Here is a 61,071-nt window from a genome sequence, read left to right as displayed (position 1 = left end):
GGATCCATGCATTCCACTGTGTTCAGCACCTCTCCGTTATTATAACCACCGACAGCGTATATCAACCCTGTTGGAGATTGATGGTTTGTTAATAATAATATTCCAATTTTATCCTCAGATTTCTTTATAAATCAATATTTTAAATATAAAAATGCAACAAATAGTGATTGTTGCGACTGTGTCAATAATAATAATGATGGAAGATGCGACGACTACAGGAGTGCTGCACACCAGCGACTAGATCCCGTTCATTTTGTGAACTCAAAAATTTGACATTAAATATTTACTTCTCAAAAGTTTTTAAATTTGAAAAAATATTTTCTCTTATCAAACATGAATATAAACCAAAATAAAGTGCAACAAAGAAATTTGTTTTGATAAAAGTCAAGAAAAAAATTATTACGTTAGCATTGTAACTTCATTATCTTTTGATAAGCAACAAGTGTGATTGTACATAGGCCTACACAAAGTATTAATAAAGAGTTTGTAACACATCCTCATAGGCTACTATTTTAAAACAATATGGCGTCATATTTCATGACAACACAAATATGACAACACAAATATGACAACCTCGCCAAAATGTCAAACTCGGCAATTGTCAATGACAGCATTTGCATGCGTATGTCGTATGTTGCCGTTCCCATGATGAAAACTAGTGAACATCATTACATACATTAAACAAAAATAACTCAATGAACCAATCTAGGACTGAGTTATTTTTGCATAAAAATCGATTCGATGAAAATCGAAGCTATGGAGTCGAACGAAAATTTACAAATTCTTGATTTCTAACTGTGCGACTAAGTCCAATCTAACGTTCAAAACTGGCACTTTTTCAAATTCAAAGCTACATTGTGAGAAGAGTGATCGGTTTAATGATGTTCTTGGTATATCGTCACTGAACTACCAAAAATCGTTATTTAATTTGATATAAAGATACATAAAACTTGTAAGAGAGTGACTACATATATTCAAGCATAAAAGTGTCCGACACGAAAACATTTCAAAAATACTTCACTTACTTTAATTTGACGCAAAAGAGTTTGTCTTAACTGAATTTAAAATTAAATGGCCAAGAATTTCGTTTTCATTGTATAAAAACGTCATTTCGAGCAAACATAAGCTACTGTACCTACCAATAAGTCAAAAGAACAATCATTGAGACAAAGAAATGAACTTAAAACAGAAAATTGAAACAATCGAGGACATAAACAAAACACAACCAACAAACGTGTTATTGTTCCTCGATTTATATCAAGCCAGATTCGGAATCGTGCTTTTTCCAACGATTCCGACTCCAGATACCTCACAAACCTTCCGACTCTACAGCCCTGATAAGCTCAAATAATTCAATACAAAATTTAGAAATAACAATTGCTGCATCCGATATGTAAGACATGAATTTTATAAAAGTTTCAAGATTTGTTTGGGACGCTAAGATCACAAATTATTTTAATTTTATTGAAAAAAGAAATCAACAAAAGAACGAAACCAACATTTGGTGCAAAGTGGATAATGTTTACAAAAAGCATTGAAAAGTTAATTTCCGGATGAACAAACGTGCAAACATTTTGCATCTATTTCTTTTCTTGGGTTTTACTCTAACGATTTTTTTCACTACAAACAGTGTGTTGCACTGGAAGATCATTATTTTGTAAATATAGCGTCTATCTCATGTCGCATTACGTTGTAGTGAGTTGGATACACAGAATGTAAAATGCATGGTATACTTTTTGTGTGTTTTCCATGTTGCTCATTACTCTTCATACCATAGCCGTACGAGACCAAACCATTTTGGGGGGGGCAGAACGTGATTTGCCCAAATGTGCACGCTTTTATAGAAATTGCCCAAATATAATGTCTGCGGTGCATGATAACAGTGAAAAACTAACATAACAAGATCACCAGCAGTGGCGTAGCCAGTAATTTTGAATGGGGGGTTTTGACGGCGTGTTTCGCTTATGGCGACACCCAGCAGTGGGGGTCTGGGGGGCCTCCTCCAGAAAATTTTGAAAAATTACTTTGAATTTGGTGCATTCTGAGAGTATTTTCAACAAAAATGTGGTTATGAATATTCCCGTAAAATGGTGCCGTCCGGTGGCATAGCAAAAGAATAAGATCATGTTTTCTTCGGCATTTTTCGGAAATAAAGCTACAATTCTCTATGTTTTCTTTTTGCTAATTCCTAGCTGAGATATTTGAATGTTTGGTAATGGCAAAACTCGCTCTTTGCAATACCCACCCACCTCCCCCCCCCCCCTGGCTACGCCACTGATCACCAGCTAGCTAAAATTTCTTACCAAAGTAATCAAAATAGAACAACTGAATTCATCTTTGAAGATACCTTGCTTGTGCATTGCTCGATGCTTCTGCACTTTGGCATGGTAAGTAGGAGTAACAAATGTTGTTTTACACACCACAAATAATAAACAACGCCACTTAAATATTCAGTTGTGATATCATAAAAGACTCAGAAAAATAAACATTGCAGGAATCCGGCTTAGGGTGAGTGTGACCATGCGGATTAAGAAAAAAGTACATAACAATAGAGAAATTATAATTAAATGTAACAAAACACAGACATACTACTTCTGTTCAAATAAACTTTGTTCAATCAATTAAAGTAGTTTTGATGATACGAATTTTAGTACAAAAATAAAAAGGTCTGGCAGCACTACTTCTAAAAATATAGTTAGGCTAGGTAATTTGATGACAAAATTAACTAAGTTTAATATATTCTAAGTTTGCATACAGACGGTGACGTAGGATTCAAAGAACCCAATTAGCCTAGCAGTATGTATTTACATTGACTCAATGTCTGAATATTGAATAATATTCAATCATCGGATTTGCAGAAGGCGTCGTTTAATTTTCAAAAAATCGCCGAATAGGGAACTCGCCGAATAGTAGCAGAACCTTTTATAAAAGTAACCAAACAAAGCTAAGCAACACTTTAACATTACTTTTAACAGGTATAACATGTTTTTGTTAAATATTGTGGTGTTGCTTAGCTATGTCCGTTTATGGTTGAAAAAGTACTGTGACCTCCCAACCCGAATTGTTTTATAAAAGTAGGCTATTCACCAGATTTATATAAATTCATATTTTGTAGCTGCCCAAATCAAGATGATAAATGCATTTATGGATATTAAAGACTTTGTAAATTTTGATGCCGAGGCAACTGCATCATGCCAATTTGGGCAGTTTTAGAAATAGACTATTATCAGATAATTTCATATTTTTTGTTGGCCAAATCTAAACGATACAGTTATGTAAATGGGAAAAATTGATGAATTTGTTCATTTTGGGGAAACTGCCTCACGCTAATTTGGGCAGTTGCATAAACAGACTAACCAGTTTCATCAAATAATTTCATGTTTTCAGCTGCCCAAATCAACACGATGTATTTGTGAAAATTTAGCTATAATTACCTATATAGAAAATTTTGCGTTTTTATTTGGGCAGTTTCACAAAAGTATTAGAGACATATTTTGGTGGCTGCCCAAATTGGCATGATGCAGTTGGTTAAATGCATTTCATACTACAGTTTGATCACCATGCAATACAATACATCAATACGGATGTGCCAAATGAAAATTTTGCGGCACGTTTCTTATGCAAATAAGAGGCTGTACTTAGTTTGACAGGTAAAAGATATTAATTTATAGTTTTTCTTAATTCATGCAATTTTGTAGCTTTTTATATAGCAATTTTTGCCCTAATAATTTCAAGATTTTGCCCGAATTTGCGACGTTTTGAAACAACAGGGGGGCGGCTGCCTCCCCTGCCCCCCTGGCTCGTACGGCTATGCTTCATACGCATGCACTATTGCACTAGGTCTGCTTGAAACAAACTTTGTTTGGTCAAAACGAACGAATTCCTTCACAAAAAGTTTAATTCAAAAAAAGTTAAGACAAATACTTTTGATTCGAAGAGATGCAACGATACCAATATTATCGCCGATACCGATATCACTTCTTTTGGTCGATACCAATATTTTGCTGAAACTTTAGTGTTGCAAAAAGAACTGTTTTGGTATTAGCAAGGAGTTAGATCAAATGCTAAGTTTGACCTTCTTTGCATAAAGTTATTAAAAAATTTTTTGAATTGGCATATTTCAGTTATAAAGATTCAATCGATCCAATTTCTCTGCATTGTTGTGCCATAATAGTAGTGTTTAGTGATAAAAGGCCGTCATGATTGAGGGCTGGGGCATTAGGGAACAAACATCATAATTGCGGTTTCTGAAAAAATAATAAAAGGTTTGCGCAAACTCTCTACATAGGCTTATTAGGCTATCATGACTTGGAATAACATATAAAATTTAAACCAAGTCATTTCTGTAGTCATACAAAACTATTCGACAAGTGTTCAACCTAAGGGCGCTTGTTGTTCACTTGTTGCTTTTGCCAGGATTGATAAGATTACCCAGGCAGCAAAATGTATAATTTTGCATCGTTTTTACATTGCTAGACGTTACAAAAATCCATGTAATTGGGTTATTTTTAATAGACTGGTTCTACCAGTTTGTGATCTAATTTTAACCTTTTGTTGTTATAAACTTATCAAGCTTGAAGAATGTCATGACAGCGTAAGTTGGCTACGGGCTATGCAACGAACTCCCACAGTGATCACCACTTGCTCCTGACAAGTCAAAGTACATCGTTGTCTTGTGATGTTGCCAAATTGCGTCCAAGGAAGAGCAGTTTGGAATACCGAAACCGAATCGAACTCTAAACTGTTTGAATAATTGGAACCTTTAATTGGATTCGGTACATATCTTTTTTCGCGTCACATTTACGTTATTTACCACAAATGAACTTGCGCGCAAGCAGTGCAACAAATACGTTGTGCAAGCGTACACACACCGATTGGCAACGCAGTTGCCAGTTTCGCGGTTTTCTCTCAGAACTGTGATAATTCTCATTTAGGATTTGCAAGTATTTGGCCGATATTTCGACGCTATATGACCTGGGATTACTGTGATCAGCAATTTTATTGCGTTTAGTTGATGTAATGTTGCATTGTTTGGCTAATTTTTGAGATCAAAATTTTGAGAGTAGCTGACAGATATCCTTAAACAATGAACAATCATATTTTTCACCTCAGTCAATTAGAGATTATTATTTCCTATAAACTTGAGCGTTTCGGCTCTTCTCAATTAGATTTTAAAAAATGAGCGAAAAGTAAAAAGGTATAAAAAGTAAAAAGCAAATTGAAATTACTTTTGAACTCATGTACTTGCTTAGGCCACATAACCCGCGTACGTAGTCACGGTCTGACAAACAAAATGTCGTGCAAATCGACGATTTCGGTGCTTGACTGAACGTCATTCTGTACTACCAAGATGATTTGCGAAGATTTTTCACAATTTGTCACTCACAGTAAGGTCAGGAAAATTTATAATGCTAAACCGTTTGACTTTACAAGAAAAGTAGGGTAGATGAAAACTATGTTTGCTTCTGAAAACGTTAAAGCAGAACTTTGGGGAGAACCGCAAGTGAAACAAGTAACATTAGCCCACATAGGCTACGTCTTTTGATAATTAACATAATATTGTTAATTTCATTTCTTAAAGTCAATAATGATTATCGTGATGCAACGTAGGCTTTAGTATTTGATTTGTGTGGTCAACGCCACTGCATCCAACAGTGCAACAGCCATTAGGGCAATAATCGTTTGGTTCACTAACACCAAGATAAATAAGCATTTTCTTGCATGACTGTCACGATTTCTTTCTATCTCTTACCAGGAAAAAGACTTGGAAAGGTTCAATGACGTAGTTTAATGGGTTAAACCGAAAAGCAGTCAATAAAATGTCGAATAGTTCTTAGTGAAATGATATATATGAAAACGCTTGAAGGACTCCAACGAATGGTTCACCATTTCCAGCAATTAATCAAAGTAACAGTAACAGTAAACAGCAATAGATTCCAACGCTTGCGACTTTTGATCGAGTTTAACGTGATCCACTCACAGCTTCTCATACGATTCTAATTTCAATCAGAAATTATATTGGCATCAACTTTGCTTTACTCATATTTAATAACTTCAACTCTCGATCAACAATAATCTTTGCATCTACTAGCAACTGCCACCACTACAACAATAATCTCTCACAATCGACTCATAATAATCAACTCATCATAATATACTCCTCACGCAAATTACACCACTATTTATAAAAGGTTTGTTCGGTCTAGTAACTTCGAGAAGGTTACGTAATGTTGCATCACACGAACTCATCGTTCGGTCACGTTGCATTGAGCGGCATAAACAAGCAAGTTTAAAGAAGACTCTAGAACTGCACGTAGCAATCGAATGACCTAGAATACACGTTACATAATACAGATTTCGTAATCAGAGGTTACTTCAGGATAATGAACGATGATAACCTATAGCATAAGATTTTTACAATCAAAACAGCACGCTCAATCGAGATACAAGCGGCCCGTCGTAAGACCTCGCACATTGATTGTGACATACGCCCCCCCTTAGAATAATGTTGCAAACAATATAACAACACAATCAATACAAAACACACTACAAAAGAATTAATTACTCAATAAAACAGTTCTCATTAGTCCATCGTTGCATGATCTACCAACGACAGCTTTTCTCAAAACAATAGTCACGTTTTGTGCGAAAGTTTCCAACGTCCTCAATGTCTTCAGTGCACCGGCGAGCAAGATGACCCATCTTCTTACATCGGAAACACTTCCTCTCCGGACAGTCCTTGGCCAGATGATCTTCTCTGTGACAGTTGTAGCAAGCCTTTTCTAAGAGCAGCTCCTGGCTATGTGTCCAATCTCCCCACATCGGTAACAGTGGTTGTCACGGCAACGTCTGTTTTCCGAATGTCTGCCGTCAGCAACGCACTCCCTGGCGAAGTGTCCGCGTCTACCGCATCTATAGCAAACTCCAAATGGTCGTCGCCTGCCTCCTCTCCTCGGTTCTTCGCGCTCATTGTATCCATGACCGTGAGATCGTCGCTGGTTATCTGCAGAACAATCTCGAGCAAAGTGACCATTCTTGCCACAAGAATAACAAGTAACTTCAGAATTTCTCTCAATAACATTTCCGATTATAAGATCAACTAAAGGGTTTTGTAAACATAATGCTTTCACAGTCCCACTACAATATGGAGTTTCGATATATATCTTCGCCAACGGTCCTTGGATTGAAGTGTTATTTATCGACATCACAATTCCAGTTTTTCCCGTTAACTGACTGTCTTTAACCAAATCTCTCCTCACCATTATACCCGTAGAACCAGAATCACGTAAAACTTTTGCCTTTTTGTTTCCAACTGTTCCATCTACTATTGGTAGGTAATCTTCAGGTAATATTTCTTCGTAAGCATCTTTTTTTGTCTTCTTTCCCGTTCTCTTCTCCAACTGATCATCTTCATCCGATCTCTCATTCCCAAGCGTGGGTTCAGGAATCATTAATGCACAACCGCATCGATAAACGTCCGTGTCTTTATCTTTTCCAGACTGATTGGGTAGGGAAAACGACTTGTCCTTGCATTCCTTCGCTTCGTGTCCTTGCCTATTGCAACGATTGCACCACTTCCTCGATTCCTGATGATTTCTGTTAGTCTTTCTCCGGCAGTTAACAGCCTTATGACCTAAGCCATTACAATTAAAACAATGTACTTCTCTTGGAACAGCACCTCCTTCAAAATTATTTAATTGTCCTTCGTCATTATCGCATGACAACGTCTCTTCAGTCGACAACTTCTCATCATGGGCAACTAAATACTGTTCCGCCACACTGGCTATGTCTTCTAAAGTCTTTGGACTTCTCTCCATTAAATAAACAGACAGATCTTTTGAACATGAATCTGTGAATTGTTCCTTAACTATAAGGTTTGCCAATCCGTCCAATGATTGATCGGCCCCCGAAAGTTCAAACCATTTTAACAAAAGGTTTCTTAAACGTTCAATAAATTGACCTGGGCTTTCGTGTCGTTCAGGCTTTGCTTCACGGAGTCTTTGACGGTATCCATGCTCGGTAAAATTGTATCGCTTTAACAGAGCTAACTTCAATCTGTCGTAATTCATGGCTTCTTCTTGGGAAAGTCTTGAATATACATCAAGAGCTTTTCCCGATAATAACATACTTAGCTGGGTAGCCCACGTCGACTTCTTCAAATTGGCTATTGTAGCATATCTTTCAAATCTTAACAAATAACTATCCAACTCATCTTTTTCTTCAACAAATGATGGCAAATCTAGACGTCTAACTTGCGCCACAATAACATCTCGAGCATTATCATTAGTAGAATTAAATCGCTCACCAATGTCCAGCTTTTGTCTTTCTATATCAAGTTTTAACTTTTCCAATTCATATTGCGCTCTTCTTTCTTCAGCTTCTGCTTCGTACTGCCGTTGTGCACGTTTTTCTTCAGCTTCACGCTGTGCTCGTTTTTCTTCAGCTACACGCTGTGCTCGTTTTTCTTCAGCTTCAAATTGTGCTCGTTTTTCTTCAGTTTCAGCTTCAAGTTCTGCTTTCTTTATTTCACGAGCAGCTCTTCTATCTTCTCTTTCGTCAGCTTCTCGCTGAGCTGTTTGGTCCATTATCTTGTGATACTCTTCCATCACAAACTGAGACTTCTCATTACCAGTCAGCCCCATTCGTTCAGCCATGCTCCCTAAATCTTCAATCATCTCATGTTTGACCGTATCCGCCATCTTGACAGCTTGTTGTTAATTTATTATTCTTTTAATAAATCTTTCGGTATTCTTCGGTTTTTCGGTTAATCTCGGTTTATCCCGGACGAGCCCCCAGAATGTCACGATTCCTTTCTATCACTTACCAGGAAAAAGACTTGGAAAGGTTCAATGATGTAGTTTAATGGGTTAAACCGAAAAGCAGTCAACAAAATGTCGAATAGTTCTTAGTGAAATGATATATATGAAAACGCTTGAAGGACTCCAACGAATGGTTCACCATTTCCAGCAATTAATCAAAGTAACAGTAACAGTAAACAGCAATAGATTCCAACGCTTGCGACTTTTGATCGAGTTTAACGTGATCCACTCACAGCTTCTCATACGATTCTAATTTCAATCAGAAATTATATTGGCATCAACTTTGCTTTACTCATATTTAATAACTTCAACTCTCGATCAACAATAATCTTTGCATCTACTAGCAACTGCCACCACTACAACAATAATCTCTCACAATCGACTCATAATAATCAACTCATCATAATATACTCCTCACGCAAATTACACCACTATTTATAAAAGGTTTGCTCGGTCTAGTAACTTCGAGAAGGTTACGTAATGTTCCATCACACGAACTCATCGTTCTGTCACGTTGCATTGAGCGGCATAAACAAGCAAGTTTAAAGAAGACTCTAGAACTGCACGTAGCAATCGAATGACCTAGAATACACGTTACATAATACAGATTTCGTAATCAGAGGTTACTTCAGGATAATGAACGATGATAACCTATAGCATAAGATTTTTACAATCAAAACAGCACGCTCGATCGAGATACGAGCGGCCCGTCGTAAGACCTCGCACATTGATTGTGACATGATGCATGTATCGTGATGATAATATGTATCCTATAAGATGATAAGATGCATGTATCGTATCGTGATGTAGTGTATCGTGATGCAACGTAGGCTTTAGTATTTGATTTGTGTGGTCAACGCCACTGCATCCAACAGTGCAACAGCCATTAGGGCAATAATCGTTTGGTTCACTAACACCAAGATAAATAGGCATTTTCTTGCATGACGTTCTCGTAGCAAACCGGGTTTTTAATTCTTTCAACGTTTGCAGACAATAAATCAATCTAACCCATTATCTGTTGCTTTGTTTTACGTTTGAATAAGTTTATTGTATCAATGGGAGCAGTGGCGGCTCGTGCCATGGGGCTGCAGGGCTGCAGCCCCCCCTGAAAGAAAGAGAAAAAAGGGAAGATATGTTTTCCTCTGTGTTTGTCCGACCCGATTACTTTTTTCACTTATGGATTGCGGATTGAAAATTAAAATATTTAAAAATTTGTTTGGAAACATGGTTTTGGGACAACATTCTTTGCAGCCCCAGATTTTGGATTTCAAGTGCTCTGATTGGCTAAAAAATATCCTTGAAGCTCCACCTCTTTTGGTATTTTACAGAATACATAACAGCAATTTTTGAATCTGTTGGGGCTGCATGGAAAACAGCCCCCCCCCCCCTAACCGAATAATTCTACAGACTTTTTAAAGTTAAGTTTTGTTTCGCAGAGTAGCGATGAGACATGACTGTAAATGTGATAGCTGTAGGATTAGGGTATTCAACAGGTTATAGGATGTACCGGTACTAGGGCAAGAAAACAACAGTGCTAGGACAAGAAACAATAGTGCTAGGACAAGAAACAATAACTTACACTGGATCTCGAACCTCAATCGTCTTAGGCTACTGTGTGACTGTGATGTGCAGTCTGACCATAAAAAGAGCTCAACACCTGCTCTCCTAGGCCACATCGAAACCTGCTTTTGCCTGAGGATGGGTTTCTTTTATGTCCGGTTTTCTTTATCCATCCTATTATTGTTATTACAAAGTGGCTATTTTTACACACTTGTTGCCATAGTTACAATCAGGTGTTGCCAGAGTTAGGATTAAAGTTAGGTAGGGTTAATTAAGGTAAGGGTTAGAGTTAGGAATAAGGTTAGGGTTTTGATCTTTGCCCAGTTTTGATCTTTGCATGTGACTCCATGCTGCTGAGGGTTGGTATAGTATTTTCTAGGGCAAGGAACGATAATTGTTTCCACTCAGTGATCCGTCAGGAGTGATAGATAGTTAAGTTAGGTGCTTCACTAGTGTCTGCCCTCTAGGTCTAGTACCGGTATGCTGCAGAAGTGCATCTACATGAATGATTTATCTTCTGAATTAAACGGTCTTTCTGTTGGCTGCTGCATTGGCATCTCCTGTCTTCAATCATTTAATGTATGCTGAAGGCTTGTGTTGTTTTGCATCAAGTGTCAAGGGACTCCAGAAACTCATCAATGTTTGTCAAATGTATGTAGTTTCTCATGACATTATATTTAATTGCAACAAAACTGTTGGTGTTTTATATAAAGCCTAGATGTTGAAATTTGGCTATAATCCGATCATATATAATACGGTATTTAAATAAAAATCGTATCTGCTTTGAGACCCTTGAAATATATTGGAGTAATAATTAACGCTTCTACCTGATGATAAAGACATGAAACGGCAATTACGGTCATTGTATTGTTCTGAAAACATGTTAAAAGCAAGGTTTTCCAAACGTTTGATTGCTGTTAAAAATGTGTTGTTTCGTTCCTATTGTATGCCTTTATATGCCTGTCAACTATTATGTAACTATCTTCTATCCAGTAGTAATCGCTTACGTGTTGGATACAATAATTGTTACAGAATGTTGTTTAATGTTGTTTGACGATGCAGCATCACCTCTGCATTCGTTGATAACAATATCACCATTTTTCAAGCTTTCAATTGTAAAAAATTATATCAGTTTGTAACCCGCTGTAACTTGTCTTCCAACCAATGGATATATGAACTAATGCGAACAGACTGTTACACTCAATCTTTGTATTTGGTACATTACGACTCAGCTCTTCGGAGTTGAGTATCTGCTTTGTTTCTACTTTCATCTTGAGTCTGATGCAAATAAATAAAAAAAAAATATCATATATATATGGATACTCTTATTTTGACTCTGAATCTACCTTCATTTAAAAAAATTGACAATGATTTCATTTGTCTTAACAGGTTTATGCTATAATAATTTACACTTTAATTGGAACATTTTGCAATTTATATACAATGGATAATTCTGTAATGTCATTGAAAAAAATTAGGTTTTCCCAGTTGTCTCTGCAAGAAAAACTTAGCATCAAAGCACAAGGAAGACCCACTCCAAACCTTGACATTTCCCAATCATCCACCAGTAGAGGTAACCCTTATGCAAGAAAGTTTAACAGAAATGTGTATGATGATCATGACTGGCTGTGTGGCTGCAACAGTGAAAATGCTTTCTTTTGCTTTCCCTGTTTACTGTTTGGTGGAGATCAAGAACATTCCTGGACCAAAGTAGGTGTGAAAGACCTGAAACATCTCAGTAGAAAGACAGAGAAGCATAGTAGATCAACTTTCCACATGAACAATACTTTGAGTCTTTCAGTGCTTGGCAGAGTTAATATTGCTACACTTATAGATTCTGGATATCAACTCTCCATTACTAAACATAATGAAGAAGTAACGAAGAACAGAACAGTATTGTCAAAGATTATAGATTGTATAAAATTTTGTGGCAGATTTGAATTGCCATTAAGGGGACATGCTGAAAGTCAAGGCTCAAAAAATCCTGGTGTGTTCATGGGGTTAATTGATTTTGCTTCCAATCTTGACTCACGCTTCCAAAATCATTTTAATTCTGCAAAGGTATTCAAAGGTACATCCAAAACTATTCAAAATGAGCTTTTGGAAACGATTCTTGAGCTTTGCAAAAGCAAAATTAAAGAAGAAATATCACAGTCTGAATTTGTAGCAATCATGTGTGATGAAACTACTGACATCTCAGAGAAGACACAGATGGTGATTGTACTACGGTATGAAAGTCATGGGAAGCCTGTTGAAAGATTTTGGGGTTTTTTTAATCCTGCTAACCAGACAGCAGAAGCTCTGTCTTCAATCCTATTTCAGGAACTTAAAGTTTTGCTTGGGAGCAATACATCCAAACTTGTAGCACAAACTTATGATGGTGCTGCTGCTATGAGTGGTGCAAGAAATGGTGTGCAATCAAGAATCAAGCAAGTATATAGCAATGCACACTTTGTCCATTGTTATGCACACCAGCTAAACTTGGTTATACAAAAAGCCACTTCGCAGAATACCAGTGTCAGAGTCTTTTTTAACAGTCTTTCGGGAATCTCAAGTTTTTTCTCCAAATCTCCTCAAAGAATGGCTGCTTTGGACCAAGTTGCTCAAAGGCGTATTCCTCGCCCATCAGCAACACGATGGAATTTTAAAAGCAGGACGGTGAATGCTGTATCGGAGGTAAAAGACGCACTTATAGAATGCTGCTCAACTTTGGAACAAAGCAACTCTTCGGTGACTGGCTTTGCTGCTGCTGGTATAAAACGAATGCTCATAGATCCAAAATTTGTGTTTTGGTTAGATTTCTTTTCGAAAATCATGCCTCATGTTGACATACTGTTTGCTCAGCTGCAGTCTGTGGAGCTTGAGTCATTCAAAGTGCAGTGCTCTCTGGATAATTTTCTGTCAGCAATACAAAGAATAAGGGAAGGCATTGCTGCAGACAATGAGTCACCTTCACCCACACGGAGAATGCCTGAATCCCAAATCATTGATGCTAAAGAAGTATGTGATGTTGTCTTAATGCAGTGTCAAGAAAGGTTCAAGTTCACCAATCATCTTGAAGCAAGCACTTTATTTAATTTGAAAAATGCTTCACAATATGCAAGACAGTTTCCAGAAAAAGCTTTAGAAAAATGTTGTGAAGCATACCCTATGTTAATCAAAGACAAGCTCAAACCGGAGCTGTCTGTTCTCTATTCTAGAAATGACATGCATTCAGTGAGTGGACTTGTGCAGCTGCTTTCGTTGCTAAACCTGGAAGGAATGCAATCAACTTTTTCTGAAGTAATAAAGCTAGCTAAAATTCTACTTACCACTCCAATGTCAACAGCAGAACCAGAACGTTGCTTTTCATCACTGAAAAGGATTAAAACCTTTTCCCGCAGCACCATGTGTACTGAAAGACTTTCTGCATTAGCCATGGTGTCAATAGAAAATCGCTTAATAACTGAAACCAAAGATTTCAACGAGAGGGTAATTGACCATTTTGCCATGGCAAAAAGTCGCCGAATGGAATTCATCTATAAATAAAGGTCCGCTGTCCTTTATATGTGATGCTCAGTAATGTGTAGCAAAGAGTAAATGTGGCACCTATGGCTTGAGCGAGATCAATGGTTATAATTACAATATGTGTGTGTGTATTTGTTTGTTTTTGTAATGTTAGGTTCAGTCGTGTTCTCATTACTTTAAGAATTGGCGCTCCAATTGTTTCTGGAATGAGGAGGCGACTGATTCTTAACTAATTCATCTACTTGTTTTAAAGTGTCAGGTTTGGTGGCCGTGCTTAACTATATTTATCGATGCATATACCGCAATATTAGATCCTTTCATGCACGTCTTAAACCATTAAGGTTTTGCCACCTTTTCCTTTTGTTGGTTTTGTTACTGTATTTCTTTTTTACAATATCATTTCTTTTGCATTCTGTCAAAGAAAAATAATTTGAATTGAACTGAATTATACTTGCCATCCAGTGGGCATTTATACTTGTGATAGAATTGAGATTTTGTCTTTGTCCTTCTGTATTGTGATACATGCAGGGTTGCTAGCTGGCTTCAGCTGGCAAAAGATAATTTTTGTAGGAAAGAATAAAAAATGTTAACTTCCAAGCATTTTTAGTTCTGGAGCAGTGGGTGCATACATGCAGGGTGCTCCAAAAAAGATGTAGCTACGGTTATACTACATGTATACTGCAATATACTGTGTGTGTGCGAAGATTATGTACTTTGTAATGAGATCGTTTTTAACTGCAAAAAGTCGTTTGCTATGTATTTTCTAACTAATCACTTAAAGTTAAATTTAAATCCAATTTCACGGCTCAACGGAAGTCAAATCAAATCTGTAGATAGCGTCAGATACTTGGGTGTATTTCTTGACACGGCAATGTGTGATGACAAGGATATAAACCGACAAGTACGATCATTATACTGTTTTACCAATAAATTAAAATTTTACAAGAGCTCCAGTGAAGTTAAAAATGTTCTCTTCCGTTCATATTGTACCCCAATGTATGCATGTCACCATGGGAAAATTATCACCAACGTGAATTAATCGCTTGCGTGTTGCATTCAATAATGCATTTAGAATTATTCACCATTTGCCCAAACATTATAGCGTAGGCTACGTGAACATCAAGTCTTGTGTAACATTGTATGTCATATAACATTTGATGCATTACAACGGAAAAGGGCCTTTTTTTTGTTGGGTAATGTGAATCATCGTCAAACTCTATTGTTGATTCCCTGATAAGGTATGACTGCTATCGTAACTCAAACTACCTCCTTCATTATAATACCACTATGTAGGCTATGCCGTTACCTAGCCTTGATGGCTGCTATGGCACAGCAGTGATATCAACATTCATCGATTGATAAAGTTTAAATTTCTTTTTATAGTTGGGTGTTTGAACAGATTAAGTATGATATTTCATTTTGAATATTGATTTTTGTTTCGCATGTTTAATTTGTGTGATATGGATCGCATGATCTGAAATGGACGATTGATTAATAAATTTATTGCTTACTTCAGCGTCATTCCTGTGAATGTACTTCTGTTTGTCTTTTGTTTCTGTGTATTTTTTTGTGTGGATCGTATGTGGACAATCGTGTCCGATGCCGGCGATCGACAATAAATATTTGCAGACAACAAACTGAGCGAACTATTGAGAAAACGACGAAGTGCATAGAACATAGTTTGATTTGTATTTAGCACTGATTTTGAATATAAAAATTTGAAATATTAGTATTTTTCAAGCTCTACAGCAGCATTTTTGACTGTTATTCCACTCCCAAATTTCTTTTGAAAATGCTCTCAAAATGCACCAAATTAAATGTAATTGTAAAAAATTTTCTGGGGGAGGCCCCCCAGACCCCCCGCCGTGGGTGTCGCCTTCGGCGACACGCCCGCAAGGTTCGCCTGATATCGCCCTCCAACAATTCTTGGATATGCTGCCTTGCAGCCCCCCCAATTCAGGAGGCCACCAGCCGCCACTGAATGGGAGCAATACAAAATCTTGTCAGTGAATAGGAAGAGGTTTGGAATGCCATAAACACTGCACTGTAATTACTTACGTTTTGACGGGCATAGTTTGTGCCCTAAAACAAAACCTTGACTTCATTTTGTGTTTGCTTCATTTTCTTTGGCGAAAACATTTTTGTGGTTTCTTATAGGCCTAGCGATAATTGCTCTTTGATGCAACAAAATGTCGGTCTGTAAAAAACTTCTAAAACAAATCCATGAATGCTAATTACAAAATGTTGCTTTGATGTATTGTAATGTTAATACGTTATGTCTAATAAGAATGAATTGAAAACGAGTCTAATCACTCAAAATGAAAGCAATGGGACAACGAATCCTCACTGAACCAATCAGCAAAAGGTTTTGTTACGCCTCAACCTTATTTTTTCTGATTTGCAGAGCAGATATAAACCTTAAAAATCATATGGATTTATTCTTGATACGTGATTTGACTACGTATTCCACATATTGATAAATGGATGCTTTGTTCAACTGAACTTCAAAGTCAAAGCAAATTAATTTTTCACGTACCAAACCACCTGTGGTGATCGAATTTGTTGATTCATAATTCGATAAAATGATAAGATAATGTTACGTCATTACGTCGCTTTGAAATGTAATTTCATGAAGTCGTATGGACGAAAAACTTAACTAGTTTTATGCTCTATTGGAAGTAAAAAAGAAACGCACATGATAAACATTGGCGAAATTGAGTCTTACTCACAATTTAGGAATGAAGCAACGCAAAGCTGCTGAAACAAAACGTTTTGTTTGAGTGAAATAATTGCTGCAAGTAACCAATGCCAGAAGGCGCGCGCAAGAAGTCATGGGAACGTGAGGTATCAAACATTTGAACAGGTTATTATTCTACATCAGTGTGACGTTAGTTACTACGGTACTTCAAAAAATCTTCTTGCTAACTGTGAAAAATACGCAGCAACTGTGTTTTTCTACATTTTTACTTCGAAACTGTACATCTATAATTCGAAACGAAACGGATATAATAAAAGAAACGCAATCGGTTGAATTGACAAACTCGTGAGAACAAGGAAAATGCATAGAAGCAGTAGCAAAGCCAGGGGACTGGGACACTGGGACAGTGGTGGGTCGTAATGTCTTGTTTAAGGCATGTATGACGTGAAAACGATTGGTTTTAACGTACAAAAGTGACAGATTTTAAGGGCCAATTGAGCAAATGCATGCAAATTACGCATTCATTCTATTTCTCACAACCCATACATTAATGAACACTTCCACAGTTTGCTTCAATAACAAAGAGGAATGAAACTCACTTTGGAACAATATTGATTGAAATTACCATTAAAGCTAAAACATATTTAAAAAAATGCAAACTGAGTGACGACTTCAAAAAATCGTAAGGTATAAAGGTTTAGTTTTCAAGAAATGATTTTTATAGGTAGTACAATATCCTAAAAACAAAAGCTAATATTTGCTTGACTGTTCAGAGGGAATTAAAAATCGTTCAAGTATTATGGCGTCATGTACAATTACGTTCGAAAATATGATATGAGTTGTTAATTGTTATTACCGTTGTCTCCAATAAAGGCCTTATACCGATATAATAATGTTTGTAATCTAACTTCTCCTCCTTACAGTAGGCTTCAACCCACAACACTTCACACAATGAGTTTTTTCTTTGCAGTCCATAAAAAGTTTTGAGACTCAGAACAATATTAAAATCATTATTTAATTAAAGGTACATTAGTTTGTACGTATCCATTGGGTTTCCAAAACTGTTGCAGTTCATTCTGAACAGTTTCAGCTGGTACTTTTTCAGACTATTTGTTTCTTTATATTTTCTCGAAACCCAAGTAAGCAGTTTTGTCATATCCAGACTTGGGCTCTGTCATTGAAGATTTAGATTAAGTGGACGTGAAGGCAAGGAAGCCAACCTTCGTGTCCAGCACCTTCAAGTATGCCATTGTGTGTGCCAAGGCACAATAGATAGGTGTCGAACCGACGTCACCAGCATCGTGCAAGCGCTCTCACCTTTCAGGCACGTAGTCGATAACCAATAAGATGATTATAATGAACAAACAAAGGAGCACAGGGTAGTTATCAATTATCTTATTTTGTGGTAATTATTCAATGTTGAATGAAATGGCGAAAAATCATTCAAAGCATGTTATTTTTGGAGCGTTCAGCATTCAGAGATTCTTGTGCGTTTCGTTTCAAACTAATAGAAACATCGGACACAATTTTTAATATCAGGATTCTAAAATTATCTCTTAAACCTAGTTTCTGTAAAGTCCATTTAAACTTGTTAAGCAATATAATTTGCTGCTATAAAAAGGAATTATTAGCGAAAAATGATGACGGACGATAATTATTGTTTCTTGTTTTTCGAACTAAGACTGATTTATGTTCTTAAACGCAGTTCCGTCGAGATAAGAGGTTAAACGACAAAAGGTCTTGAGCATTGTGCAGTAATGGTAACAGTCGACTCACTGTGCAATAATTACAATTTGAAAACATTCGATTTGATGAGATTGATCAATCCCACCATGAATCGAATGGGACTGTGATCATGTTGTTGTTTTCAATAGAATAAAAAATGGTTTGTAAAACCAATGAAATTATGAGATATAGGATTTTTGTGTGATCATAATATTTACTTATAAATTTAATAAATGAGTTTTACTGTATAACAGTGTTGGCACCATCTATGAATTACTTCATCACAACACATTGATTTCACTTATTTAATTCTTCAACAAAGTTCAAACCTTCAGTGGAAGCCAAAGCATGACTACAACGACCTTCATTCATATCAACGCTGTTGTACCATTTGTCTTCAACAAAGTTGTAACTTTCACATGAAGTCAAAGCAGTGCCACCAACAGTGAAGATGGAATCTGTTCATGTATAAACAATGGTTCTCTTCAATGGTAATTTTGTTTAGAATAATAGATTAAATAGACAATAGAAAATTTAATAAATAGATTTAATCATTTTCATAATTAGTGCCAAAAAAAATACTAATGTTATAATAAACAATGCGAACAAATTTTGTTATGTATAAACGCTGGAAATAAAGCATAATTAAAATCGTGTTACAAACCAGATCAGAAACAAACCAATTATAATTTACGTTGCTATTCTTATTGATTCAAAGATCTTCAAAAAAAGAACCTTGATGATTTTCTGGAAGTAGGTAGGAACGAAAAACTCCTTGAGTTAAGTGGACACCTTCGTTACCAGAAAGTTATTCCATATTCATTCCACACTAAATGTGAGTGTATAGATTATGCTTGCTAATTCCCTAGAAAAGATTTCTTGGAAGACGAAAATGAGGGATGGCACAAGGTTTTCAAAAATAAAAACGGACAACGAGAAAAAAATAAAATAAACTACGCAGTAATAGACTATTACTAAGCTATATTATAGATTATGTTTATTACTTCTCTAACAAAAGATATTTGGCGGAGGAAAATGAGGAGTGAGAAGAAGTTTTAAAAAAAAATAAAAACAAAAATAAAAATTTAAATAAACTACGTCCTCGCCCTCTATGCCAGGGGCAAGCAACCTTTTCAACACATGGGCTAGTTAATTGAGGGCGCAGGATTACAATTGAATTCTTATTAATATTTTCATCTTTTTGTTGTTCAATCACTCCAAGTACTGCACATGAAGATATATATGCATATGAATGGAGCATGAATGGAGCACAAGAAGTGATCAGGAAATTGTATTGGGTCTTGGGGACTTTAATGGCCACGTTGGCCAACAAATTGATGGGTTTGAAGGTGTTCATGGAGGGTTTGGCGTGGGAGAAAGAAATCGCGATGGAAGGCGACTACTTGAGTTCTGTGATGAAAAGGACCTGTGTGTTGCAAATACCTGGTTTAAGAAAGAGGAAGGAAGAAAGGTGACTTTCAGTGCAGGTGGAAATGAAACCGAAATTGACTTTGGGTTGGTATGCAGGAAAAACAGAAAATTGATCAAAGATGTGAAAGCGATACCATGCGAACTTCAGCATAGGTTGGTGGTTATCGATTTGGACAAGAAAGGTCTGAAGAAAACTGTAAATAAAAAAAGGGTGATCAAAAGAAAAGTTTGGAAGTTAGAAGATGCCGACACAAGAGAAAGGTTTAAAAGGAGAGTTGAAAGTCTTGTTCACAACGATGTGAATGATGTATGGGGATCCTTCAAGAATGGAGTTCTGCAAGCTTGCGATGAAGTTTGTGGGAAAACAAAAGGCAGGATGGATCGAGGAGATACGTGGTGGTGGAATGAAGATGTCAGGGAAGTAATTGGGGAGAAAAAAGTCGCATACAAGGCTTGGTGCAGAAATAGATCAGAAGAAACTAAGCTCAAGTACAAGCAATTGAAAAATCGGACAAAGAGAATAGTTGCAAAAGCTATGAAGAAAGAAGCTGAGCAGGAATTGACCAAATTAAAAAACAGTCCTAACGAAGTATATAAGTTTATGAAGGTTATGAAGCGGGATGGGAAAGATGTAGATGGTGGACGATGTATTAAAGGAAGGGATGGAAAACTTGGTTTCAGTGAGAAAGATCGTGGAAGAATTTGGAAAGAACATATGGAGATGATAATGAACGAGGAAAACGATTGGGATCAAAATGTGGAAGCCGACGTGGTAGCAGGTCCATTAAAGAGAGTTACTCGAGAGGAGGTGACGCAAGCAATGAAGAAAATGAAATCGGGGAAGGCTCCTGGACTATCTGAAGTCACTGTGGAAATGATACGCGCAAGTGGAGAGACAGGACTGAAAGCAATGCAGGAAATCAGTCAACCTGTGTTAGATAGAAAAGGAATGCCAAATGAATGGAAGATGAGTGTGGTGATACCCATCTTCAAGGGAAAGGGTGATGTCATGGATTGTGGGTCATATAGGGGAATAAAACTGTTGGAGCATGCAATGAAGGTAGTGGAAAGGGTGTTGGAGAATAGAATAAGATCTGTGGTGAAGCTGGACGAGATGCAGTGTGGATTTATGCCTGGGAAGGGAACGACAGATGCTATTTTTATTTTGAGAAGGTTGCAAGAGGAATATCGGGACAAGGGTAAGAACTTGTACATGTGTTTCGTGGACATGGAAAAGGCGTTTGATAGAGTTCTAAGAAGAGTGATGGAATGGGCAATGAAAAAAAAATTAATGCCAGAAGCTCTCGTGCAAGCCGTAATGGGTCTTTACGACGGTGCAAGGACGAGAGTTCGCGTTGGATCTGCCCTCTCAGACGAGTTTTCGGTGAAGGTCGGTGTACACCAGGGTTCTGTCCTCTCTCCTCTAATCTTTGCCATTGTGATTGATGTGATTACCGAATGTGTAAGAGAAGATTCATTAATGAAAATACTGTACGCCGATGATTTGGTTTTGTTGAGTGACACAATGGAAGATCTGAGAGGGAAATTTGAGAAGTGGAAGGAGTCGTTTGAATGTAAAGGTATGCGAGTGAACATCAAAAAGACAAAGGTCGTAATAAGCGGAACGGAAGGGGAAATCACAATGAGCAAAATTGACCCATGTGGCGTCTGCGGAAGAAGAGTGATGGCAAATTCTGTTACATGTACGAAATGCAAGAAATGGGTGCATGGAAGATGTGCAAAGATGAAGAGAGTGACATGCAGATCTGGAGATGGTTTTGAATGTGAAAGATGCAAGAAGATTGAGGAAGGAATGATTGGTCCTGTTGAAAAGCTGAATGACGAAGTTGAATCAGTAAATGCCTTTTGCTATCTAGGAGATAGATTGAATGCCAGTGGTGGTTGTGAAGCAGCAGTGACTGCAAGAGGAAGGTTTGGTTGGGTGAAATTCAGAGAGTGTCGAGAGTTGTTATGTGGTAGAAGATTTCCGTTGAAAATGAGAGGAAGAATTTATACTAGTTGTCTGAGATCTGCAATGCTGTACGGAAGTGAGACATGGTGCTTACGGGAAAACGAATTGGCGATTTTAAGAAGAACTGAGAGAGCGATGGTGAAAGCAATGTGTGGTGTAAAGCTGATGGACAAAAGGAATACCGAAGAACTTATGAGCTTGCTTGGGTTGAATGAGAGTGTTGATAAGTTGGCAAAAGCGAATGGAGTGAGGTGGTATGGGCATGTTTTGAGAAGGGATGAAGATGATGTTTTGAAAAGAGCGCTGGAGTTGCGAGTGGAGGGTCGTAGAAAACAAGGAAGACCAAAAAAAACATGGAAAAAGCAAGTTGAGGAAGAAAGCAGCAAGGTGGGGTTGACAAGAGAGGACGCGCTAGACAGATCGATGTGGAGGCAGGGTGTGAAGACGATTGCGGCACTTGGAGGTGAATCCGGCCACCCTCGGTAACGGGGACATCACCAAATTAAAACTGGACTACTATTACTACTACTACATGAGTTGTCAGAGCTGCAATGATTTGGAAGTTAAAAAATACCAGCCACATAGGGGAAACACTGGTGTCTGTCGCTGTCAATTCTTGCTACACTCGATTGCTGAGAAACATAACATAGTTTTGTTCTATGTTGAAAAGTTTTTAAAAAAAATCTGTTTGATTTTGAAAGAACAACTTTCTTGTTTTCTATTCAAAATCGTAGAAATTTGGTTTCGTTATGGGCCGGAAACAAATATAAAATACATTAGAATCTTACAACGCAGAAAGCCTCATGAAGTGAAAAATGCTTGGTCTTGCGTATCCAAGGGCTTGATTAATGTATAGGAACTTGTTTGGCTCAGGGGTGGTTTAAGCAACACACAAAGTACTTCAAAATTGTTTGCGTTTATAAAAAATTTCTTTGCTTTGGTCTCCTTTCGAGTTCAACTTTTCATTTCAAGAAATTCCTTTACCAGATTTGCTGCAAATATTACTAGTTTATAACTATTTGATTACCTTTCAGAAAAAAGCAATCAAACTTTGCTTTCAACAAAATAGGCCTGTTGAAATATGGCAGATCAATGGGGTTCAATTTAATTTTGTCCTTGGCTATTTGGAACCTTATTTGCGCTGCAGTGATGATGCTCACTTAAAGTAGCGATTCTGAATCCATAATTAGGTTGTTTAAATCTGTTTTATTATGCCAGTCAATATGACATGTATGGTCGAGGCGATGTATCAACATGAGTATAAGATAGTCACACGGTTAATAAAAACTTTCATCTTGGACCTAATTTGCTCTGCAGCAGAGCAAAAGTAAATCACTACAGCAAGCATTTAAAATATCCTTTTGATATAAACATAAGTTAACATCGTATCGTAAGTCACATGAAAATTGTTTTCGTACTCCACATAGAATTTTTTTGCATGCTCGCTACAATCGTTCAGATAATCTTTATGCCACAAAGCTGGATGTCGAGTTTGATGATTTGCAGAGTGTTTTACAAATCTATTTTCTCTTTTTCAGTTTATTATCATTTATTAACATAAGCTGACATAGACATATAAAACTCTGCACTTTATTGTTGATACATTAATGTGCGTATTAGGTCCTATGCCTTGCTCTCAGCGCTTTGCGATCGCAGCCGTACGGACGGGTACATTGTTACACCGCATCTATTTCTTCAATGCTTAGTGCCAAGCAAGAACAAAGTTTAGTGCTAATTTTATAACGTCTCAGACACGACCCGACAAGGTATAGAACTCACGTCTACCGATCAAGAGGTGGGCGTTCTATTCACTACGCCACCAAGCCAGCGTTGCTAGCACATATAACATTGTTCTGAAGGCTAAATGGCTTGCAATGTCAATCTATGTTATTACAGAGTTCACCAGGTCGTGACGTCATAATTTGATTAGCATCTCTGCAAGAAATAAAACAGGCTGGTGAAAACCGTTGAGAAAGTCAGCGCCCTTCATTAGTTTAGTTTGTCATGATACCACTCAGCCCTCTTTTCTGTTATTAGGTGAAAAGATTCGCAATCACTACTTCAAATACATTAGGATGAACTTTATGTGACATTAATTAAAATAAAAGTGGTGATTTTGATGTAGAATAACTTTCAGCAGAAAGAGGGAGGGAAGCGTCGTAATAAGTTCCCTAAGAATAAACATAACCAATAACCATGCTTTACCTGCTTGTTGTGGGACCAACTTAATTTGAATCTAAACTCAAGTGGATTCTTACCATTGCAAACCACAGAAGCAGCTTCATTTCTTACAACATTTGTCGAAGCAAGTTGAGTCCAACCAGATCCTTCATCATTTAACTTGAATCTTTCAACCACTTTAGTTGCATATCCACCGATAACAAAAACCTCACTTTTATGACAAACAGCTGATCCAAACTCGTGTTCAAAGTTTGTGTTCTGAAGAAACATAAATTGTTAAGAATGCGCAAGATCAACAACGTCACGATTTCACAAGACTTGCTTGAATGTCCGACATAATTTCACATCAATTGTGAAACGTCGAGTGCAATCATTGCAACTGCATGCGATGTGTTTGCTGAAGCGCAAGATATCACAAACACGAAAACATTTAAATATTAACAGCTTGGAGCTCACAACTCATAGTACAACATTATCTTTATTTTGAGCGAACCTCATCAAACAATAAATGCACTCATCCTAGTAACAGTAAACCCAAAAACTTTTAATGTTTTACCAAGAAGTCAGTTGCTTCTTTCTTTCTTACGTCATACTTCCACACATTCTTTTCATGAAACGCAAGAAATTGATTCCTCGATTCTGAAACAAACAAAAAAGGAATAAATTTAAAATATTTAAGAATAATCAGCGTGTCTATATGATTTTTACAGCAAGTACAGAGGAAGAACCCGCGAGCTTGACATTCACACATTGACATTCACGCATTCACACATCATCAGCTCGTGGTATACGACTTCTCATTACATGCGAGATTGCAAGGGTGCTCTTGCATACTGAATTCTAACGAATTTTTTATCACTGCATATTTTCTAAGAAAACAGTTACATAATACCATGTGGAATGAAAACTACAAAATTGCAAGCAAAAGCGGCTTTTCCGGTTACATCGCTCTTTGTTTTGCTTACTGTACGTCACAGTTTCGTTTAGGCTATTGTGCAAAATCCAATTTTTTTTGTGAAAACTAAAAACCACTTTTGCTTCCTTGCTTTTGGCTTTTTTTTTCTTGCGATCTTCACCGCCTATCTACCTCAAAATAGTAGGTCTTGTGTTATATTTAGTGAAATTGGCATATCCATGTTGATGTAGGTCTACAAGCAATCACTGATAGTTCGACGTACTAGCGATTTTCTGCAAATGGTCTCATGTCTCACTGCTAATGCTCATGTTCACTGCCAGTGGTGTACGCAGAGGGGGCCATTGCGCCATGCCTCAATTCATTCTATTTCTATAATGTTCATTTTTTGCGTTGTTGTCATTGTGTAGTGCAAACATGTTACTGTTCAAGAGTGGTTTTGGGTAGCAAGGCCATATTAACCGCCTCTTGTATCCAAGGGGCACGGCTGTTTAGGGGCCCACTCATTTCAGTTTGTTTGATTTTTTTTTGGCTATTTGAAATGAAAAAAAATTGTAAATATTGCTACAGAAGCTCGATATTCAATAGCTTTAATCACGCAAGGCCCTATTTACCTCTTCCAAAACCTCAGTTAGGGGGCTTACATTATGTTTAGGGGCCCACTTATATTTATATTTGGCTGGTGCAACGTTTTTCGGTAATTTTATATAAACACTGTGACAATACCGTTACAAAACCTCGACATTTTATGGCTTAGACTGCATCCATCTGTTTTTTATTGTTGATGATCATTTGGAATAACTATTTGAAATAAGCAAAACCAGTAATTCTACGTTATTTTGTTGAGGTTTACAGAAGAAATAATAACCAACTACGCTCTCGCTTTCTTGGAAATTGTCTTTCAACGGTTGATAGCATAAGACTTGTCCAAAATGAAATGCTCGTGAAACGGCGAAGATGTTCAATACTAGCATCCAGAAGCGTTGACAAGGACTATCCACCACAAAGGCAACTTTTGCATTCGAGATGATTTCTTTAATTTAAAAACTCTTTAGGAGGAGGGGTTGCATACTGAAGGAAACTCCATGTCGCCAAATTCTTTTGTAACTACCTTGCTTGAATAAGCTGTTTTGCATTCAACTCAGAGTCTTATTTTTGTTTTTTCAAAACAAACGCTGAGTCAATCTTTTCCCTAGTTTTTGGTTTTGTATTTCAAAAGTGATGCAATTACACGTTTTAGAGACGGCCTTTTTCATAGCCAAATTGTCCACTGAAAATGGTTTGAAAAGTCTTTTAGATAATTATTTTAGTTAAGCTCCATATTCCTTTGCATTGTTATGTGGTCAAAAATGGAGTCCCAACAGATTGTGGAGTCAGCCTGATATTTTTGATCCGAACTCACAAGCAATGGTTTGAAAAAGATTTTAGGCACCTTTACTAAAAATTAGAGACCCACTAGTAAATTTCGGAGGGAGGGGGGCGAGATGGTGCTCACACGGTCCTGTCGGTTAGGCCTTCTTTTACGTTATACTGTAGGGTATAACTCAGAGTGCGATAAATTTGGTTTAAACTACCTACCGTAATAAATTGCATTCGATATTTATAGTTTTTACAGAGAGGTTCGATTTATTCTTTAGTCTAAAAATATTGCCTGTTTATATTGAATTATCAGTTTTTACTTATCCGTTTAAGCCTACCATCATGCTTTTGATATTTACATATCTAATAACAGTGGTGGGCACTAGTTACTTTGAAAGTAACTGAGTTACAGTTACAGTTACTTCGCTCAAAAAGTAACTAGTTTCAGTTACAGTTACCGTTTTTTAAAAAGTAACTAGTTACAGTTACTAGTTACAGTTACTTTTCAAAGAAAATGGATGTATATGAGTACTGATCTAGAACTATTCTTCTTTCTATGAAGTACAAGATAAAAAATACATGATAAAGGGCAAGATGATACTTTGTTCGTAGCTGTTGCCTAACTGCAAAACAGCGACCACTCTGCTAGCTGTCCACATACTATAATGCTTCTAAGAATCCATAATCTTAAAAACAATAAAAAATTGAAAAAAACGACATGCACAGGACACTCCGTGATAAGCAATAGAGCGTGTCAATATTTTTATACGGGTATCTAAAATGAACGAAGAGTCACAACATCAATTTCTTTTCAGAAAGATCTTTTTCAAAATTAATGTTGATCGCTAAGTCCAGCTTGCTTTGGCTCCAAAATATCCTTTCCAAGGGAGAGCAGTCTTGCAACAGCAGCACTGGAGGGGATAGGGGTATTGTATGGTTTGGTTTTTGAATGGTTTTTGAATCTTTATCCTCGGACTGACAAAGCCTTGATAGGTTATTCCTGGTACTTGTTCGCATACTTGTAGAGGCTCTTGACGCAGGGCCGGTTACCGAGATTGGCAGAGTGAAGTTTTCCGATTGTTGAAGTGTTGTTGCGGAGAAATTATTCTATTCACTAGGTGCCGCTGAATGGAGAGCAGTCCTGAAATGCGTTGCTCAAGCGCACACCCCGAGAGTCGAACCAGCGCCGCGTGATCTTGAGCCCGACGCGTAACCACTGAGCTAACGGGGCGGACGCAAGAACAAACGCCTCATGGCTTCCTTGGGGAATGCATCAGACGCAACTGCCTTTGTTGGGTTACGTTCAAAAAATTCATTTAAAATTTTTGCGGCACTAACTTCCTTTTATTTTGTGTTTTCAAATAACAGAGCAAAAAAGTCATCTGTTGCATGCCTGTCAACATCAGTGTCGCTGTTGCTTGCTGCATCGTCGATGTTGAAATTGCTGTGGTTCTGTAATAGGTTAACAATTTAGGGATGTAGAGGCGTCTTAATTTCTTCACCCTTGTAAAGCCAAGAAAGTCGGAATTGTGGGTGAAAAGCAGCAGCTAACTGGCAGTCACTATCATCAAAAACATGGCCAAATCTGTTTTCCAAAGATTTCAACAATCGGGTTGTAATGGCAGGCAGACAGCCACCTTGTCGCTGTTTCGAAGTTCTTGTAGTCTTTTCCTCGTCATGCCCATATATGCCTTCTCTTCTGATTGCAGAATGTCCAGATATTGGCATATCGGTGGCATTACCAGTGGGGTTTGTTTCAGTCTCTGATACTTTAGACAAAAACTAATCCATATTGACTTTCCACTACTAACTACCGCGTCTACCTGTGTTCAAAGCTATATAACCAAAATCTACAAAAAAAGAATCGCTTTACAAAAAAGGAGAAGCTGAAATTTCTAAAAACAGACAGCTTAGTGGTGGAACAAACAACGGATTGTGGCGTCACAGACATCAATCCGTATAGAACACTGCAAAATCCTAACTCGCAGTTTACGCGGCCTCCTTTCTGTCGCTGGTACACCGCAAAATCCTATCTCGCAGTTTACACAGCTCCTTTCTGTACACAACCTCGCTTCTTGTCGCCAAATGCCTATAATCTCTTCCAAACAAATAATTTGACCACTACAAAAAAACTGCCATAAACTGAAAAACAAACGACCAATTTTTGTTTGGGAAATCAAGTAACTGTAACTAGTAACTGTTGAAAAACGATAAAATAGTAGCTAGTTACCGCTTATCGTTACTTTTTAAAAAAAGTAACGAAGTTACAGTTACAGTTACTCAAAAAGTAACTAGTTATGTAACTAGTTACTTTTTTAACTAGTTACTGCCCACCTCTGTCTAATAATACAATCCAAAGCTACTCTTGATACAACATGTCAAATTACGGTATATCGAACGATCTCCTCCGCCAGTAAGAATATTCTGTGTACGCCACTGAACGTACCTTTAACGCTAACTACGTCGTGTACGTAAAACATTGTATGCGAGTGCTATATCACATTTTTTGTTTTCAATACAAAATCTATTAAAATAAGTAAACTAGTTGCTTCAAACTAACAAATTATCGTCAATGCTAGCTGAGTATGGTGTAGGCTAATCTTACACAATATGACTTAGTAGCTATTATTATTAGCACATGGGAGTCAATTCGTTTCGATTTAAAATAAATTTCGAATGCCGTTCGTTTAATTCGGTAGCAAGGAAATGAATGAATGCTCGTCTATCACTAATTACTATGCTCTTCAGGACAATAGTTGATTTCGCAATTATGACTCAATAATGATTTTAACTTTTCAAGCGGGCTTTTCTCTAGTCTGTAAAACACGGTATAATTTTTTTTTAATAATGCAAGTTGAATTGATGTGATCTCCGTGGGGCCGAGTGCCAAAAACAACACATTGTGAAACAACAGTCGCGGGCCATACAAATACGTATCGCGGGCCGGACGTGAGACATCACTGTTTAAGGACTAAGTAACAGCTAGTAGTGGACTTTGGTTAGCACTATTTCCATGACAAATTTGATTGGACAATATTCATTGATTTATTAACCTTTAGGGAAATCACACAGATATTTTTAGACGTTTGGAGTCACTGAACAGACTATTCAAATTGTATAACCTTCCTAAATTTGCGCTGGATCAATGTAAAAAAATCAAAAAAAAGACTCCAACCTTTGATTAGTGACGTCAATAAACAAACGATTTAAATCATTTGACTCTGCTTTGATTAACTTTCATCAATAATGCGACACAAACTTTGTGGGTCTATAAAAGCTGTGGGACATTGTGACTCAATGAACAACTCTTACATGCAGTATTAAAATTTTAAACTAAAAAAGTTGTCCAAACCTTCCTTTGCTGAAGAAGCGGGAAAAACTTCAGTTGCAGCAGCACGTGGAATAGCAGATAGAAGTAAAATATTTGCACATTCCACTGAAGTCATAATCAATTCCTGATGAATTGAAAGGAAATTTAGCAAATTTACACGCAAGTTTAGTGTCAATATTTCAATATTTATCAGAGTTAGTTGTTTGTTGCAAAATCGGTTTCACAAATTCACATAAAATCATTTGTTAATTAGACTTCGGCACCAAAATTTACAAATGGTTGCAGATAAAAATATTCAAGTTCTTTTACACTATAAATCGTATGTTGGAGTGGAACCACTTTTGCTTAGTTTATATTGATCACATCAGTACGTTAGTTTATTGTTTTATAACGTTGTATTGAAAAACTTCTTGTCATTGCAACAACTCGTGTTATTTTTCACATCGGTATGGTGAGCTGAATGTAACACTTATCATAATTCTTACTATTTAATCTTGAAAAAGTTGGTTTAGACTTATGATTGTACAAGTATTATATATAGTACATTATGCCATCTCCTACAAACTTTCAAAATGATCACATAAGTGACAATATTGAATGGACATTGGGCAACACTATTTTGTTGATATTTATTTCATTACTTTTCCTAACACTACCATGCCCGTTACAAACATATAAGAATTATCATCAGCAACAACATATGCTCACTGTTAGTACATATTGGTTAGCGATTACTAAGTGTAATGTTTGTCAGATTTACCTCTTTCAATGCAACATCTTGCAAGAAATTCCAGGATAGTTTCCCAAGTTTAACAAAACTGAAAAGTTTAACCATGTGCTTCTTACGTGTGGCGACGTCATGTTTAACCCAATTTATAAGCGCATGAAACACATTTTCTTCAGAAGATACCTGAATGACGACATCAATTATTACTGCACTTCATCACAAATGAGTATTACGTCACAGAACAACAAGATATGAAATGTCGACTCCATGTTCTTCTGCTCAGTTCATGGAATGGAAAGCAGATAACGGACAAGTAAACAATTTACCTGAATGTTATGTCCAGTATTTCTAACATTATTTGCACTTTTGAACAGTGGCGGCTCGTCAGAAGGTGCTGCGGTACTGCAGCTGCCTCCTGGCGTAATTTCACCTGTTGCACATATAACCTAATGTATAACCCAACCTTTATTGAAGAACCTAATGTATGTGTATTTCTTGAAATTCTTCTCAAACCAATCGTCATTAGTTTTGAATAAGAACGGCAGTCACAAATTTTAACTTTTCTGTAAGTGTCAACATTTCTAGCTTAAAAGCTGCTGTTGTGCACTGCTTCAAATCGAGTTACATTTAAGTAGAAATCGCTTATTGAAGCTTTTATAAATTGTGTAAACATCGATATTTTGCCGTGTATTAACCATTTAGGCACTCCCCAATTAGTTGTTGCTTACTGCGTGTTTACCATGGAGAATAAGAATTTGATATCACGGACGGTTTGGATAATGAACGCTTGAACGGGCAATGATTACTTGTAATGTGACTTGCCATCTACATTTCTTCGCACCCACAGGTCGCACTAGCCTTGATTTATGTGACTTGCCCGAGAACATGTACAATGCTCACAAATCAAATAACTTGCAAACAGTCTGGTTCAATTTTGTTTGTGGAAATTGTGATTGTGAAATTCTATTTGGAGTCTTAATTTGAAATAATACAATTTTTCAAATTATGACTCCAGAAAGGCACATCACATGGCGGTGAATTACGCGAGGCAAGAAACCGCATCACACAACAAATTATGAAAAAACGTTTAAGAGATAGGAAGCACCTGCGGCAAACAACTGCATATATAGGCGAGGATTGCATGATTTTATGAGCAAAGCCTCGTGGATTTTCGTCTCAAATTCGGTGCAACATTTACGCACAATTCTAAAAGACTTCAAGGATGGTTTGTTGTTTGAACATGTTTGACAATCGAAGATATGGTCTTCAATTGCACTTTTTCTGTTCAAATTAGTTAATAGTTACTCCTCTGCTTTGCAGTTTCATTTTTGTGTGTTTCGTTTTTCGATTCATTATGTAGATCAGTTATTTTCAATGTAGATGTTATTATAAAATCAGTTATTTTCCGTTACTTGAGAAGGGCTAACTTAAGTATGGCCGAAAACGTTCGTAGTTTATAGTTTTATGTTCACTCTAATTGTATCATTGTATGTTAAATGCCGTGTGGTTGCTTGGTTTTATCAGTCTATAATTTGAAATAGGCCTACAAACCTTTTTCTCTTCCACTTGCATCACTTCAAACATCACATCTGGTGTTAGCTCTTTGAATTCTTTTCCATCGATGACTGATTCAAAGTTCTCAGCAATGACAATGTTAGCTTTTGCCACAACTTGGTCCAGATCATACATTTTCGAATATGCTTGAATTGTTAAGAAATTCGTCACATCAATTTTATCAAGAAGAAATTCGATGCAATATTGCTTGAGATCTAAACAACAACGAACACCATGCAATAAACTTTTAGTCAGAAAAATTGAATCAAAATCATTCATCAACAACTTAAAAATTATAACTTCTGTCGTTGTACTGATAGCTTCGTCACAATTTAAAAACAAAAAAATGTTCAAATAACTGATTGTTTTAAAATTTAAATGATTAAAGTTATCATAAACTGTTGTGAAAAACCTTTTCTCACATTCAAAGAACACAAAAACAGATTACTTTATTCTTTTAAACAATCGTTAACACTTACTTGGAATCTGCAGGTAATTTGCAGCTTCAAGCAAATTGTATACGTTTTCACTTGTGACCACCACTTCACAAGTATACATGAAGTTTAAAACAGCTTCCATGGTATCCTCTTTCACTCCGTGGATATTTGCTTTGCTTTCATATTTTTCCTTCATCTAACAATTCACAAAATAAACAAAGCTGGGTCAGTGGGTCATTAGCATTACGCGTTTACCAAGATTATGATGTTGATCAAGTGACCAACAAATGAGTTTGTACAAATAAACAATTGGGAGCTGAACAGAGATGAAAATACCTTTCAGCTTAACTAATTATATATATCATCTCTGGTCAAACTTCAAGTGAAAATAATTTTAATTTATGTTATAATATACATTTAATCTGGTTAATTTTGTTTTTCTAACAACGTTCCCAAATCTACATCTACGTTTACTGCAATGAGGAATGAGGATACTTTAAGTTCGAAACAGTGGCGTCTCTGACAGTCAATGTATACCGCATATACTTGTTATATAAAGTAGCTTACACAACAAAATGTCCAGAAGCGTGTTATCTTTTCTATGCCAGGCCTAGACCCTAATATAATTGCTATGTATTTTGTGATTGAATAGTTTTAAAAAAAGTAATAACCAAATTGGTCAATTCTTTATAATTCAATAAATCTTGACAAAACCTTTTTTTCCTGCATCATTTCATGAATCAGGCCTCGAAACAACTTTTTTTTTTCGGCGGCCAAACGTGTCCGACTGAAGCAAGTTGTTCGGCGGCCAATCACAAGCACATGGCGGCCATCGGAACTTCGACACGCATTAGTGATGCAAGTCGCGCCGCGCACGCGACCGCTTTTGACTTTTTGCTGCGTGTCGCGCCGCGTGGAAGGTTGAAATGACAAACCCGCGCCGAGCCGCTTGCCGCGTAAACTTTCAAGAAATTAAACTTTCGTAAACGCAAACTTTCAACTTTTCAAGAAAATCAGTTATGAAACTTCAAATTTAAATTGGAAACACGGATCAGTTTTTTTTCCTTTGGAAACCCTAAGCTGGAAAGCTATGCAAATGCAAATTGCAAATGGCTTGCAGTTGACAGGGTTTTGGGGCTGGCTTGTCAGGGAAGCTGTACAAATGTTTTTGGTTAATAGCCTAGCTGATAAGCTCAGCTCCCAGGCTATAGGCCTAGCGCAACTACCGCATTAGTTACTATAACAGTTAGCCCAGTGAGTTCAGGCTATAAGTTTTACTCTTGTGTGTGTAGTTCATATAGACACTGACATTAAAATTGCATTATTGCTTACAAAAAGTGTTCAATAGTCCTGATACTGGATCCAGGAACATTCTATTTTTCTTAGTTTGTATTATGTCTATTAGAACTTAGATGCATTGCTGATAAGAGAATATGATCTGGTTAGCCTAGTCAATTAGTGCACAACTGTACTGGTAGGTTACCAGTTATATGCCATGGGTGCTTTTTGCTACAATTAACTTTTTAAAAAATAACGCGTTAAAATATTTTTTAAAAATTCAGTAATTTGCGGTGTGCGGTGCAGTATCAAAGTTCCAGATAAATTGCGGTGTGCGGTGCGGTGCGCGGATAGATGAGTCAGTTGCGGTGCGGTGTGCGGATAAAAAATTTGGGTTCTGCATCTCTAACACGCATCAACATCAGGGTTGATCTCTAAGTGGTCAAAACTGGTTTTGACTACTTAGCGGTTTAAACCTGGCTTTAACCGGTGAAAACTAGGTTTAAACCGGTCAAAACCCAGAAAAATATTTTTATGTAGCGAATGGTCGGCTACCTGGGCTATTTAGGAAATATAAAAGCAGTTGTGAGTTGTGACCATTTTGATATGCAGGCCTCAAAAGAGCTGGCGGTCATGGCCGCCTGAACTTTCATTAATGGCCGCCAATACCAACCTGTCAGGCAGCCGCAGATAGCTGCCTGAAAAATTCGTACAAAAAATTATATTTATCTTGGATTTTTCTCTTGTTTCAGCGTCGCCAAAAACAAGACATCAAACAGCGTTAAGACTACTACCTTAATTACATGTCGTGCTACGTCTTATGTGCTACGCAACGGGAGGGATAATGTTGGGCAACTTTTATGGCAAAATTGATGGCAAATTTTTTTCATAAAAAAAAAGTTTGTTGGAATAAATTCTTGTACTTCAGTTGGCTATGCAAATGGTTCATCGTTCTACCAAGCATTTTTTGGTTCATCAGAAACTTATTTTTAGAATTTGAATTTTCTCAATAATTAAAATAACCAACTGATTGAAATATCAAAAATAAACAGATAAATTGAATATTTTTTGTTCCAAATCCAGCATTTAGGTTATTGTTGATCAAAACAAAATATAGTTGAACATCATTACTAAACATGGAAAGTAATATTTTTTATTCAATTGAAAAGCAACTTGATTCATACACTAAAGGAGTTTTGACCAGTAATAGGTAGTCAAAACTGCCCGGTTTAAACCAGGTTAACATAACCCTGATCAACATACAGTCTTCGAAATTAGCACATTTTTACTTCGGCAGAAGCGAAAAATATACTAGAGTAGTCTATCACGACCGCACTGTTTGATTTGTTGTGATGTAACAATGCCAAAAGTAGCGATAAAGCAAGGTACAAGATACGCACGTCGCACGTTGTTACAGCAATTCATGTTAAATAACTCACGGGGTAAAGTAAGTTTATTTTGGGTTGATTCAACGTTCGAGTCAGCACAAATCGATTTAATTTTCCCGGCGGGTTATATTGCGTAACAACAATGCCCAATAAAAAAGTTACGTTTGTTTTACATTAATTCGACTTCTAGCAACGTTGAATTATCATAAAATAACGTCAATTGCTCAACCAGGTTCTGGTAACAGATTAATAGCTCCCTGCGAGAAGATTGCCTCGATTTACGTATACACTAGCATAATTTCGGCACAATTGGGATACTGCGAACAACACAAAGTCTGTTTGATAAAGAACTAGCTGTCAGAATCGGAATAATCAGATGCTGTTTTGGAGCAAGAGGTTGTCGCGTCACCACTGGAATCAGACACATCAAGAGGCTCATCGCTTGGCTGTAAATCTACACCGTCTTTGCCGTTCGCAATGAAGCGTCCAAGTTTTGCGGCTTTCGGGCTTTGATACCAATCCACACGCCTCTTTCTTTTTCATAGAGATCCATCAGGGTGTTGACTAGGGTGTTGCGATTTTTAAAAAAATTTTGATTTTAACTTTGGAAATATAAATGGGAGGTGGGAAATGGCCAAAATATGAGGTAGAAAAAATTTTTCAAAAAAATATTAAAGTTTAGGGGTCCCACGCTCATCCCGAAATTTTGGGGGGCTCGCGACTAGTGAAATCTGGATATTTTAGTTAAATACGTATTTTTTGGATTTAATAGGGTATGCAACATATTGCTGCAATCAGAATTTTATGAGGAATAAACTGATGTAAAAATAACATTCACTTTTAAATGTTTAAAAAAAAAATTATTTACACATGCCACAATTTTAGGTTATAAAAGTGCAACAACAATGACATTGAAAGTCGGTTATTCAAAGTTTGTTAGATGAGCAACCAGCAGTCAAGCATTTTAGTTAAAAGATCACAGTTATCAATTCCTAGAGCAGTGGTTCTCAACCTGTCGTCTGCGGACCCCTGTATGTCCGTGAGAAAACATTACGAGTCCATGATTACCTTGATGAATTTTGGAAGAAAAAAAAACGAAAAACGATCTTTTTACTTTCATTTCTCTCATTAAATTTGCTTACATTGAAAAAGTTACGGCATGCCACTTTGGGTCACCTTAATATTCAAATACTGGTGACATTTCTTGAACAATTCATTTTCTTATTTGAGCAACTGTTTAACCTGATATTTGCCGCAGGAGTCATAGCCGCAATGCAATATGACACAGTACAGTAGTTGAGAAGCATAATTATTACAATAGTCAATAGTATGTTAATTGAGTTTCAGGCAAAATTTAGGTAGGGGTCCGCAGAATTAATAATTTGTCTAAAGGGGTCCGTGACAACAAAAAGGTTGGGAACCACTGTCCTAAAGCAAAGTGAATAGCTAGGGCACAATTATTGAGCCTTGGAAAAATATTCTTCCCACAAATTATGTTATTTATTATCATGTTTTCGAAAAGTAAAGTGATGACTCCAGAAGCTGTTAACATTGCGACAGCATCGGTTAATACAGAAAAACTACTTTTAACCAATCCTGCATTCTTTGACATTACCAGTCAGTGCTCTCCTTGCCTTTCAGTTGCTTCACCAGGCCACTGGATGTCTTTTAAAGACAATCAAATGGCAACTGAAAGGTTGATAGGAAATTTGACCAGATGCATTCAAAACAGAAAGGTGAAAGACAGCGACGATAATATGACAGATGCTGAGATGAAAACAACAGACAATAAAGTTAGAGCATAATTATGCTCTCACTATGACGTCAGAAGCAAGTCATAAATACTGTGAAGACTGGAGACACTTGATAAAACTTGTTTTTAACACCTTTCTTAGGACTCGCTTTGCATTGGATCGTGTATTTCGTTTGTTTAATGTAAGTTACAATTTTTTACAACTTTTACTATGGTTAGTTTTTATTTCATTTCTAATTTTCTAGTGCTAAAAAGTTTGCTTATTTCCAAATGGATTGTGGCCAAAATTCTGGTTAATATGATGTGGTACTTGACCTTTTAATATGGGGCCAAGCATTCAAGCAGTCTACCAGTCGTGGGGCCCAGTCCAACAAAAGACTTGTAATAGAACCCTAAAAGGGTTTCCAGTGTTGAAGTGGTCAGACAATATGTCTGAAGGACATACGTGTGGTCCCTCTGGTTCATATGCATAAATAAATATTAAAAAAAGTGAATTGAATGCAAAGTTTTATGTTTTGCTAATCGCTCGCTAATTTTCTTCAAATTTTGAGATTAGTGTGATCTTTGCTTTGTTGGTAAGATTAAAATTCAGAAGGTACGGTAATTCTGCGCATCCTCAAATTGAAAGTAAGAATGGTTGCATGTAGGGCTTGTAGGCTAACAATCACTAAAAATTTGTTTTTTATGTCTAAGTGGCCTTTTATTTTATGTTGTTTACGAGGCAGTCCATTATAATACAACAAATCAATGCAACCACTAGGTTGCAGAATAAGATGGTTCAAATATATATATGTTGTAGCCCAAGTCCATCAAAAATTTACTTTTCAAAATCAGGTAAGTGGTTGCCGAGTTAGAGACTTGGGCCGTCACTAGGTGGTGCACTTCATCCGCATAACTAATTTTTGATTTTGGACACTATACTAAAGGTAGAAAGATGGTTGAAGTGTCTATTCCACCATTTTTGAGGATGCAGAATCCAAAAATGGCTTTCTTTTTGGTCTAAACCAAGTATTTTAGGAGGTATTGGACGTTTGTAAAAATTAGTTGTATTAATGGAATGCCTCTAACCTATTCTGCAAAATAAGAAAAAAAACTACTTTTAATCAGTTGCCTAAAAATTTTCAAAATCCTATCAATCTCATTTTTGTTTATTGCAGCTCATTCTACATTCAATTCCGACAAAAATGATATGTAACATGACATATCTATCATTTATAATGTAGATTTCACAACAATTTAAAAATGTTGCCATTCGCGACCAAAAAGGAACTTTTCGGGGTAAGCGTGGGACTTCTAAATATTAATATTTTTAAACAAAAATTTTTTTGGTGTGGTTTTGGAAGATTTCCCACCTTACAATCATACTTCCAACATAGGTTGTAAAATTTGCAACACCCTAGTGTTGACTAAGGAACAAATCTATGGCTGTGCCATAACGACTGGGAGGAATGTCTAACCCTAACCTTATAAGCGCTCGTGTGGCCTCGGCATTTTTATTGCCGACGCTAATGCGCCATTTGCCGACGCTAATTTCGAAGACTGAATATATCGCATCAATAAAGCGTATTGTGATGTCACTTGCATCCTGCGGATGTCAGACATCAGCTGCTTGGTCAATCAATAATGTTAACAAGTCAAGCATAGACACTGGACAGTGTGTATTTTGATTTATCGGGTGCTTTGACTGCTTTCTAATCCTTTGTGATTATCGGTGGCAAATTACAGTATACATAATTACATATATCATATACAATTATATAATACATACTACATAGTATTAAGAAAATAAGCAATGACAGATTAAGTTTCTAAATTATAATATTATATATATATCTTAGGGTGCCACAGGCGCCCTCATGTGACCGGAATCACCTGAACTTTTTTTCTGGTGTGACATTTCACATATTAAGGCACTTTGCAAAGTTTGATTGAGATTGGACAAAAATTGGATGTGCAGATTGAAAACGAAAGTCTAAACTGAAATACAGTAAAATTAGGGGATTTTCCTAGTTTGAACATCAGTTTTTTTGCTATTTCTCATCTTTTTCTCAACATTGAAACAAGGTAAATTCAAGAATTAGGTTAGGAGACCAGTGCCAGTATGTCAAGATCTCATTGAGGTCAAGCATGACAGCTCCGCGCCTGTTACATTGATTCACCATCTTGCAACATTGAATCAACATAGCTGGCTTGACCTCACTCAGGGTCTTGGAATAATGGCTTAAGTATTTCTTCTTCTGTTGAATCAGTGTTGCAGCGCCCATAAATTGCCCCAAAAAAATGCCATCATGAAAGCATCTCAACTGGAAAAGTTAAAGAGGTTTCTACAATTTACAGTTTATTTCTATGTATCATGGTGGTTTACATCCCCCATTAGCTGTGATGCTCCGCTGAATGACCTACAATTATTACAAGCATTGTCTGCATACAGAGAAATTGATTCAACAGTTTCTCAATGTGCACTCAAAGCTTTTAAGAAACATTTGTGGTATTTAACAGAGGAAATGATTCCATTATCACTATTTAGTGGCAATATTTCTAATGCTGACAAGGATGCAATTTCTCAGAAATTGCAACAACAACAGAACAATAATGGGATTTTCCTGAAAAGATGTGGAATTGGATTTGGAAAGCCAATTTTTCCAGATGTCACTGAACTTAGTGAAAATGCTTCCCTGCCTGATTTTGTCGGTCCCGATTCGTGGAACTTTTTTCATCTCATGAAGACAAACTCCTCATTTCTTTCTAAGTCATCCGATGAGTGGCATGAAGAACAATCATATGTTGAGGCGAAAAAGAAAGTTGATGCTTTCAGAGTCGTTAATGATGCCGCTGAGCGAGGCGTCAAGTTGGCCCATGACTTCTTGTCAACTTCAAACCTTGAAGAACGCTACCAAAACATTCTCCAAGTAGTCGAAAATGCGAGGAAGGTATTACCTAATCAACGTACTCGACAACTACAGTCTGAGGGCACATGGTTTTTAACCATGTAATTGTCAAAGTACTGACTGTATAACTCCATAAAGTGTTGTCAGCTTACACAACGTTGCAATCAGCATTATTTGCAGCCTGTCATAGCATACCAGTAGTCTATTATGCCGCATTTTACTTTGTAATTAGATACTAGATAGTTGTGTGTTATTAATTGCCATTTTACCTTTCCATTTCACTATTATTGCAAGAGTTAAAATAAATGTAGGCCTCCATAAATTTTACGCTATTGTGATTTTGTTGTTAAGTAGTGGATGTCTGGACTCTAAGCATTGTGCTTTGTGTTTATCTTTCTGTGTTACGTTTTTACTATGTTTACTTGTTTAGTGCGTAAAGATCCAAATTTTTGTTTTTGAGTCCAAGTTTCGTACAAATATAGCTGAGATTTTGATCTTCAAAGACCAAAAAGTTTTCAATAAACAAAAACGATTAGTTAATGATTTCACTTTTGATTCTTCAAATGCTGTAGTAGTTTCATCTCAATAGGCATTTTCTTTACATGGATCTTTTTTTATAATGCATGAAACCTCATATTTTTAGGCATTTTTCATAAATTGTTGAACATATACAATTGACACATGGTCTGTACGATTGTAAATTAGCAAGTAAGTTCACCAGAAAGTGTTCGAAGTTCAAATACTCCGTAACTGAGAAGAAATGTCTGAGTTTTGATGATCTAGAGAGGATTTTACTATTGAAGTTGTGCAAATTTACCTTTAAAAACTTTAAACTTAATCTGCACGTCCAAATTTTATCAAAACTTATTGAAATTTCTCACATATGCTTTTTTTACCAAGTGTCACATATAAAAAAAAGTTCAGGTGTATCGGACGCAATTTTAATTTTTGAGGGGCGCCTGTGGCACCCTAATATATCTACAAAATATAAAAGTGTTGATTCTCAAATTTGGTTCAAATGATAACCAAAAAGGCTTACCACTTTTCCGTAACACTTTAACATTTTAAATGAAGAAGCAAACAAATTTGGGACTATATAGTATTTAATAATTTATGTGTAACCAATTTCCAAACTCACCATCAACAAAAAAACAAATAAAGGGTCATTCCATGCCAAATGAGCAAATTTTTTGGAAAAATTACACCACATGTCATAGATTTTATTAAAATTTGGCATATATTATATACTTGTAGATGTCAAAGAAATATTAGGAATGCAAAAAAAATTGTTGAAAAATTTTAAACATTGGTGGAGTTATGGTCATCAGAAAAATCACCATTTTTGCTTGTTCCACTTCAGTGATTTTGTCCTATTTCTTGTCATATTTCTAATTTCTTAACCTACGATCATACAATATGGCTGAAAATTGCTAGACAGACATTTTAAGACCCAGGGAATCCAAAAATATATATTAAAAAGTCGTCAGAGAAATGCTTGATATGATTATAGAGGTTTCAATTTGATACATGCATTTTTTGGAAGCCAAACTTTGGGGGCCTATAAAAAAAATGGGTATAAAAATTAAGAACTGAAATTCACATGTTTTATACTTATACCAATACTCTTTCATGTCAAATAAAAAATATGAATTAATTTTGATAACTACTATGATAAAAGCTAAGTTTTCTGACTTGCAAATTTTGTATTTTTTTACACTCATTGTTCAAGATTTTTGTTCAGAATTTGGCATGGAATGACCCTATAAAGTCAAATTCAAAACTCACCTCTGAAGAGAAAAGCTTTCGATAAAAGGTCGAAAATGCTCCCAGGATGCATTTGTGGCTGGCAAATTCACCATCTCCAGCAGTCAAAGTGACGTCACAATAACCATTTCCAGATTTCCTTTCTCTATTTTGAACAAATTTAAATATATATAAATCAAATACTTTTTTTTAAATGTTAGTGGATCCACTCCAAAAACATCCATCAAAGCAACTTTATTACAATTTATGACAACTGCTGTAAAAATGATTGCAAACAGAAGTATTTTTGAAATGGACAAACTAAAAAAACTTAAATATTAAAATAAGATATATATACAATTTAGGAGCAAAATGGTTGGAACGCCTGGTTAATCTAATCAAAAAATAAAGAGCCCAAAATGTAGATACTAAACATTTGCTGAACATGAGTTTAGTATCTACATTTTGGGCTCTTTATTTTTTGATTAGATATACAATTGTTTCGTAATTTTACAAACGTTAACAACTCTATCAATTGTTTCAATGCAACATTTGTGTATGGCCATTTTATTTCTAACTGCCTATTATTCTTAAAAAGCAGCTTGCAAAGGTCTGTGGTGTATAGCATTTAGGCTAAAATACATTGCTCGAATTGATATTATTCAATTAAAAACTGTAAAATTTATGTGCACAAAATGCTGCCACTTAAGCCTTTGCTGGCTGCTTTGCATTTGAAAATGAAATTCACTATTATAGCAGTGACTTTAGCACCCATCAAAACAAAAAGAATGATTTATATTTGCCATCTGTAACATCAAACTGTGGAAAGAAAATACTATGTTTCAATAAAGTGTTACCGGTACTATGGAATCATATTCCAAAATCACTAAAAGAAACTCCCTACAATGCTTTATAAATTGTATTAAATGATTTTAAAAGAACTTGTACAATAATCACTCCTAAAACATGTCATGTCCCTTTGCACATATTCTTTATGTTTAATGTTGCCTTGTTTTATCATTTCATTATTATGCATTATGTTAAGTACCAGTATTATGAAAGCTAAAACCTCAATTGCTAAGGTAACAGGGATCAGTTGTCAGTAGATGTTACAGAAAATATATTTCGCACTTATTCAGTGCATCTATTCAGTTCATCAGATGCACTGAATAAGTGCGAAATATATTTTCTGTAACATCTACTGACAACTGATCCCTGTTACCTTAGCAGTTGAGGTTTTAGCTTTCTAGATATGGAACAGGGATCGTTTCAGAATAAGACTAGGTCAGAAAGCGAGGCATACTCCGACGAAGCTCAGCATCAGCCAAGAGCAGTTAGCTACCACTATTATGTATTATAATATCTACTGGTACCGTAATTATTATTAATGTTCCTAATTTTTGGTGCTTTGTTTAAACATTTGAGTTGTAGCCGACTTCGGTGACCATTTGGTCTTTCGCTGCCATCCTTGTTATATGAATTATTTGTGTTTATTGTGTTTTGTATCATCATCATAATCCATCGTCGGTTTGTTCCCCACTAGTGGGGGTGGCCGATTGTTTCCGTGCAGCAATTGTTTTTATCCCTTTTCTCCATTTCACCCTGTCCCTTGCATCTTCCTCCTTCAGTCCGACTTTTTTAAATTCATCCTTCACTTGTTGTTTCCACGTTCTTCTTGGACGATCGCGTTTCCTCTTCCCATCCACCTTTAGATCTAGTGCCTTTCTAAGAAAACTTCCTTCCTCCCTCCTTATCACATGTCCATACCATCTTACTCCATTTGCCCTTGCCATTTGGTCTATGGTCTCTCTCATCTCTAGCATATCCAACAATTCTTCAGTCCTTTTTTTCCTTCTCGTTTTCACCCCACACATTGCTCTCACCATTGACCTTTCCGTTCTTCTCAAGATTGCCAGTTCACTCTCTCTCAATATCCATGTCTCGCTACCATATAGCATTGCAGGCCGCACACAGCTCCGATATACTTTTCCTTTCATCCTTAGTGAAAATTTTCTGCCATACAACATTTCCCCACATTCCCTGAACTTTGCCCAGCCCAATCTTGCCCTTGTTGTCACCGCTGCTTCACATCCACCACTTCCATCTATCCGATCACCCAGATAACAGAAGTCTGTCACTGTTTCGATGCCATGGCAGAACTCATCATCATGGCCTTCCACTTCTTTTTTTGTATATTTTTGTTTATTTGCCAACAGAACAACATAACTGAACTGAATTGCTTGAATCCATTGAAGTTTTGTTTTGCTCTAACAAAAAGCAGTTTTTAGCACTTTCAATAAAAAGCACAAGGAATAAAAATACTCTAGATCCATATAGGATCATGCTCAAAGCAAACAACTTAAAAATAGCATTGCTATATAATATATATATATAATTTACCATTACAAGATTAATGCATTATGCATAGCCTACAGTTTCCTGTACTGTATCAACGTTATATATAGAATTCAAGATACTGCACATAAAAAGCAGAAGCATTGAAGTTAAAAATGTTTTCAGTTTCACATTATACACTATAAATATTATCGTGAAAATGAAAAAAAGGTTTCCATCTGAAACCAAAAGCAATTTTAATTCCATTTTTGCTTTCCTGAGTTGTCACCATCATAACAACTCTCATCACAATCATCACCACAATAGACCAGTGTGCACAAATGAAATGGCAAAATATATAGAGATGCATTTACTCATTCAGCGTGTGCATGATCTCTTCCATGTGGTTGCTTTTAAATTGCTTGAATCCCATTTTTTGTGATTTCTCTGCAACATACAATAAGCATTGGTTATGAATGATTTTTCATACGGCGTACAGCCGTACAACCGTACATGGTTGCCATTAATTGAACCACTTTCACTCACACTTGTTTTACTTTTAGTCGACAAACCTTTCTCTCTAAAAACCATACTTAAAGTTTCAACATGTATACATGTTATCAACACAATGTGGATTGCATTTACAATAAAATTTAGTTTGAAATGCTACTGGTAGTGTTTTAAACAGATTAAGCTAAGTCTACAATTGCACATGCTTGATTAGAATAGTGAAGTGCACAGAAAAAAATTATAAGTTATGGACGAAAATCCACCATGCTGCATTAAGTCATACCATGATAAACTCACAAACTAGGGATAAAAATGCAGATTAACAAAATGTGAAGCAATGCAATGAATCAATAGTGTCAGTGATCTAAATGCCAACTCTATGTTTTGCTATAATCCCTTCTGTGCAGAAATACAATAAATATTTTAAAGTTTTTATCTATTTGCGAGAACCAACCACAGCATTACTCACCTTAGATGTAATTGCAGTAAAAAGTAGATGAGATTTTTTCAGTGTTTGATAAACAGGTGCGGTTGAAAAGAATCAAAGTCTTTTGAAATTTATACTTAGATTACTTTCAAGGATATGCTGTAAAGGCTGAATGCTTTTAAATCAAAGATTTTGATTTGTAAACATTACACAACTACCACGAATTGTATTCAAATAGAATGCAATTATTTTTTGAAAGTTTGATTATAAAACTTTATAAGACAAAATATTTTTTTCTCTTGTCTTAGAACAGAGGTGACGAACCTGCGGCCCGCAAAACAATTTGACAATCGCTCATGCATTAAAGACAAAAGACATCTCAAACGTGTTTTATGCCTCACGGGTACATCTTTCCTTTGCTACAGGTCGAGGCTGACAGATGAAAATCATAGTGTGCAGTTGAGAGTTGCCACATCGTCTGTTCGACCTAATATTGAACGCTTACCGCTTAGTCAAGCAAAAAACTTTCCAAAAATCCCACTATGCAAAAAAATTCAATGCTTCAATGTTATTTTTTAATATTTTATGCTTCAATGCTGCATTAGATAGCTTCAGCTGTATGATTCGCATGGACTTTTGTTTGTTGTTTGAAAAAGAAATTTCATTAACTGATTTGTTGTTTCGGAGCATAATGGTCGAAACATTTCGTCAAATTGAGCAAAAAGGATAGAGCCAAAAAAAAAGCAATCATACTCATATGAAAGCAAACGCTTAAACTGGAAAATTAAACTTTGACAATCAAACTATCTCAGTGCAAGTAGTAGCAGCCTATATTGTTGCTCTATCCTTTTTGCTCAAGTTGATTTGTTTTTATTTTTACTGTTGTATGTTTCGACTCTGCGTAAGATAATTGCAACTGTGTGGGTTTTATTACTTTCATTTGCCGTTTGTTACTTTTCATGAATAATATCTTGAGTTGCTTCTAAAAGATTTCATGGTAAATTACAATTAAAAAGTTGTGTGGCCCGATAACTCATGTGTAATTGACAAAGTGGCCCGCGACCGCAGAAAGGTTTGTCACCCCTGTCTTAGAACAACTATTAGTTTACAACTTGCATAAACTTTCTCCAGGGGCAGATCCAACAGGTAGCTTTAGAGGGGGCTATTTCAACATAATAAAATGATGTGCAGATCTATATTAATCTAAACTTGCAAATACATCATGATTTATGAATATTAAATAAAGATGATTTTTTGTGTTTTATAGGGAGTGATCGCCTCAATATTTCTCCCCTCTCCTGGATCTGCCACTGACTTCCTTATTTTCAAACAAATTGTTTGATTTGCAATTAGGGCTGCTTGAAACAATATGTTAAAATGAAATTTGTTTCATTTTGCCTAAGTCATTTAGAACACTGTTGGTCGCAGAGTTGCGACAGCCTTTAGTGTCAGAAGTTTTCTTGAAAGCGCTTAGCCTACAACTTTGACTTGAAGTCAATATTATTTTACAGTACAACTATTCAAGTTGCTGCGATATGACTATACCGCGGCACCAAGCAAACAAACCAAGTTGGTCACTCGCAAAGCAAAGTCTACGTATTAGCCTAACCTGACAAACATATTTCCAATCCATTCAACCGTTAATAGAGTTTAACTAAGCATGTTTGGTTGCAAACGCTCAGCAACAACTTTTTTACAACTAGGACTTAACTTTACGATGGATGCGAACTATTTTAATTGACTAAATCATTTGGCAATTTCATGGTACAGTGATATAATTAAAATGAGGTAGTGAACATTGACATATCATTCTACAATTTATTCTGATCTTGATTTCTCGGAAGGTAGACTAGTGCAATATGGGCGGCGCCGATATCGTCCCTTGCCGATATCGTCCCCTCATTTATCGGTATGCGCAATTATTTACGCCGCCAGAAAAAGCGTCACATGCGGCGGCTGTTGGATTTCAACTCGAGCGTTAATGCCGATATCGTCTCTCAACGAGATTCGCAATTATTTACACCGCCAAATGAAGCTTTATATGCGGCGGGCTGTTGGATTTCAGCTGGAGCGTTAATGCTCAAGTGTACCAACGACGACGTTTCCTTTTGTCGGTGATTTTTTTCAGATACTTGCTAGGCTGGGTTAAGATCATTTTGTTTGCGATGAGAGCACAGTATACGCTTACTGCACCACCAAGTATAGGCTATAAACTTGTTTACTTTCATTTAATTGTATGTCTGAAAATACGCTATCGTGTAATTAGCCAAATACAAAAAAGTATGCTTTGAATGATGATCAAGACATGAAAATAGCCCAGCCTAGTCTAAGCTACCGGTAGCCTACTAGGCCTAAGGCTGGCCTGGGCTATATCCCTGATAGCGTGTAGCCTACGCTACAAACAATCTTTTCTGTAAAGCCACACCAAATTCACAAATCAAACATCCAAATAGGCTACACTAAATTTCTCTTTACAAATTATAACAAATCCAGTTTTATATTAAATAAAAAAAATCCTAAACTACAGGCCTACAGAAAAATCAAGCTAATTAGCCTACTTTTGCTTGGTGTTGGTCTGCATTTAGGTAAGATAAAAAGCAGACTAGTTTTGGCATAAAAGATTAATTATTGTTGTTTAAATGTGCAAATTGGTGCCAATGAAATGGCCCTTCAGGTAGGCTATTAAGTGCTTCTCCAAATAAAAACACTGTCACGCAGTTGGTGGTTTGGCTTTTTGATAGTCACACTACGTTGCCCAGACAATACAAACGGTCACCCATAGCGCAGTGAAATTCGGAAACCACAGTTTGAAGCAGTGGCGGCCAGTGGTGTAGCTACCCATTGGATCTTGTTGCTAAATCCAGGGGCGGCATGTTGCTGGAGGGTGGCAAAATGTGATAATGTTTTAAACGAACAAAGACAGTCACCTTAATTTATTCTCAGACTTAAACGGCCTAAGTTAACACTGATCTAAGTGCAGCCAAAAAATTACACAAGTTATGCCTCTAATCTAAACTACTTTGCAACTTTTTTAGATTGTGACTCAATGAAAATGAAAAATAAATTGAATTATGTGATATTTGTGACTATATAATGATAGGACTCATGCTGTTGAAGTCATAATAGAATGTCGGTTGTATATAACTTGTGAGCTATAACAATGCTCTGTCAATTTAGCTTCGGTAGTTAAGTTTAGATAAGTTTTCATTTATTTCACTTTCGCGAAGAGACAGGAAGAGACCGTGAGGTCATCAAGTTAACTGTCACCTTTACCATCTGTCTGTGGTAGATTGATGGGATTCCTTCATCTTCATGTGTGACCTCAACGTTGCCGTTTATATTGCAAGCTGTGAAAGAAGTTTTTTAAAACCTAAGTTGATGAAATCTTACTTGAGATCGACTATGGGAGAAAGCAGGCTATCTGCGCTAGCAATAGGGCTACTGTCCATTGAAAGTGATTTAGTCGAGACATTATCTTTTGACGATATAATTTATGGATTTGCTTCAATGAGAGCTAGACGTATTGAATTTTGAACTTTAAATAAAATTTAACAAACACTGCTTTAATTCTTCTATGGATTGAGGAGCGACGCATTCTGCGATGGATACAGCGCTATATAAAAACAAATATTATTGTTATTATGTGGAATTTTAATCAGCTCTTACGACGGTGTTAAAGGAGGGCGGCATTTCTACAACAGGCGTAAGCAAAGGCCAAGGGATCCAGATTCTAAACTTTTCGAATTGTTAGTCGAACACTTGCCAGACGACTTTCTTTTGAACCAACAATGACGTTGAGGGATGGCATAACAAACTGAAGCGGAAATGCCGACCCGCAAGCACATCGTTTTATTTGTTGGTTTCTATTTTGCACCACGAATCCTTGAAAATTCCCTAAGGTTTAGAATCACTTGATCAAGGAAAACTAAAGAGGCGGCAGAGAAAAGTATACAAGCACTTGCACAAGTGTGTATTCCACTACTGGAATCAGTACAAACGTGGTGAGAAAAGTGCAAAACAGCTTTTATCTGCTTGGCATTTCCTGAAGGTGGAAAGGGCATTTCCTGAAGGTGGGGGGGTATTTCATCAAGATCTTGCTCCATGCCATACACCCAAGCAAATGAAGAGAGTTTTTCATCAACTTAAGATAAACGTTCTAGATTGGCCTGGAAACTCTCCTGACCTCAACCCTATAAAAAACCTTGGGTCAATTTTGAAATCTCTTTTGCAAAACTCGATTGAACCACAAAAACCAAACTCATAAAGGCCATTATTCAAGTATGGTATAGAGACCCAGAAATTCAAAAAAAAAATGCAAAAAGCTTGTTGAATCAATGCCAAAGCGTGTGAAAGAGGTGCTGAAGAATCAAGGTGGTCACACAAGTTATTAACACCGGGTTTTGAAATGTATTGTGTAAAATAAATAATAAAAACGTTGAATAACTAAAATTGTATTCTTTTTCCTGCTTGAGTCAATCAAAATGGACACGACTGTACCAGCACGTTAACAAACGGGAAAAGGTGGCAAAACCTTGAAAGGTTTAAAACGTGCCAAAAAGTTGACGTTTTTTGGCTGTTTCTGTGCTTTTTACTCTTATAGCCTAGGCCTACTAGGATAGATATATGTGCTTTCAGTGGGTAACGTTGGACTTCTCAAAATAAATGTTCACGAAAACAAACTTAGTGGTGACTAGAGAAACATGATTGATTGATTGATTTTACTTTGTTGCAGGTAAATATAATACAATAAATACAGCAATAAAAAAGGAATTTCCAGCAATGGGAATCTGCGAAGAGACCATGGGTCTTCGAGTCAAGCAGATACCCCATGAATATTCCTCGGACGAAAGAGCAGTGCTAAATTCATTAGTAGTCAGCACGCAGCACAAGGCAAGGCTATATTGAAATAAACGCTAAGTTTTTAATGTTGCCAGATAGCCTAACATCAAATCAACTTGTTCGATCCTACTCCTGTTTCGAAAAAATTCTAATCACACTTTATTTTGGCTTTTCATTGCAGCCCGACTTCAAAAATACGTCTGGTATCTCAAGCGCCAGTGTTTTCTCTTCGCTTTCTTCCTTGCTTAGAACTATTTGAAAGCTATACATTTGAATACAATGAAGGGAATTTCTAATATGGGGGATTTTTACCTACATTGACTGCATTGTTAAATAGGCAAAAAGCTGAGCTTCTGGCAACACTGCTCTCAAGGGACGATATCGACATGGAGACGACATCGACCTGGGACGATATCGGTGGGACGATGTGCTCAGGGGACGATATCGGTGACATTCGTGCAATATATACAGGGCTTCCACAATTACATTCTCTGTTTCCTATCATCCAGTAGTCATTTCCTCTTTTTTCCTCATTTTGGAAACTAAATTCTTCCTAAGTTCATCTCAAACAAGATACCGTACATACTATTGACTGAAGAAGTGAGTTATTATTCGATAAAACTTTCAAAGTATCACACATACAAATGTAGGGTAGGCTACAGTATGGCTATCTAGAGTTCTAGACCAGGGGTGGGGAACCTGCGGCCCGCAGACCAAATGCGGCCCGCGTCACTGTTTGATGTGGCCTGCGTCAAAATTTCTTTACTCAAAATCTATTGAAACAAAAGCTCAAAAAATAATAGGCTCTACATTCTCGGTGTATTGCCAATGGCCTTCTATGACTAGTTAATCCATCATACAAGATTAAAAGTTGCAGTTAAGAGTTGAGTTACAATTAAGAGCTGCAACATCTTCCGTGTCAGCAGACATCACACAACTCACCAAAAATAAAAACTTTCAGGCTTTCAGCCATCCCACTAGCTGTGAAAGTGAAATAAATTATTGTCTACCAACTGTCTTTGCTGCATTTTTATCTGTAAATAAAGTTTCAAAATCTTTAGTGGGCCGCCTGTGTTATTTCTCATTTTATGTGGCCCGCAATACTAAAAAGGTTCCCTACCCCTGTTCTAGACCATTGATTATTGGGCCAAACAGTTCAGATCTTTCAAAAGTTAAAGAGTTCTGCATTCAATATTATAAAGGTCAAGGCCTATAGTAAAAAGGAAGATCTCATGGTAAACTGAAGTTTCTCGACTTGCATAGTGAATGAATGATACCGGGGATGCAACCTAGTTCGTACCATGAGCAGTTCGGACCGTCAGTTCGTACCTTGAAAAGATTGAGAAAAAAAATTAAAAAAAGCCGATGTCGCTGATCGCAGTTTCCGCAATCATTTTAAAATTTTCCCCCTGAAAAGATCGAGAGCAAAAATAGCTCAAAACCGAAGTCCGCTGATCGCAGTTTCTGCAAACATTTTTCCGCAGTTTCCGCTAACTCTAACCATAGAGTAATCTATGCTCTAACCCTAACCCTCGCTGATCCGCAAAAATTTTTCCGTAGTTTCCATTAACCCTTACCCTAATTCTAACCGGATGCAACCTAGTTCGTACCATAAACAGTTCGTACCCTCAGTTCGTACCTTGAAAAGATCGAGAAAAAAAATTAAAAAAGTCAAAGTCGCTGATCGCAGTTTCTGCAATCATTTTAAAATTTTCCCCCTGAAAAGATCGTGAGAAAAATTAGCTCAAAGCCGAAGTCCGCTGATCGCAGTTTCCGCAAACATTTTTCCGCAGTTTCCGCTAACCCTAACCATAGAGTAATCTATGCTCTAACCCTAAACCTTCGCTGATCGCAGTTTCCGCAAACATTTTTCCGCAGTTTTTGCTAACCCTTACCCTAATTCTAACCATACAGTATAATCTATGCTCTAACCCTAAACCTCGCTGATTGCAGTTTCCGCAAACATTTTTCCGCAGTTTCCGCTAACCCTAACCATAGAGTAATCTATTCTCTAACCCTAACCTTCGCTGATCGCAGTTTCCGCAAACATTTTTCCGCAGTTTCTGCTAACCCTTACCCTAATTCTAACCATAGAGTATAATCTATGCTCTAACCCTAAACCTCGCTGATCGCAGTTTCCGCAAACATTTTTCCGCAGTTTCCGCTAACCCTAACCATAGAGTAATCTATTCTCTAACCCTAACCTTCGCTGATCGCAGTTTCCGCAAACATTTTTCCGCAGTTTCTGCTAACCCTTACCCTAATTCTAACCATAGAGTAATCTATGCTCTAACCTTAACCCTCGCTGATCGCAGTTTCAGCAAACATTTTTCCGCAGTTTCCGCTAACCTTTACCCTAACCATAGAGTAATCTATGCTCTAAACCTAACCCTCGCTGATTGCAGTTTCCGTTAAACGCAGTTTCTGCTTACCCATGGATTACGGAATTAGAAATTAATAAAAATTAAAAAGAAGAATTAAAAATCTAGTTCAGTGATCCATGGCTTACCCTAACTCTAAGTAATCTATGCTCTAACCCTAGGCCTAACCCTTGCTGATCGCAGTTACCGCAAACATTTTTCTGCCGTTTCCGCTAACCCTAACCCTCGAGTTTGTTTCAAATTGTTTGGGGAAACTCCGATCAGCGACTTCGGGGTTGTGTTACTAAACTGCGATCAGCGACTTCGGCTTTTTTTAATTTTTTCTCTTGATCTTTTCAGGGTACGAACTGACTGTACGAATGGTTCAAGGTACGAACTAGTCTGCACCCATTCTAACCATAGAGTAATCTATGCTCTAACCCTAACCCTCGCTGATCGCAGTTTTCGCAAACATTTTTCCGCAGTTTCCACAAACGTTTTTCCACAGTTTCCGCTAACCTTTACCCTAACCATAGAGTAATCTATGCTCTAACCCTGGCTGATCACAGTTTCCGCAAACATTTTTTCTCAGTTTCCGCTAACCCTAACCCTCGAGTTTGTTTCAAATTGTTTGGGGAAACTCCAATCAGCGACTTCGGCTTTGTGCTTTAAACTGCGATCAGCGACTTCGGCTTTTTTAATTTTTTTTCTCGATCTTTTCAGGGTACGAACTGACTGTACGAATGGTTCAAGGTACGAACTAGGTTGCACCCGATACCGGTACAGTTCAGTTGTTTTTATTTCTGACCATCATATCAAAAACAATACACGTCAACATAGCAAACCTAACCCTAACCCATTGCTTTTGCTTGGTTTCCACTTATCTCTGCATACCAGTCAAATTTCAAGCCATCTGAATAAGCAAGGTGTTGCGAGTTGCGACTTGCGACCGTAAGTGGCTATTTTGCCCACATGTTGCCATGGTCACAATCAAGTGTTGCCAGAGTTAGGATCAAAGTTAGGAAGGGTTAAAGTAAGGGTTAGAGTTAGGAATTAGGTCAGGGTTTTGATCTTTGCCATGTTACGGCCAATCTCTGTACAAATCAAACGTCATATAAAACCGTTCAAGTCTACTGAATATGACGTCATGGAAATTCCTAAAGCATGTGCCAAAATTGCACCAGCGTTCATAAGAATTGTGTCAAACTTGTTTGGACTTGTTTGGGCCTGTTTAAACAGGAAATATTACATCAGCTTTAAACACCTGTTGGAATGACTTCATAATTGTCTTTCATTATTGCGTCACAGTTACTTTCTACGTGAATTTGAGATATTGATATCTATTCTGGTCATTCGTAAAATGATTGTTTGAAAGTTGGCCGCACATTTAACTGTTGGCTTAGTGCTTGCTAGCTGGACAAAGGTTCCGTCTTTTATCCAAGTAATCTGTTGTGTAGTGACAGTTTAAGTGGTGTAGGCGTTGCACCCCCTCGTTTTCGGTAGCCTCGGGCTAATTTTACAGGAATACACTGTTTGAAAAGAAGTTCAAGTGTGTGTTTCTTCGGTCATTATATACAGACGAACGGATTAGGGAACTTTATGTTAAAATTTTCCCAAGAAGAGATTATGGTTTACCGCTGTGACCATAAAAAATAAAAGACGATTCTCTGTCTAGTGTTTGGCACAGAAGCACTTAGAAGCAAAAAAATAAAAGACGATTCTCTGTCTAGTGTTTGGCACAGAAGCACTTAGAAGCAAAAAAATAAAAGACGAAGTTTGTAGTTGGTAGGCTAAGAAGCACTTAGAAGCAAAGAAATAATAAAAGAAGATCTTGTTGGTTGGTAGTCTAAAGAAGCAAAGAAAATTAAAGACATTTCTTCTCGGTAGGCAACTGAAGAACTTTAAGCTAAAAAGTAAAGACATTTCTTCTCAGTTTGGTACAGAAGAAAAATAACTTTGACATTTATTGGCAAGAAAGAAGATTAAAGGCAATCCATCTGTGCTTGAAGATTCAAGTGGAAGAATCCAAGCAAGTTTTGTGGACGTTTGGACTTCACATACTCGTACAGCTACGGTATCGTGCATTTAAATTCTTTTTTGTATTTTTACGGTCGTTGCAGTTAAGTTTTTTATAACTACTGTAATTTTGTGTGTTTGTGTAACTTAATTTTTTAATTGTTAAATTTAGCTCTAACATTTAATATGTCTACAGTCGGTGGTGACAGGGACTCGACCGCCGTCGACTCGACTGAGTTTAAGCCTGATGATGTTCTTTGCGGTCGGGCAGGCCATTCTGGGGAGGGACCCATTAACGATGAGGCTAAGTCAGTTCGAGAGGCCCGGCATCTTAGACGGGATATTTTGACTCAAATTGGGAAACTTTCTGTGGCCCTAGGTTCTTTGAGTGATAAGCAGGAACTGTTAATTTTTCGGTCTAACTTATCTACTTTAGAAGAGAAATTACGGCATTTCCATGCTCTTTTGAGTAAAATTGTTAACTCTGCAATCTTGGCAGAACTTCGTGATAGGGTAGATCCCGAATTTAACTCGTTAAAAAATAACTTCGAACAAAAAGAAAGTGAGTTGTCAGATAGGTTGGATGCTGACATACATCCTGAGGATAGCGCCTCAAATGTAAGCACTAGGATGTCTGAGAGCTCGTCACGGATAGTTGCACAAATTAACCTACAGTTAAGACGAGAGGAGCTCCAGATCCAAGCTGAGGCCGAAGCGAGAGCTGCTGAGGCCGCCGCGAGAGCTGAGGCCGAAGCAAGAGCTGCTGAGGCCGCCGCGAGAGCTGAGGCCATACGAGCTGAGGCCATACGAGCTGAGGCCATCGCGAGAGCTGAGGCCGAAGCGAGAGCTGCTAAGTTCGCACTCAAAGACGCTCAGTTGAGGGCCGAACAACGTAAAGAGGTAGTTTTAGCTGAATATCGTTCTGAGTTGGGCTCCCGGCGTAGCTCTAGGAAGGGCTCTTCTAGGCATTCCAGAAGTGAACATCAATCACAGTTTAATTTACCTAACCTTTTCCACACGCCTGTTCAATCCGTAAGTGGACCTGTACAATCCACATGTTTTCCAGCTGTTTCAGGAGGTCTCGGGGCCACGGCTAAGGGTCTTCCGAAGGCTGTAGAGCCAAGGTCTGCAAATTACAACCGAACTCCTCCCCCAGAGCGTACAGGTCACGGGGCCGCCATTAGCAGTAATGCTTTGCCCCCTTCACAGTTTTCAGCGCCGCTAGTTTTTGATCGCCCAGCTACACGTAATTTGGGTGGTTGTGAGAGGCGTATCGTGTCTCCTGATTTTAACGTGTTTGAGAATCGTGATCGGGCTGTGCATGTGACTGAGCCCACTCAGCCCCTTAAGGGATATAGCTTGTCTTCTCCCGCTAAATCGAGTTCTCAACAGCAGGATTGCTTTTTTGAATACCAAAATAGTAGGACGTTCTTCGATAAGGCGGCCTTGATTGGTTACGATGGTAATAATATGCCATTTGTCTTCTTTAAAAATCGTGTTATGGCCTTGATGGCAGCTTCGCCCTTTAAGGGAACTCGTTTGACTTTGTTGCAAGCAGCTTGCGTTAGAACAGCTGCACAAACGATTGCTAATTTGGTTTCTGACACCCCTGGCTTGTCAGAGGAAGACAGGATAGAAATGTCGTTAGCTCGCTTGTCCCAGCGTTTTGGGGTTCGTGGAGGTCTTTTTGCAGAACCAGAAATTAGAAAGTATCGCTATGGTAGCAAATTGACTTCTATCTCTTCCAGTGATTTGAAAGAGTTTAAAGATGAATTGTCGCAGTGTTTGCTTTACGCGAAAGCTTATGGTCAGCGTGATAAATTAGAAGGACGTTTTGTTTTGGATTTGGCTAAGCGACTCCCGTTTGACGCTAAGCAGCGTTATCTTGACTTTTTAGGTGATCAGTATGGTAGCACTGAGGAACCTACTTTTCAGAGTTTGTTTGAATTTGTAGTACGGGAGGAAACGCGCAAGTCGACTGATTTTAGCATTATGCTAATGGGCGATTCTGGTGAGTCGCAGCATTTTAAAAAGTTTGGCAAAGGAAAATTGCCTTCATGTCCGGTTAGGCAGACGTCTGTAAAACCCCATGATATTGTCATGTCAGGAAGTTCGCAGTACTCGACTGCTGTTGGCGCACCGCGCGGTGGTGAGGCTAGACGTAAAGACCTACCGGCATGTTTTTGTTGTTCATCACGTGGTCAAGTTGAATATCATTTTTTGTCTAATTGTAAAGAATTTTTGCGCTTGACACCTAAAGGTCGGAGAGATGTCATTGTGAAAGCTGGAAAATGCTTGAACTGTTTGCGCCAGCATATGGTTAAGGACTGTAATCATGCAAACAACTGTCGTCAGTGTGGGCCTAACAACGATAGGAAACACTATTTTCTTCTGCATGATTTTTATGTGACGTCACGTGATTCTCTGGATTCGGTCGGTAAAGATGATGCTGGTGCCAGAGTTCCTGTGCGTAATGTTAAGATTGGAAATGTTAAAACAGCCTTTAACCGCGTTACTGCTGCTCGTGTTTTGAATCCAATGACTGGCAAATCGAAGTTGGTGTATTGTCAGCATGATCCTGGTTCGCAGTTGACCTTTGTTTCGAGTGACTTGGTGTGCGAACTTGGTCTTAAACCGTACGATAAAGCGTCGTTTAAAATGGATACTCTGGCTGGTCAGAAACCTACTTGTGCTGACCTTGTTAAACTCAACATCCTGTCGTTAGAGACTGATGAACTGTTTTGTGATATAACCTCGGTGGTTAACCCAGCTTGGGCTGACGATGTTAAAACTTTACCTCATAAACAAGATTTAAGTGGTTTCCGTTATTTTCATGACGTGAATATGTTTCATTTGAATGATTGTAGTACTGTAGATGTACTGATTGGCAATGACAACGCTTATTTGATGTGGGCAAAAGAAGAACGTGTTGGTGAAAATCGCAGTGAACCGCATGCTTTACTCACTCCTCTCGGTTGATTGGCTTGTGGTGGTAAGTCACCCTTAGTTGAAAGCGTTGCTAAAGTGTGCAGAGTGCAGACGTCTTCAGAGTCGGATGTCATCTCTGGCTTTCAGCGTAAAATTGAGTCTCGTGATATGGAAATAGCAGACCTGAATAAAATCATTCAGGATTTGACTTTGCAAAATGAAACCTGTGAATTGTCTCGCAATGATATTTTGGCTAGAGAACTTGTCGAACCGAATATTGAGTTGAAAGATGGTCGATTTGAGATACCTGTTCCGTTGAAGGAAGATATTGATCTACCTAACAATTTTGTGTTGGCGTCAGATAGAGCTGCTGCTTTAAGAAAGAAGGCTTTAAAACAACCTGAACTTCGTGATTTCCTTACTGACACCATGAAAGATCTTAAATCTAATGGCTATATTGAGCGTGCTGGTGAAGCAGGAAATGTCAAGGGATTTGAATGGTATTTACCATACTTTGTGACGTCACAATTAAAAAAGCGCATTGTTTACGATGGCAAGTCTGAATTTCGAGGAACTTGTGTTAATGATGTAATGTTTTCGGGTCCTGACTTGTTAAACCCTCTGGTAGATGTCTTGGCTAGATTTCGGCTTGGTAGATTTGGTCTCATGGCTGATGTGACTAAATGCTTCTTTCAAATAAAGTTACCTGAGTCGCAAAGGGATTTGTTTCGCATATTGTGGTTTGAAGATGATGACCTTGAAAGTGGAAAGATTGTACCATTTCGTTTTTGTGTACACCCTTGGGGAATAAAGAGTAGCCCGTATATCGCTTGCTTGGCTATAAAGAAAATGATCGAGCAGAATCCCAGCAGTGCTGGTGAATTGACTCTCTGCAATATTGCAAATAATATGTACATGGATGATTTTATATTTTCGGCTGATAGCTTAGAGGAAGCTCAGCAAATCACTCATGAATCAATTGCTTTGTTTGATAGCCGTGGGTTTAAACTTGTTAAGTGGAGTGCTAACAAGGAGTCTATGATTGTCTTGTCAAATTTGGATAATGAGATGCTTTCACCTTTGATTCGTGACATTGACTTTCAGACTGAAAATATGACTTTGCCATCAGCGAAGACATTGGGTTGTGTGTGGCAAACCGAGTCTGACGAGATGCGTATCGCATGTTCCTTAAAGCCCTTAGCTAAACACACGCGCCGAAGTATGCTCAGTCAGCTTGGACAAAATTTTGATCCGCTAGGCTTTGGAGCGCCATTTTTTCTAAAAGCACGCCTTATACTTCAGCAATTGGCGATAGACAAGTTTGATTGGGACACCGAGGTCCCTGATAGCTTTGTTAACGAGTGGGAGTCGTGGCTTCGCTCTTTGGACCTGCTTAAGGATTTTTCGTTACCGAGATGGTATTTTGCAAACTCTGGTGTGTGCAGTCCTGATGATATTGTTTCATATCAATTGCATGGGTTTAGTGATGCTTCGAATCAAGCTTTCTCTTCTGTTGTTTACTTACGTAGACTGGTTAACGGAGTTCCGAGTGTGTCTTTCGTTCTGGGTAAATCTACCATTGTTGTAAAAAATCAGTTTTCTTGGCCGATAGCTAGGAAAGAGCTTGTTGCCGCTTTAAATACAGCAAGACTCGTGAAGCAGGCCTACGAGGCATTGAAGATGCCCGACTGCAGTAAGTATTTTTGGTGTGATTCTCGGACTGTGTTGCAGTGGGTTAAGAACCCTGATTTACGTTTGAATAAGTTTATTACGCGTCGAGTTGAGCATATTTTATTGTTGTCTGGAGCCCAGGATTGGCGTTTTTGCCCTACCGATATGAACCCAGCTGATGTTGGCACAAGGCCAAATCTTATTACAAAGAAAGAGTTTCGAGAGTTGTGGTTAAATGGTTCTAGTCTTCTCTATCAGTGTGAAGAAATTCCATCTGTAGAAAACCCCACTCCAGTACCTGTCCATAGCCTATATCTTCGTGACAAAGAGGGGTCGCTTGACGTTGGACAGGGTGGCCTTCACAGATTGATCGAGGCCGCACCTTCTTTGTATGTTATGAAAAAGAGAATTGCTTATTTGGTTGCTTTTGTTGAATTTTTGTGCTGTAAAACGAAAAAGCGTAGCTTTATGAAGCCAAAACTGGACGCCTCTTATCTTAATAGAGCCTTAGACTTAACTGTGAAGTTTGTTCAGAAAAGCGTGTATGGCGATGTGTTACATTTAATGACCAAACGATCGCCGGATGCACTTGAGGAAGTGATAAAGCGGGGTAGTGTTGGCGCTTCGCAACGTGAGAAGGAACGCTTGAAAGGATTGCGTTCACTTAAAAAGTACAGACCTTGTGTAGATGATGGTGGTGTAATCCGCATTGAAGGGCGCTTAAGTAATTCTCCCGAGATTTCTCTAGAAGCAAAGCATCCGATTGTTTTGCCTTCGAAGCACCCCTTCACTAGGCTTGTTGTACTGTCGCATCATAATCGAAATGCGCACTGTGGAGTACAGCACACTTTGTTGTCTACGCGACAGAAGTTTTGGATCGCTAATGGTAATGCTTCCGTGAAGAGGTATCTTAATGATTGTGGTGTATGTGCGATTGAGAAAGCTCGGCCTATAAGGCAGCTCATGTCTGATTTACCTTTGTCTCGCACAACTGCCCATAGGAAACCCTTTTTTGATTGCGGCTTGGACTATCTTGGACCATTGACCTTTGTTGAAGGTAGGAGTCACAAAAAAGCTTGGGGACTCTTATTCACATGTATGGCATCTCGCGCTATTCATGTTGAGCTGGTTACGTCATTGTCGCTGAGTGATTTTTTACTTGCCTTTACAAGGTTTACAGATTTACGTGGGCAGGTTAATGCTATCTATTCCGATAATTGAAGTACCTTTCAGGCAGCATCTAAGAAGTTACCCGAGTTGATAGAATCAGCTGAATTTCACAACGCCCTGAGACAGAGAGAGATAAACTGGGAATTTATACCTCCGTATGCTCCGGCGCAAGGTGGCGCCTGGGAGGCAATGGTTAAACAATTTAAAATTGCATTTTTTCACATTTTGGACTCTTCAATACGTAAGCCCAGTTTTATTGAACTGCTTACGTACACAGGTAGTGCCGTTCGGATCGTGAACGAACGCCCTTTGGTACCTTTGAGTGACGACCCTAGGGATTTTACTGTCATCACCCCTGCCTCACTTTTGACCCCATACTTAGACCCATACTGTGCTGTTGGGCAACCACATGATCGTGACCAATTAAGAAGGGATTATCGGTTCAATTTGTCACTTTCTCAGCAGTTTTGGAGTAAATGGATCGATTTTTACTTGCCAGGTCTTCAGGGCCGGAAAAAATGGCTAAAAATGGCCGAGAATTTGGAGCCTGGTCAACTTGTAGTGGTAGGTTCTCTCCAAGACATTGGTAAACGTGGGAAGTATCAACTTGGGAGGGTGCATGAGGTAGTTCCACAAATTAGGAAAGGGAAGCCTGTGGTTCGTAGAGCCAAAGTTGCCGTCTGCAACTATGATGAGAGTACGGGGAAAGTAAAAGTAGACTACGTGTTGAGGGATATTTCGTGCCTCGCCCCCGTAAAGAACACCTAAGTGTTAGGGTTTGAGCTTGGTTTTGTCTGCGGTGGCCGACCCTTGTCTGAGCCCGGAACAGTCGGTTATTAGCGCAACCATTGTATATAGCGTCATTTTAGCGTGTACCTATGGTACCAATTTCATGTATCGTGTATTATTTCGTATTGCTGTTCATTCTTTGCATGCCCTTTGTATTTGCGTATTAACTTAAACGTGAGTGATTCAAACAATTTGTGTATCATGTGTTTTTATTCATTGGCTCACGATTGTCCTTCAATTCTTTTTTAGTTATGCCATGTTAGACTGTCATAACTAGGGGCCGCTATGTTACGGCCAATCTCTGTACAAATCAAACGTCATATAAAACCGTTCAAGTCTACTGAATATTACGTCATGGAAATTCCTAAAGCATGTGCCAAAATTGCACCAGCGTTCATAAGAATTGTGTCAAACTTGTTTGGACTTGTTTGGGCCTGTTTAAACAGGAAATATTACATCAGCTTTAAACACCTGTTGGAATGACTTCATAATTGTCTTTCATTATTGCGTCACAGTTACTTTCTACGTGAATTTGAGATATTGATATCTATTCTGGTCATTCGTAAAATGATTGTTTGAAAGTTGGCCGCACATTTAACTGTTGGCTTAGTGCTTGCTAGCTGGACAAAGGTTCCGTCTTTTATCCAAGTAATCTGTTGTGTAGTGACAGTTTAAGTGGTGTAGGCGTTGCACCCCCTCGTTTTCGGTAGCCTCGGGCTAATTTTACAGGAATACACTGTTTGAAAAGAAGTTCAAGTGTGTG

The 61,071-nt window shown here is 37.5% G+C and overlaps 2 protein-coding genes and 1 long non-coding RNA gene across 3 annotated transcripts in view; 1 reads left to right on the top strand and 2 right to left on the bottom strand.

Moving 5' to 3' along the window:
- LOC145773866 (uncharacterized) overlaps positions 1-7,451 on the bottom strand; it is a 14,513-nt gene extending 7,062 nt beyond the window's left edge. The window contains exons 1-3 of the mRNA XM_082584988.1: positions 7,299-7,451; positions 4,630-4,741; positions 1-67 (exon numbers count right to left, since the gene is read on the bottom strand). The exon at positions 1-67 is cut by the window's left edge and continues 92 nt beyond it. Of these exons, the coding sequence (XP_082441114.1) occupies positions 1-67; positions 4,630-4,741; positions 7,299-7,451 (332 nt within the window). The remainder of the gene's footprint in view (positions 68-4,629; positions 4,742-7,298) is intronic.
- A 12,110-nt stretch (positions 7,452-19,561) lies between these two features.
- LOC145773865 (uncharacterized) lies at positions 19,562-22,881 on the top strand. Its single transcript, XM_082584987.1, has 3 exons — positions 19,562-20,781; positions 20,914-21,130; positions 22,747-22,881. The coding sequence occupies exons 1-3, from the start codon at positions 19,562-19,564 to the stop codon at positions 22,879-22,881; spliced, it is 1,572 nt and encodes a 523-aa protein (XP_082441113.1).
- A 1,203-nt stretch (positions 22,882-24,084) lies between these two features.
- Positions 24,085-29,569, bottom strand: LOC145774225 (uncharacterized). The gene is made up of 3 exons (XR_014290010.1): positions 29,518-29,569; positions 24,450-24,532; positions 24,085-24,151 (listed from the first exon to the last, which is right to left on the bottom strand). It is a non-coding gene; the product is annotated as an uncharacterized LOC145774225 (long non-coding RNA).
- Between the last annotated feature and the right edge of the window lie 31,502 nt (positions 29,570-61,071).

This window comes from Aplidium turbinatum, chromosome 7 (assembly GCF_918807975.1).
Source record: "Aplidium turbinatum chromosome 7, kaAplTurb1.1, whole genome shotgun sequence".
In the NCBI taxonomy this organism is placed as follows: domain Eukaryota; kingdom Metazoa; phylum Chordata; class Ascidiacea; order Aplousobranchia; family Polyclinidae; genus Aplidium; species Aplidium turbinatum.
The sequence above is the reverse complement of the archived record's forward strand: the minus strand, read 5'-3'. Positions and strand labels throughout refer to the sequence as shown.

Bases quoted from the DNA above. Each gene is read 5' to 3' on its own strand.
- LOC145773865 (XM_082584987.1), top strand. From the start codon at position 19,562: ATGGAGCATGAATGGAGCACAAGAAGTGATCAGGAAATTGTATTGGGT. The intron at 20,782-20,913 runs GTTGGAGCATGC...TATTTTGAGAAG, and splicing joins TCATATAGGGGAATAAAACT to GTTGCAAGAGGAATATCGGG. The intron at 21,131-22,746 runs GTCGGTGTACAC...ATTACCTTTCAG, and splicing joins CAGACGAGTTTTCGGTGAAG to AAAAAAGCAATCAAACTTTG.